Here is a 70,858-nt window from a genome sequence, read left to right on the forward strand (position 1 = left end):
TTTTACTTGTCCAGCTAATTTCTTTCTATTTTTAGTAGAGATGGGGTCTCACTCTTGCCCAGGCTGGTCTCCAACTCCTGAGCTCAAGCGATCCACCTGCCTCGGCTTCCCAGAGTGCTAGCATTACAGGCGTGAACCACCGCACCCAGCTGAGACAACATAATTATTATTGAATACTAATAGGAAAAAACTTAAAAGGACCACTTAATCCATAAATATTCTTAGATGTTATGTACATTCCCATTTCATTTAGTGATTGCTAAAAATGGTAGAGAGCACTAGCTGTAAAATCACTTAAAGCTAGGTTCAAATCCAAATTTTACCAATTACTAGTTGCATGACCTTAGGCAAATAACTTGGCCTTAGTCTCAGTTTTCATTGTGTCTGTATACCAAGTAGGGAAAATATTAGTACCTACTCCATAGGTTATGTTATAAATCCCACATGGTTTTCAGTTGCACATATTAGAAGTATCTTCTGGCTAGAAAACTACAATGGAAGCTTTTTTTTTTTTTAAGAGAGACGGTATGTGTTGCCCAGGCTGGTCTTGAACTCCTGGCCTCAAGGGATCCTCCCACCTCAGGCCCCCAAAAGTGCTGGGATTATAAGTGTAAGCCAAAGCACCCAGCACCATCTCTTACTTTAAAAGTTTATTAAAATTCCTCTTTTTATATGCTGTATTATTTATTTAACCCTGGAACCGAAGAATCACAAGCAGAAGCAAGAGACAAAATTTAATATATGCACACAGTTTTATATATAATGCAGCATCACACCATGTAGGGCATTTACTCTTATACATTCAGATATGTTTGAAACACTTCTTAAGGCTACAAAACAACATAGAAAAATAAACAGGAATATATTCAACACTTACAAAAGTGATATGATAAAGAATATAAAGTACTATTTTCCTTTCAACACTTCAAAAGATATGTATATATACTTTTTTTTTACAAGTAACATCACAAATGATCACATCTTCACATGCTTTTAAGTATTATTTGTACTCAGTGTAAGGCTATTATCATTTTTCATACATAAATTTTTTCTAGCTCTCTAACAATGCAATTTTTAATCCATTCAAGTAAATTCAACCCCAAAGTTGCTGCTTCCCAGCATTAAGACATGCACCCACCCCGCTTCTAAAGATTTTCTAAAACTTATATTTCAGGGGAGAAAATTTCTTTAAAATAAAATCCCAATTAGTGGGAGAGTAAATGGCTGACACTAGTAGCAAAACCTTAGTTCTTTGAAATTGACATACTGGAAGTGAGCCATTAAAATTTTAAACAGAAACAATAGCATTTAGACATAAAATAGGGAGCAAAATACAGTAAACAGAAATAGTGTAGCCAAATCTGCATTCTCTTCAGCTACACTAGAATGGACCTTGCTTAGTACCCTTAAGTGAAAGACAAAAAGTTTACCTCATCTAAAACTGAAGATAATACAAATGAGGCAAAAATAAATATTGCTAGTTTCTAGGATGGCTGAATGTTTTCTAAACCAGAAATGGTTAGAAGGAACTTTATTGCACCAAGTCAATCATAAGCAAGTTTACAGTTCACAGGCATTTTAACTCAAACTTGAGTCACACAGGAAACAGTACACCATAAGAATACACAGTCTGCATCAGATAAGCTGTATCGGCATTGTGGTATGGGAAAACCTACTCCTGCCAGGTCAAGGCAGGGTCTGAGCTTAGGTCTGCCATGAAAATGAACTTGTGAGTTACCAGGAAACAGCATGAGGACGACACAGATGCCAGCATCCTGCTTCCACGGAGCACACAGGGCAAGAGTTGAAGATTTTTCTGGGAGGAAATGAATTTGTAGAAGAGACAGATACACAACAGTAAAAGGAAAGGGGGCTGGAATCAAGTTCCGCCAAAGCACCTAACTAAAACAAAAAGAGCAGGTGAGCTTTGGTCAGTCTAAACATTTGTTCTTCAAAATATGTACGATCATAATATGGTGAAGTTTCATAATTTCCAACTCAAAATACAAATGATTCTCTCAGTTCTATACTTTTGCTTCTATACTCTTACATAGAAATACATCTTATGTCAACATACAGCTAAAATAAAAGTGGACAAAAGCTTGCTTGGCCTTCAGTTTGACCTCAGCATAAGGCAAAATCCCCTGGACTAATTTAAAAACAAACCTAAAGGAAAAAAAACAAAACTGACCTTCATGCAAAGATTGATAATTTTAGAACTATTAAAAGTCAGAGTTCTTTTATTCCAGAGGGTCACTGAGAAAAGTACCATCTGCTAAAATTCTCTTTCAGCACTGTTTCCATCATGTCCTGGAGGTGAGATATGGCAAACAGGAAGCAAATCAGTGTTTCCTTCAGGAGCTACAGAGTATTCTGTTACTCAATTGAGGTAAGACAGTGACAGTGAAGAAATGAATAGTATTCTTTCCTATCCAATTTTTAAACATTTCCAGAAACTGAGATCAAACCCCAGGCAATAAAATGAAGGACACTGGAAACAGCAATTACTTTTGGACTCCTGAGATCAAACATATCGAACTTTCAAATCTGGTATTTATATCAAAATGTGGTTTTCATAGAAATTATCAGGTAAGCTAATCCTACATAAAAAAGCATGGGCTGAAAGTGGAGGACCCTCTAAATCGTCTCATTCCATAATTCAGCCATTGATGTTAAGAAAAAAAATGGCTTAAGCAGTACCTTCAACAACTGTTCTACCTTAGAAGGTGACAACAAATTTGTTTCAACGGGTTCTCTCAATTTTTTCTTTTCCACACAACCATCCCAGTCTTTACAAATTTTTACCTAGCACCATCATAATAAAATGTTATCTGTCAAAGTGCTCTCTAAAATCCTATGTTACAAAATATCTAAATGCTAATCACTACTCATCAGCAGTTACACAGACATTAGGTAATTAAAACAGCACAGAGGTAAATAACCATTATTACAGTACAGTGGAAATTCACTGAGCCTCGCTGGCATCCAAACATTCCTACAGATTATCAGAGAACCCAGAAAACTCATCTGCTTCAGTCTGTCAAATTCAAGTGAATTGTATTTGCTTTTAATTTGCTTGGGGGGGGGGGGAGGAAAGCCACCACATCTGTTTTTGGCTAGGTATATTACACATGGCATGCAAAGAGAAATTCTACTATAATATTTGCATAGCACTCAGACTTCCTGATCAAAAAGTAATCTCAACATAAAAAAAAAGGGTAGATTTTCACATTGGTATGTACAAATAAGAAATACAAGCTACAGTTATTTTTACAAAGTAACACAGATGAACAAATACTGTGTTAATTCAGAGAGTACAATCTCCAAATGAGAACAGAGTGCAACATGCAAAGGAAACCTCTAGTGAATACTGCCAAGATTGGAAGGAAGCAGGATCAAAGACATGTTACCTACCCTGAGGGTAACAAGCTATAAAATGCAAAGCAAAACCATTTTCTAGCAGCATCCTCTAGAAAAGAACTAGAAGTCACAATCATCTTATTCTTACAATAGTTCCAGCCATGACAAGTTGAACATGCAAATGTAAAGTGATACACAAAACCAATGGTGCAAGGAGAAAAACAAAACAGTAACTCTCTGTAGAAACCTGTCCAGCTAAAAATTTTTTAACATTTCTTCTCACAAAATATTTAGAATCTGTCAGTGCATTAGTGTTAAAGTGGCATTTAAAAAGTCTGCAGTTTTAGCAGATGCAGATTATTTTCAAAATGCATAGCATCTACATTTCTTTCGAGTAGGCACCATGATATTTACACCAGTGCTAAGAATTCTTGGTGGAAACAGCCATTTCATTGAATTTCCTACTATTTCTTAACCATCTATTCTTGTATGCAATCTCAAGTTCAACAAATACTCACCAAAATTCAAAAATATGCCCTATGAATATTAAAAGAACTATATACAACATTTCCAAGACACAGGTTAATAGGCTGCCTTATGTGTAATATTAAAGAGAAGACATTATTCAAGTTTGACAGATATTGAGATGAAAGGCCTTTGGGTTGGAAGCATTTTAAAAGACAACAGTGTTTTAGGCTGAGAATTGTTTGAGCCCAGTTCATGACTAAGGCATTGCATAATAAAATATACATTTCTATTTGGTGCAATGTTATGTTTTGGAATCTATAGTGTGTCAAATGGTATATTTTCTTGTCACTTTAGTGAACACTATAAAGCACACATTTCCAACATTTGAAGTCAAACTTATATAAGGAAAAAAAACCAAACACTAAATCTATAATGTTTCATATTAAGCTGTTTATAAAAAATACTTTAACAAACTTATCTACTTTGTAAGGAGGCAGTCACCCGATAAACAAATCAAACAGATTTTGAATGAAGAAAACTAGCAATGCCAGGAATTCCACCTGCCCCCTTGAACTCATGTCCAGAATCTCGTCCAGATTGGGAGTGAAGGTAAAGTGGGGGTGGAGGGGAAATAGTTCCAATTTGGGTTTTTATTTTATGTCTTTTTTTTAATGCGTTCAGAAACATTCCACCTAGGAAAGGGTTTCTGCTCGAAAATACTCCAGCAGCAATCAAGTGTTCTGTCCCCTGTGGCCATCTCCCATCCCTGATCTCCTCCTGTCTCCCCTGTATGGCCGTCCTCTGGTATTCCGATGGTACTGATAAGCTTCCTCCCGGCTTCTGCCTGGCTGTCCTTTCCAGGACTCCTCACCTCTCACGTGCTGATACCCACCCCTACCAGAATAGCCCCAGTCACTTTTGTATTTCCTGCCTCCGTAAGTCTGATTATAGAACTGCTTGGATCTACCACTTCTCAAAATATTAGACACTTCATTTTCATCTTCTGAACTCTCTTCTTTTGGTCTTTGCATTCTGCTGTCCACAGAGCTGGCCCCAGGGCTGACCACATCAGCAGCAGTCTTGGGATCTTTTACTTTTTCCGGTTTTTCTTTCTGACTCTGAATGGTCCTTTTAGGCTCCAGTTCAACAGGTACAGTTTCTCTCTCTCTGTTTAGAATCTGAGTGGGAAGATGAATCTTTCCCTCTGCAGCAGGTGGAATGGCAGCCAATACAAGATCTGCCTTTCGTGTCTGGGACGACTGCTCCGCCCGGCCTTCGTGCTTACTGCTCACACTTGCTTCAGGGAGAGAATGTGCACCTTCACCCCTGGCTTCTGGAAACTCATCTGCTGCTGAAACTGAACCACATTCTTTAGACAGATCCAGATTTTCCAGGGGCACATCCAATTCTCCTTTCTCATCAGAGGGGAGGACAATATTCTGCCTCATCACCGGATTTTCTATGAATCCCTGAAAAGGGTACCCATACCAAACATGAGGAAAGAAAGGAGGCGCAATAGGAACTGGGCCTAAGAATGGATTAGGTCCAAAGGACGGTTGTGGGAACATATTCTTGCCACTTAGTGACTCTTCATAATCAGCATGAAGAAGCTGCCCAGGGTTCTCAGATTCAAGGTCAGCCTGGTAAGGTAATTGTCCATGACTTTCAGACACCTGAGATGGAGGGATAACCAGAGGTGAAGAAAATGTTGGCTGTCCAATCTCTGGCTGTGGCATTTGACCATTAACACTGGCCTCAGTCTGCATAGGAAAGTGGGCATCGGTACAGGTACAATCACTTTCATTCTGAGCAGAAGGAGCTTCTTGGAACCAAGGATTATGAGGATACACAGGGACAGGGACCTTTGGGTACATCCTGCAGGCTGCCAGGTAGGCCTGGTGCAAAGGGTACAGGTAAGAATGTGGGGCCCACATAGGACAACTATATGCCTAAAAGAGACAAAAAACAGGAAAGTAAACAAAAAGGGAGGCAAAAGAAGTGTGAGTGGACATCTGTCTAAAAGTACAGGGCACAAAATAAGTTTCTCATGTCTACAAAGACCATATAATCTATAGTCCAAATACTAGATCACTGTGATACCCAACATGAAAAGCAATTACAAAATCAGACCATTGCTTTAAGACTCCATTCTTTGCTCCAGCCCTGGAACTAATCCAAAGTCCTGATATAAAGGTTGACAGTATTTCAGTCACTGGCTGTTTAGCTACACTTGCATTCACATTCTAGCTCTACCACTAACTCACAGTGTGACCCCCATGCCAGCCAGATAGCTTGAGTGGACCTCTTCTACCAGGGAAACACTGGTATAAGAGTAGATGGTCTCCAACATCAGGACTCCATAATTCTAGGAGCCTCCAGAGCCCTCCAACTGTAAGGATTAAATTAAACTTCTAATCAGAGAAGGGTAATGTTGAAAATGAAATACTCCAAATCCTTCCTCTGCAGTGTTCAATTAAAAGCCAAAATAAATGTGAATAAAATATAACCAACCAATAGGCTAACCAATTTGATAAAGCCAACATTAAGTAGATTAAAACTAAGCACTGAATGCAGCAGATGGTAAAATTAATCAAGTCTCCTTTTATGCAACTCGTCAGTAGGCTAGGGTAGGGCACTTCATTTCATATTTTAACTGTCTATAACCCACAGAAACTAATCTAGGACAGGAAACAACCTAGCATTGATAAGGACATAGGGTTCTCCAGCCCCTCTTTCTAAGAATAGCTACTTCTAGGTTGATCCCTTCCCAAAAGATGTCTGCTGTGCTAGAGAACACCCACACCATCTTACATACGAGTGCTTTCACATGTTACTGCCTTTGATCCTTTCAACAACCGAGGCAGATAAAGAGTATCACCCCCATTCCATAAACGAAGAAAGCTAGGCTGAGATGCACTAAATGGCTTGCCCAGGGATATACAGCTGAAGTGTGATGGCGCAGAACTTCAAACCCAGATTTTCAGTTAATTAATTCCCCAGTGAGGGCATTTCCACTAGGCTACCTTAGGGACTCAGCCATTTCTTGAATATATTCACAAGGTTAACTCATCACCAATTAAGAAGAAAAGCAGGCAAAAACTGGAGCCTCTACGACCAACCACCAAAAACCAACTGTACAGTACTGAAAATGCTAGTTCTTAAGGTGATGAGATTTGGTAAACCTTAGGTTATTAACTGACAGGACAGGAGTTAACACTATTTCAGTAGTAATAATTTAAAACAGCATTAACTTAAAATAATGAAAAAACTTTAAAGTGATAAAATGTAAATACCTTCACACCAAGATTGAAGAAGAATCGAAGAATGTTCTTATCTGAAAATAAAATAATCACTAAAATTATACACTGACAGTTTTTGTCATCCTCAATCAAAATATATAGTTTTAATAACCACTTTACCTACTATAATTGTTTTCTCTACACGGATACACACATAAAAACTGGGATGTAACCAAACAACAGGCTGTCACTATATGGTAATTCCAGATGCAATATGCTTTGTTGATAGTAACATCTAAATCCCAAACTGACATAAATTGAGATTTTTATCTCATTAAAACTCAATCTGGGTAAAGGAAATTTAGGTGCTCATTATATATCTAAGCTTTTCTGTGGGGTTTTAAGAATTATGAAATAAAAATGTTTGGGGAGAATGGTAAAATCAACATAAACCTAACTTATTAATAACATGTTTAGGAGGATATTAGTCCAGATATTCATTGACCATTAGCCAGCTACCCATACACTCAAACATCAAGCTACTGACTAATAAAACAAAATAAATCCACGTAAAGAGCATATAGAAGTCACTGCATTCTTTCAGATTTACAAATAGGAAATTTTGCAAACTAAATATGGGGGGATAAATTCCTTAAAGATGGTAGCAAATTTTCAAAATTTTTTAAACAAAAATAAAATAAATATTAAGTATAGTACTATAACAGCCATTATATATTACAATCACTCTTCTCCATAATGTTTTCATAGATAAAGTAATATGAATAGTTCCAAAATAAGACCAGTGTTGAGAAAACTCAGTAATGTTTAGGTATTTAGTCAAATAATTAAGATCTTAATTCAGAATGGCTTCAAGGCTGGTTATGAAAAAATGACACAGGGAGAGGGGGGGCTGTTAAAACATACAAAAACATTTTCTAACAAAACCATGCTGAAAAAGAAGTGAATGATTAATAGCCAACCCTCTGCTCTCTTTCCCCAGTCCTTCCCTTCAGCTTACTAAAAAACCAGACCTCCAACCTCTACTTACATCTCTGTATTTCTCACTAAACGTGTCTGTACTTGATAAATAAAATCAATTTGAACTTGGAAAAGGATCTCACCTTTAGGCAGGTCCTCTCCAGTCTGACACAGTGAATAAGGTGGTACAATGGCTCGATCTCCCTTTTCATTATAAGGAAACCCAGGATAGAGTGGGTCTTGGTAAAGGCTCAATGTCTGAGGCAAAGGCATCAAGGGCTGGTTAACTGCCTGTATTGACACAGGAACTGGAGAGGGTGTTAAATGAGCTTGGGACACAGCAGAATCAGGTCCAGTGGTCAGAGTCTGTGTCACTGACAAAACAGGAATTTGAGCAGGGACACCTACAAAAGAGAGGGAAAGGAATCAAAAACGACAAAAAGATGGAAATAATTCCCTCTACAAATATAAGTTTACATTAAACTGTAAAGAATGCTGCATAACTGACATAGCTGGTAACATGGTGCATAAACAATCAAAAGAAGTACTTTTTATATCAACTAAGGACCCTCCTGGACACACAGGAAATGAGCCCAGGAAACAAGCTTTGAGTCAATGTCTTCTAATAGTAGCTCCTGCAAACACGTGTAAGGCACAGGGCCCTGGCAAAGGGTTCAAAAGGGGGCCATAAAGAGCTGACCCACAGGGAAAGCATCAAACTGTGGTGCTGGTTAGCGCAGAGCAACCAGGGCATCCAGAGTGGAGACAACCAGCTCAAACATCATGCTCCTGGGATTACGGGGACGTATCTCAGGTGAATATTGCCCAAATGAAGTTGGCCATCTCATGCTGGAAGCAGAGCAAAGCCGAGGATCACAGAGAGCTCTGTAAGGCTCCACACACCTAACCCTGCTCTGAGGTCACGTTCACACTCAAGAATCTGAAGTCTCTGACTTGAAAGCATTTTGTTGGCTGGATTTTCTAAATTCTTCTCTAACCTGTTGGTCCAAAAGTTGTAGGTTCACTTGGCCAGGCTGGCACAGTGGCTGGTAAAGAAGGCACCGCAGGAGTTAGATGTACCTCTGGAGAAACCAGAAGGGGAGCTGGACTTGACAAAGACACATGTTCTGCTGGCTTCTTCAAGAAAGGGGGGGGGGGGGTAGGAAAAGACAAGAGTTCATTTTGCTTAAACACTGTTTTTAACCACCAGATGTTTATCTTGAGCTGCCGCTTTTTATACAAGCATAAATGGTCCTTCTAGTCTTAGAAATAAACACACACAGAGAAGTTAAGAATATGCAAACAAACTGATCCTACCACAAGGGTCTCTGTCACCCGGGCTAGAGAACAGTGGCCTCATCCTAGCTCACTGTAACCTCAAACTCCTGGGCTCCAGTGATCCTCCTGCCTTAGCCTCCCAAGTAGCCCAGTAGTCTCCAGCCTTTTTGGCACCAGGGACCGGTTCAATGGAAGACAATTTTTAATTAATCATACACAGAGCAAAGAAACCCAGAGAATGAAGCATTCAATATCAAATGCAACAGCGTACTTACCTGTTCTGCAGGAGATGGGCACTCTAATTTCTTTGACTTTGATGGTGATGAAACTCTTGAACATTTATCATCACTAATATTCTTTGGAGGCAAAAACAAAGAGCATAATTTTGTATTTCAAAGACCCACATTCTGCGATAATTGTGGTTTCCTTTTATAATTCACCCTACCTGCATCTGACAGAGCCCTCTCACCAATGAGTATTTTTTCCAATCATATCTGGCCTTTAATAGGTAGGTTAACTTTTGTCTGCACATCTTTATTATCAAAATACTGGGTACAGTTTTTACTGGGGGCATAACTTCAAACAGTATACTCTTCTCCCTTAAAAATATCAATCTACCAGAGTGATGGAGAGCATAAGCCACGTTCCAACAAATCAGAAAGGGCATCCTCATGTACCTTGAAGAAATGATTATGGTTTCTGAGTGACTTCTCAATCTCCATCATCTTTTCCCTGATTTTCTACTACCCTAATATATAGTTATAAAACACTGAAATCATCTCCACCTTCTCCTTCCACTTCTTCCTATTGTACTATCATGGTGTTAAGGAAAAGGAAAAAATGCAATTAGTGTTTAAAACTTTTACCTCCAATGTGCTTGGCTCAGGTTTTTTATCCAGGTGAGTATGTCCATGGATAGAGTCTACAACACATTAAAATAAAAAAGGCAGCATCAGCCACCACTCAGGTTTGAAAACAGAAGAACAAAACATGAAGATAGAGAAAGCTCAAGTATTATTTGAACCATGTTTAGTCAATGAAAAATGTAGTTGTTAGAACATTTTACATGCTTTTGCTGGAATCAATGTTCCTCAGCAACAGTCAGATATGTGACATTAGATAAATTGACATTAAATAAACTTAAAACATTTAAAAGAATTCCAATACATAACTTTAAACCAGTGGTGAAATAACTTACCTTTGTCTTTTCGTTCTTCCGTATCCATTCTCCGCCTGCTTCCTTTTCTATCGTTTACATGTGATGACTTTCTCTGGACGCTTGGGTTGCTACTCTGAGATGCCGACTGACTGACTGATGAGCTCTTTAAAATGAACAAAACCCAATATTTTGTGTTAAAGGTTTATCCAGAAATACATAAACAAAAACTCTGCAATGAAAGTTACTCCTCATACTTCTAAAAATCTCAGAATTCATAGCTCTATTTTCTTTACACTTCTGAAACTACAAAAGACAGGATCTAGAGTCCATATATACTCTAGATCAGTAGTCTTATATACTCTAGATCAGTAGTCTTATTACTGAGTCAAAAGGATCAGGCAATCAAATTTCAGCCTAAATTAGTAGATGACTTCATATCCCCATTTCAGGAAGCCACCCAGACCAAACCCTCACCTTCCAACTTACATTCTTTGCACAAACAATAGCATCTTCTGTACCAACCTTCCAAAAAAGCCAATGTAGAGTCATAGTCCTTCATGTGTGGGTGGAAAAAACCTAAGTGCAAATTAGCAGATACAGTACACTAGGATTCTTATCACTGAAATGCTACTGACTCTAGCAAATCACTTAAGCTCTGCAAGAGATCCAACGTTCCAATTGGTGAAACAAAGGGACTGGATGAATAAGTCAGGTTTTTAAGGTAAATTATCCCTGAACGTTCTAGGTTCCTGTTCTAGCACTCCAAATAAATGTTTCACACAGCTGAGAAGAGGATCTCAGCCCTCTCTAGCAGGAGTTTTCTAGAAGACAAACATGAGTCATTATCAAATCCAATATTGGCTCAAACTCCTTAGTCTAAACATGATGAGTACAAAGACCTCATTTTTAACAACAAAAAAATTGACAATCAGTCCCCACATTATAGTAGTTGTACTTTCACAACTCACTAACTGAAAAGAAAAAATCCAAAAAGATATGAGTATAAGCTTAAATGATTTATAGTTGTTTATTATATAAACATGATGGAAAAATGACATACATGATGTGAGAGATAAATGTACTTAGCACACAAACAATACCTATCCACAAATGGATTCGGGCACTTCTTCCAATAATTCCTGAACTCCAACCCCTGTGCCAGATTGCACTACTATTCCAGATGAGCTGTTTTCAACTGAGCTCCTCAAACCTCTAAGGAATTCCACAGAGACCAGAAACAGAGAACTGAATGTGTGGGGCTTTAACGTTTTATACTGGTACACTGAGTAGCCTCGCATAACCTTCCGTTTTGTTTGTTTAATCCACTGTTAAGAAAAGCGTCCAACCACCATCCTGGATCAAAGGTCATTTGGGTATGACTTAAAAAGACTTAATAGACCACAAGCACAGCGCTCCCAGTCACAAGAATGAAATAGTTACTCCTCCCCTGTGCCACCAATGAACCCACCTCCCAGGGCACATACTTCACTCTACATGAGAACAGTTTTCCCTTCTGACTCCCCACAAACAGTTAAGAAACCTGAAGGTAGAGAACATTTCTTTCATCAGAGAAGCATCCATCACAGCCCAGTGTCTGACCCGGGAAGCAAGGACAGAGCCACAGGATGACATGTGCTACCACCTCCAACAGCGAACACTCTGAAAGACAGTTCTCACTGCACGTATCAGGTCCTGGTGTGTTCAACAAGCAGTAAAAAGGGCTTCCTGATTTCATGGATGCATCTTGTAATGGGTTAACTAAATTGAGAACCTGCAAATTACTTTGCTAGCAAATTAAGCATGTTTTTGGTTCAAAAGAAAACACTAAATACTACAAGTAAGCAAACCAATATAATTGCCTAAACTCTGTCACCAACTTTTTAGTAGTATCTCTGGACCTCCTATTACTCATGAAAACTGTGAGAAGGGAGAACTACACCATCTTTAAGGTTCAGTTTAAAAATTATTCGTCTACCATTAGAAACTATGGTTTAATATATACAGAAACTGTATTAAGAGACTTCTAAATAATAACTTTTAAAATCTCTTTTTATACATACGGAAAGGGCTGGGAAAGCCTGTTCATCTCTGTTCTGAATCTCATAGAGTAAACGAGATTCTTCTATAGCTTGCTTCTCTCTGCGCTCTTCTGGGGAAAGGCCGAAATAGTTAGATTCTCGACTCATGTGATCAAAATCCTCAACTCTCTCACGATCAGGTTTTCTGTCAAATAAAACATTCTTGTCAGAAAAAGAAAGACAAAAGGTATTGAGTTCCTAAGATAAAATGATCTATTTTGCAATACAAATATTTGACTAATTTAGCTACACTGTGACATTTTACAACTTTTGGCACCTGGTTAATAAATTTTTAGCAAATGGAAGGTCCTATAGCATAAGGCTACCTTGCAGGGTCAAGAAGGAACAAACTTATTTCCAAGTGACACAGACATAATCGAGGTTTGTTTGTTTGGCTTTTTTTTCCTTTTCATGAGGGAAGAAATGTTAAGCACTGTATACATTTGTTATACCATATTCCAATACTTCCATAAGAATTCACTCTCAAAAGAAATGGAAAGTTATTAATTTAGGTCTCAAAAGCATTCTAATTTTCTGTGCTAAGTGAAGGAAAATAATCAATGAGACACCAAGACCATCCTCCACTTGTTGATGACACCACCAAGGGAGACAGAGAGCTGAAAAAAGAAAAACTAAAATGTGCCAGGATGAAAACTAACCTCACAGATTTAAGACTGCTGTCACTTCAATATAACTTTGGTCAAAGAAAAATGACAAGAAATTCATGAAGAGCGTTTGGTAGCCTAAAATGCAACCCTAATGTTTTTATATGGCTTGTAACTACTAAAGGCAATATGGACACTATTTCTACTATGTCTAATAGTTCCACAATAGTAGGAAATGGAAATCCAAAACCTCTAAGGAAAAATATATTGTTTGTCACAGTACAGAGATACCATCCTCCTAAAAAGAATGGGACGTACACTGTGATTCTGATTTTTTTTACCTCTGAAATAAAGAATAGCCATTTCATGTCCTCAGACAGTCCCACTTACAATCTCACACTCCAATTCCAACAGGACAGATGTCAATCCTGAGGGTACTGGTGAAAAAAGCTAAGCCGCAAATCTGGACCCTCAAAATCTTAGACCAGTCCTTCTCAAACCCCAGTGGTAAAAGATGCCAAAGAGGACTCAGCAAGCATCAGGACTCTCTGGAAAATTAACACCACCTTACCACTGTCTCCTACCATCCAAAAAAATTACCACTACTGTATGGTCTTCATCTTAACCTCACCTACCACATAGAGAAAACCACCCCTTTCTATTTTCACCTAGCTGGGAGAGAGATGTTCAGCAATAATATTTCTTGCACATCCACATTAATGAAAGCATAGATGGCAATCCTGCTTGGTTTTTTTTGTGATATTTTGTTTTCTCCAAAGGAGAAGAAAATATCAATGAGGAAAAAATGAAAAAGTGAGAGGCCATGAAGGTCTCATACCCAGCAATACAGTTCTTTTTTACTCTATAACTTGAAGAATTTAAAACTATCGTGTTAAATATTAGAAATAAACTTTAATGGGCTTTAATCAATTGGATTGTTAGCTATAAAATTCTAAACCTCAACTAGGTTTCTTTAAAATCTTACTTTAGATATTTAATAATCAGCAGTTTCTAAATTTGTTTTAATATACTAGTAAAATTCACCCTCACACATTTAGTGGCGAAGGCACATTAACCTATGGCTAACTGCAAATACCAAGAGGTTCCTATGCAATGAGTCACAATGTCAAATTCTCTAACCCATTGACTTGTCACATACCACCAAGTGTTTTTACATAGCAAGTAATATATAGCTAATACACATAAAAAAGTATCCCAATAAGACAAAGATAATACTTCTCTATAGCACTGAATTAAAAGTACTGTTGATATGAAACATCTGTCTGAGCATTCTCTCAATTCACAGGAGACTGGAGTCAACACCAGAAACACAAAAGATATAAAGTTAGTTTGTGATAAACATGTATATGTAAATTAGCCATTTTGTAGTCTATGTGTATTTCCTTTTTTAATCTTTAAGTTACGAGAGAGTATCCTTATGTCAAGGGAAAAAAAATGCTGCTTTTCTAGTCTACCAAAAAATGAGAATTTTATTAAAATCTCATTTCTGCCATGACCTTCCTATAGTTAGTTACTTTACACTTTTAGGTTTCCAAGGTTAATATTTAAAATAACTTAATCTCTTATACACTTTGCCTATATTGGGTAAGCTACCACCAAGTACTAGTGGAGTTTGATCAATGTCCTAACAAACTTCAGCCACAACTAGCTGATTAGTGGCACGAATTCTGTTTGGCAGAGGTAACCTACCATGGGCCCAAGTGTCCCTGCGTGTGCCAAGAATGCAAGGCTCTGATCACTCTTTATCCAGGGCATTTCTCAGGGTTCTGTTTGCAGTAAACAATCTTGACAGACAAGGTATGTCTTATAACTGATTTTGAATCACTTGTTCTCATCAGAACTTCTGAAAAATTGGACCATGAATATACACATATTTCTTATACATGTAAAAAGTATCCTTTGACAAAGGTCTCTTAATACTGGATGCCACTGCAAAAGGAAACTAGATCAATGGGAAAATACGGAAAGGAAGGAGATTTTATACAAAATAAATAAGCTTTTGAATGTTTTGGATTTTGAACACTATAAATTAATTTCCTATCCTAAATAACTTTTAACAGACAAAATGTAATGGATTAGGAGTATTAGTGTTTGTTATAGATTGAATTATATCTCTCAAAAAGATAATGTTCATGTACCTAACCCTGGGAACCTGTGCATGTGACCTTTTACAGAAATAGGGTCTTTTCAGACATAATCAAGTTCAGATACAGTCTTAGGTAGGCCCTACATCCAGTATGACTAGTGTCCTTATAAGAAAAGAAGAGACACAGACACATGGGGAGAACACCACGTGATGATGGAAGCGAAGTGATTGCACCTACAAGCCAAGGAACTCCAAGGACTGTAGTCAACCCTAGAAGTAGGAGAGAGGCATGGAAAAGATTCTCCCCTGGAGCCTTCAGAGAGAGCATAGCCCTGGCAACAACTTGATTTCATTTGTGAAAGAATAAATTTCTGTTGTTTTAAGCTGACCAGTTTGTGGTACTTTTGTTACAACAGCCCCAGGAAACTAAGACAATATTGGTAAGTGTCAGCCAAAGAATCTATAACTCTACCTGGAAGATGCTACATAAAACATCTTTAATGACAAAAAATGTTAAGTGCATTCCCAAGCAAGGGTATGCCCAAATGCCAGAAATCAAGGAACTAAAAACCAGAGCACTTAGCACACGTATAAGCTAATGCTACAGCTCTTCAGGCAATTGAGGAGGAGGCACTTGGGTGAAGGCATTGGCCACAGTAAACTAGGAAGGTTCCAGCACCCACAGGAGCCATGGCCATGTCTGCATGAAGAGAACAGTCTCAACTTAAGACACACCCTCTCAAATAAATCTCCTCCAAAGGACTATAAACTACTAAGCAGAAAGAGTAGACTAAGGAAAAATTAAAATCCACATCGCACAGGAAAATTATGACCCTTGGGTTCATCTGTTTCTGCATATTCAGTCAGAATGCTGATGATATTCATAATTACACAGATCTAAAACTTATAGCCCCATTCAGTATTAGAGACATTACCACAATCAAAACTTATCAGAACAAAGTAAACCAACAATTTTGGTTGGCTTAAGATCCTGTACAAACGGGAACATCCTCTCACCTTCCAAGGAATTAGGAATGCAATTCAGAATCCAGTATTTACCATATTACAAGCCACCAGAAAACTATTAAGTGTCACATTAAGATTTGACTGGGACAAAATCTCCCAAATCATTTGAAAAGGTCATTTAAAAATAAAGGTCTCATTCCCTGTAACATTATCTTGCTTTGTTTAAAGAGGATTCTAGACAACTGTAATCCTCACGTGGTGTTTCATCAACAATACTTTTAATACTATGCTAAACAAGTATATGAACCAGAAGTTGTAACAATTTAAATGCACGTAATGTGGCAAATACAGCAAATGCCTCTCACTTGCTTTCCACTTCTCTTGCATTCAGGAAGGTTACCTTATGGTCTGTGAGGGTGTCCTGCTAAGATTTTTGTGCTCACTGGAGGATTTCTGAGACTGTGACCCTGAAGAATGACTAGAAAATGCATGTTGTCTTACTCCCGAAGGATGCTGTAGTCGAGGAGGTAGTGCTGATGGGGCTTTTACTGGCTTGCTTGGATTCTTTGGCCCTCTGTAATCCATGTCTGTGACAAGAACCCAAAAATACCTCATAATTTTCCTATTAGAAACAATCCCAAATACCACCAACCCTATCCCAAAGAAATGATGACTTGATGTGCTCTTACCAGAATGGAAATTTTGACCAGAAGTGGAAGGTTTCTTTATCTTCTTCCCTGACACTGTGTTCCAGCTTTCTGGGGGAGATGCTTTGAGATTCTTTGATGTGTTTCTTCAAAAGGAAGAAGAAAACTTGTAATACCTTAAAATATTCTTAGTAAGAACACTTAAACAAATATTACCCATATTTTACTTTCAACTTATATAAGAATTTCCTGTTTTAGTTCTTACATAAAAAACAAATGAGAATTTAAGTACAAAGAGCATTTAAGCAACTCAGAACGAATTCTAATCAAATAAAATGACATAATTCAAAAGCATATTTTCTAACTTAAAAAAAAAAACCAGAAGCTAAAGGCTTTAATCAGTCTAAGCAAAAGATTAAGTAAGGAAGGAATGTTATTCTGTTGGATATGACAATGGCCTGTAGTTAAGGTGGGGAGGGAGGCCCTTATTCTGATAGAGGCACATACAAACATCAACTGGAGAAGTGGTGTGATTTCTGAATTTGCTTTAAAATATTCCAATTTTGTCCCCATTTTTAAATAAAGTATTAGGGAAAAAAACATTCGAAAATATTGCTAAATGCTGTGAGCTGATGAAAACAGGTGTTGGTTACATTGGGGTTCACTGTACTATCCTCTGTACATGTGTGTATGTTTATAATGTAAAATTTTCCACAATAAAGTTTAAGGAGGAATTTATTATCTTTTTTCTTTAATAAAGGCAGCAGCACTGAAACAAAAGGTGCTCTAAAATAACACTGTATAATACCAAGTCAACAATATTTTACTACGCCATCTGACAAACATTTACTGAATACTAACTACATGCAAGGCAGCATTGAATAAAATTAGAAATGAATCCCTGTTCTCCAATGCCCCCACTTTACAATCTAGTCTTTCCCAAACTGCCTTTGTGAAGAATGGCACATTTTATACAGTATGCAATAGGTATTCTTTATTTAAAATTTGCCAATGTGCAAAATATTAAATGTGCACATTTACTATTTTTCTAAAGGTCTAAACGAATATACTTTGTACACATGTGCAATACCTTTCACTGAATTTGCAAATACACAGGGCCATTTAAAAACACTCATGATTACATTAGGCTAAATGGAAGAAGCAATGAAATGCCTTAGCTGAAAAGCAGTACATACTTCTTTCCCAGTTCTTCAACCAAAACTGGTCCATTCTCAGAATGAACTCCTTGAATGTCAGCATTAGAAAATTTTCCATTGTGATCCAACCTAACCTGTTGAACAATTCCAGAAATAAAAATCAGTCACCTGCTTCCTTTGCGTTAATGGTCAGTTGTAAAATTTAATTTTGTTTTCAATTGAAGAGAAAACAAATGTTTATCGGTAAAGACAACATAAGTTCAAAAGGGTAAACAATGCAATCCGTCTCCCTAACTTCAAAGACCTTCATACCTCTACCTAAAAGAAAGAAAAATTTTTCTTCTTTATCCTTCCAAAATTTTTCTAAATTATTTTTTCTGAATAGTTCCAGAAGAAATAGGAACACAATCTATTAAGGGTCCAAACAAGACAGGCAGCATGTCCTGTCAGAAGGCAGGGCTGTGGTCCCACACATCCCAGGCTTCCAGGCCTGGCTTTTCCACCTACCAGCAATATGACCTTGGCAAGTAACTTATCCCTCACTACAGTTTCCTCCTATGCAAAATGGAGCTACTAATAGTACCTACATCACCAAACCCAGGGAGATGGAATAAGGGTGCACATGACACACACACAAAGGACATCAACTTGCACACAAGCAACCACTGAACAAAGGAGAGCAATTACTATTATAATTACTATTATCTGTCCATTTTTCTAATACTAAAAATGTATAACTGTGGTCTTTTTCTCACCCTAAAAATTAATCCATCAACTATTCAATTAGCACTACCCAATTGTAGATCACGACAGAGTAAGCCTTAAGGTTTCTTCCTACAGTCAAACGGCACACATTGAATTGTGCACCTGCCAATCACTGCACCAGAAGTAAAATATACAGGGCACTACTATATATCAAAGTCCTCAAGCTGATGCTTCCTTCTTCATCATTCACAATAGGATACTTTTCTTTCCTCTCTTCAAGAGTTTCACAATTAAAAAGACTTTTCTGAACTTACTTTTATCAAAAGTTTAAACATCTTACATACTTTTAGTAAACAAAAGTCACCTTGAGTCATCTCAGTTTAAGATTTCAATGAGATTTTATCCAAATAAAATGGTCAAGTAGCAGAAATAAACAAAATATTCCAAAAAGGGAAAAATTAAAACAAGTATCTGCTTTACCAAAAGCGATTTCAACCTCAAAGGAAATATGCTTCATTTAAAATAACAAATAACACAATTTTAATGATACAGCATTAGATAAGTAATCTTCTCTGTTGAGGGGAGAGAGGTCTCTAAGCCCTGGGTTTAATCTTTTCTCTTCTGTTCTCTTTCAAGTTTTCCAAAACAATGTGTTAATATTAAAAGCTTCCATAACTCTGTTCTACAATTATAGAGCATTCCTGATAATCCTGTAAGGAAGCCCGTGAATGAATTGGATCCTCTTCTTCCTCACCTTTCAAATACCCCAGAATCAGAACTATCAAAGGTTCTTAAGGTAAAGCCCATCACTGACTGATGCCTCAAATAGAATTCTGGTCAGATACTTTTCATGAAAACCAATTTATCCAGAAGTCAAGAAGAAATGTTTGCCAATAGCTGTTTCCAAGTAGCTTTTAAAAGGCAACACTTTTTAATGGAAACCACTTCTCATAAAAATTAACTTTCACATAATATTTTTTGTGTGTCTGGGGGAGCTGGTTCGGTTTTTGAGATAGTAGTATTTTTCCATAAACAAAGAACAGAAAAGAGACCTTGTAAACTATCTTATCTTTAGGCAAGGATCTTTCTTGCCTAAGCATTATTGACACTTTGGACTAGATAATTCTTTAATGGAGGGAGATAGAGAAGGGAGGCTGTCCCATGCATTACAGGATGTTTGGCCATATCTTTGGCCCCTACCCACTAGATGTCAGCAGCACCCTCCCAGTTGTAACAATAAAACTGTCTTTAGTGGCTGCGTGCGGTGACTCATGCCTATAATTCCAGCACTTTGGGAGGCTGAAGCAAGAGGATCACTTGTGGCCAGGAGTTCGAGACCAGCCTGGGCAACACAGCATGATCCTGAGGCCCCATCTCTACACACACAAAAAAATTTCTCCAGACACTGCAAAAGTCTGGGGGAGAGGGGGTCAAGAATCACCCCAGGTTGAGTAACTGATCTAATCCAACTTTTCCCTTCAACAATCAGCTACTCAAGTCCAGGGTAGTATCTTATTCAAAATAAATGGCAATACTTCTTTTATGGCTCACTTTCCTTCTTCAGTCCTACAATAAACATTATCTACGTATCAAAATCTTTCAGAATGACTGCCATAAACAAATTGATCTATAAAGTCAATTTTCAGTCAATTTGAATAAATTTGCCAATTTAATGAAAACACCTAAATATCTAAAATGTTGTTACTTCTTTGAAGCAAGCAATACCAAAGGCTGAATTGTTTTTAAAGATCATGTGCTGGGATGCTACAGTTTTATTTCATATTTTTTTTTTTTTTGAGACAGAGTTTCACTCTATAGCCCCAGCTAGAGTACAGTGACATCATCATAGCTCGCTGCAACTTCAAATCCCTAGGCTCAAGGGATCCTCCTGCCTCAGCCTCCCGAGTAGCTGGGACTACAGGCATGCCACAGCACGCAACTAATTTTTCTATTTTTAATAGAGATGGGGTCTCGTTCTTGCTCAGGCTGGTCTTGAACTCCTGACCTCAACCAATCCTCCCTCCTTGGGCTCCCAGAGTGCTAAGATTAAGTGCCTGACCTTCTTAATTTTTTATTTTTAATTATTATTGGTACATAATAGCTGTATATTAAAAATCTTTATACGGTACATGTAATGTTTTGATATAGGCATACAATGTGAACTAATCAAATCAGGGTAATTACGGTATCCACCACCCTCAGTTATTAAACATCTGTGTTAGGAACATTCCAATTCCACTCTTTTAGTTATTTTAAAGCATAGCCTAACTTACTGTTGATTATAGTCACTTTGTTGTGCTATCAAGTATTGTTCATTCTACCTATCCATATTTTTGCCCCCATTAACCATCCCCACTTTATCCCCTGCCCTCCTCGCCACCTTTCCCTGCCTCTGGTAACTGTCATTCTACTCTCGTCTTCAAGAGATGAATTGTTTTTAATATTTAGCTCCCACATGTGAGTGAAAAAATGTGAGATTTGTCTTTCTGTGCTTCGCATATTTCAATTAACATAATGTTCTCCAGTTCCATTCATGTTGCAATTGGCAGGATTTCATTCTTTTTTGTGGCTATACAATGTTCCATTGTGTGTATGTACAATTTCTTTATCCATTCATCCACTGATGGATCCTTAGGTTGATTCTGTATCTTGGCTATTGTGAATAGTGCTGCGAAAAATATGGGAGTGCAGATATCTTTCCAATATACTGTATTCCCATCCTTTGGCTAGATACCCTGCAGGACTGCTGGGTCATATGGTAGCTCCATTTTTAGTTTTTTGAGGAACCTTCAAACTGTTCTCCATAGTGGTTGTACTAATTACATTCCCACCAACAGTGTACGAGCACCACATCCTCGCCAGCACTCATTACTGCCTTTTTGATAAAAGCCATTTTAACTGGGGTGAGATGATATCTCATTATAGTGTCCATCTCCACTTCTCTGAAGACTAATGATGTTGAATATTTTTTCATATACCTGTTGGCCATCTGTATGTCTTCTTTTGAGAAATGTCTAGTCAGATCCTTTGCCCAATTTTTAATCATATTTTTCCCCCCATGGAGTTGCTAGAGCTCCTTATATACTCTAGTTATTAATTCCTTGTCAGACAGGTAGTTTGCAAATATTTTCTCCCATTCTGTGGGTTATCTCTTCACTTGCTGATTGTTTCCTTTGCTGTGCAAAAGCTTTTTAGCTTGATGTGATCACATTTGTCCAATCTTGCTTTGGTTCCCTGTGCTTTGGGGATATTACTCAAGAAGTCTTTGCCCAGACCAATGTCCTGAAGCATTTTTCCCAATGTTTTCTTTTAATAGTTTCAGGTCTTAGATTTAAGTCTTTAATCCATTTAATTTGATTTTTGTATATGGCCAGAGAAAAGGGCCTAGTTTCATTCTTCTATACATGGATATCCAGTTTTCCCAGCACCATTTATAGAAGAGACTATCTTTTCCCCACTATATGTTCTTAAAATGCCATGGATTTAGACATAAAAGATTTTAGCAGTGTATTCAAATAAGTCAAAAAGCTAAATACTTGCTAACTATTAAAATGTACACATGATAAATATACTCTGAAATTCCAAATTAACAACACATTCAAACCTCACCTGTTTTCTTGGTTTCTATTAGAAAAAGCAAGATTTCAAGTAAAATCTTTTCATCTTTTATACAAATCACTTACTTGACACTTATCTCCCACTTCATATTGTAAGCCAGCAGCAATGGAATAATCACGTTTTTGTTGAGCTGTTAAAAAAAATCAATATAAGGGTGACTTAGTTTTCAACTGGCACAAAGCAAACATATGAAAAATCATATTTTTAACTCACCTTGTTTAGACTTCAGCCATATTTCATATTCCACATTTCTATAGACTGTTGGATTGAGTGACTTAAGAACCTTTCTAGACAAACGAAGGCCAGGAGAGTTCCCATTGTTCTTTGGGTGCTAAACAAAGTCAGAAAGTCCAATCAACACAGATGCTTTTAAAACATTTTTGTTTGAGACATGCGTAATCGTAAAATCAAATGAAGAAACTTCAAAAAATTAGGAAGTCACCAATTTCTTACTAGCAGATGACCCTGACTCTACTGAAAATGTACCAGAAAAAAGAAAAAAAATTAAGACTTTAAATTCACATCCTTTCTTATATTGAAGAACTAGTTAAAACTGTTTAAAAGAAAAATACCTCATTGCCTGACAAAGGTTTAAATCCATTCACATCATTAGCAGTGGTAGTTTTACTCCTATAAAGGAAGAAATATGATCATAATTAGGAGCAGAAGAACATATTTGCATGTAATTAACTTCTCACCTCATCTAAAAATCTCAAGTCAGAGCTACACTACAAAAAGTCAGAGCTATACTACTCCAGCAAGCTCCCACAAGTTTTAGTAGACATATAAATAAAAGTATACATATAAATAAAAGTGTATATGTAGGTACGTGTATATACACATAAGATAGAAATCAAAGACGTATTCGTAATTCTTACGGGCTCAGTAATCAACAAGAAAACACTAAGAGAAATAAACTGTGAAATCTGGATAAGTAGAATAATTCCATTTACAAAACATTCCAAATAAAAATTCCCTTTCAATATATACAGGTGAGTCTCTATTAAAAAAATATTCCATTACAACAAAAGTATCTATCTACAGCATTCAACAACCAACCCTTTTATGGAGAACATTCTCCATTAAATAATCTTCAACACAACAGAAAACCATCATGAGCCTTTTGAATTCACTGTAGAATACATACCTACAGTTTACATTCATTTACTCAATAAATATTTGAGTCCTTACTATGTGCCAGGGACTACATACCACTGACCCTTGAACAACGTGAGTTTGAACTGAAAGAGTTTACTTATACTCGGGACTTTTTGCAACCAAAAGCAGATTGAAAACACAGTATTCATGGGATACAAAACTCACATACATAGAGTGTTGGCTTTTTGTATATATGGGTTCCACAGGGCCAACTATAGGTCTTGCGTATGTGTAGATTTTGGTATACGTGGAGGTCCTGAACAATCCCCCACATATTAATATACCAAGGAACAAGTGTATCATTAGGTCCTGGGGTCTAGCAGTGAACAAAACAGACAAAAACTCTGCCCACATGAAATGTCCAATCTATTGAGAGTAAATACCAACTAAATAAGTAACCAGTATGTTAAATGCTGGTAAATGCTATGGGGAAAAACGGTAGGAAAAAGTGAGTGTTGAGATGTAGGCTCAAATGATAAAAAGTAGGAGGAAAAGGCCTCGCTAAGATGTTTTTTTGAACAAAGAAAGGTAGTGAGACGGCAAACCGTATGTGGCTATTTAGTATTCTAGGCAGAGGGAACAGCACATGCAAAGACCCTGAGGTGAGCGGTGAGGCTGGAACACAGCAATGACAGGTCGAGGGAAGAGAGGCTCTGAATTGCACCTGCATGTACTCTTCCATCCCAAATTCCTCCTTAATAAATCAATTTCTAGTTTTCAGGACAATATGCATGTCTACATCCTTAAATACAGCAATATGTGAGACCTCAATTGTCTAGAGTCTAGATTAGAAAATCACCCTAATTTCCAGTACTTCTGGATCAACAAATATGAATGTGAAAAGAATCCAGGCACAAAAGTACAGTACATCTTTGGTCTTCCCTCCTCATTACCACACTGTGCCTATCTATCTTGCCATGGGTATATAGCATTCTTCTTCCTTAACTGAAGCCTTGACCTAAGTCAGACGTGACCAAGTAAAACAAAATTTTAATAATGGAATGAAAAGGTAATCCATATTCCTAGGGCTACCGTTGTACGGTACAGCAATAAAAACGGAACACAGTAATTAGCACATCTTCTTAAATATCTGCTTCACCTTCCCTGGTAAACTTCTCCAGCTTCCTAGCCTCTACTCTACACTTCACCTGCCAACTGCCATCCCAGACTCAATTGTTTCTAATACTATTAAAGCAGCAGCATCCAAAGGGCATGTCCTAGAAGTGCCCCCACCCCAATTACAGGTAATAGGTTGTAACAAGCTTATCATTCTCTCTCCTAACTTCCTCTATGCTCAATGACATGCCTTAATCACATAGGTGCCTTGAGAGAGAAGGGCCATGGACCAAAATTTCTATCTGTGCAAAGTTAATTAGTCTATTTTAGAATTAAATTTACAACAGCAGACATCGATTCAAGTTAGGAAAAAATAGTAGTCAAATTTTTAATTAGGATCAGCAATATGCAACAAATGCCTGGAATTACACATCAAGAGAAAACCATATATATCTTTTAAAGTATTCTTATAATAAAGAATTAGATATCCTAAGGCTTAAGTTCCATTTCTATCCCTAGCTTCACAATGTGTAACACACCAAGTAAGATGCCTTTATACTCTCATACAAACAGAATATACTTTTAGCTTCAATGGGAATAAAGGTGGTTCTTATAAAAAGTAAACTTAATATTACTGATAATATGTTTGAATGCTATACCTAGGACCTAGGCTATGTACTTTATATGCTATCTCATTTAATTCTCACCAATTCTCCCTTTTGTGGAAATATGATATATATCCTCATTTTATAGTTACAGAATTGAGCCTTCTTAGAGAATTTATGTAACTTGCCCCAAGTCTAGTTAGCAGGAAGCCAGGATTGAAACCAGAGCTCAACCTCTTAACCATTACCCTGCATGTCTTACTGAAAAAAAAAATTAAGCCTTAGAGACTCTTTGTTAAAAGGTGTTTACTCACAATCTACACAGAGGCACTACCCAGAGTTCTTCACATAGTTAAAACCTCTATTTGGGACTTTCATTGTCTAAAAAGAGGAAGCACTATCTAAGAAAGAAAACAATAAAACAAAGGGAAGGAAATCAAAACAGCTATAGTTTTCATCACTAAGTATGTAAACAACTGACAAGTGACCTTTAAAATTTTACAATACACACACATGTAAGTAGGACCAAATCTATTCTACAGATATACATCTATATTACATAGACAAATTCTTATTAAAGACATCAGCTTTCAAAAGAAATAGTCCCATAATAAAAATTAGGTAAAATTAGTGGCAGGGATAAAGAAACTTCGTTATATTTTATGAATACCATAACACCTCAACATGTGTTGTGCAAAGACATTTACCGAAATGTTTCTTAGTATGGCACTAGAAAGATATTTTAGGATTTCATTCTTACTTGCAACTGTCATCCTCTGAATCTGATATTTCACTGTTGTCTTCATCAGCTACTTCAGAGGTGTCCAGCCCCATCACAATTTTACTAACATCAGTTTTAAACACCTTCTCATACAACAATTCATAAAGGAGAGCTGCAATTAATGACAGATTTTATGCAACATTAACTACAACCATTTTTTTAAAAAACAGGAACAGAACATAAAAATGTGACTTCCTATTGTTCAGGCTTCTAAAATCCTAACTAGGTATCTGCAACATCTTATGGTCAATAACTCAATTTAATCAGAAAGTTACCTGGAGAGCAACTAGAATTTCTGCCTGTGCAGTTAAGGATTTTAAAACCACTGTAAAAAGACACTACCATTTTTAAGACTAATAACACAAAAATGTACCACAATAGTGAAACAAGTACAGAGATAGGAAAAACTAAAGCATGCATACTGAGCAATTACTACATTCCGCACACTGTGGTAAGCCTTTATATATCCTCCTATTTAATCCCTGCACAATAAAGTATTTCTCTGGCTATGTGTATGTGGAAACTGAGACTTAGTGATGTCACACAGCAAGCCCAACCTTAAAAGTCCTGGATGGGAAACATTAAGAAACATTAACACTGCTAGGAAGAGGAATGCAGTATGGTAGAGTGCACTAGCTGACAACGGAGAAGGCGTGGATGCTAATCTTCGCTTTCCTACTAAATGTAACCGTGCATAAGTCACTTCTTCTCAGGTTTCTATAAAACAAAAGGACGTTTGACTATATAACCTAGCTCCAGATTTTAATTTTACATAAGGAACTGAAGAAAAACTGTTATAAAATGTATTCTAGGCAGAGGCACTGAAAGTAAGCAGCAGCTTATTTGAATGAATTTGTTGCCTTTAATAAAAATAAAAAAAAAAAAAAAAAAAACTCCAGTCCTGAAAACAGGGAAATATACTTTAACAAAAATTTAAAAATTTGGTTTTATTGCAGTGAGCTTTAAGAAAACAAATGTACTTAAGAATTCATCAACAATGGGTGCTCACCCTCTAAATGAATGCCCAAAGAGACCTCCTTTCCATGGACCATCTTATTTCCAGATTCTGGTAACAGGAGACACACTCCCGACATCACCCAAACCACAGGCACTTAAAAGGAAAGGAAAGGCAGGCTCTAGGAGCTACCCTTCCCAAAGGGGAATGTCTACATTTTGATTAGCTAAGGGAGGGGGAAGACGAGGTCCAGGATACAGACAGCAAGACTTCCACATCTCAAAACGGATCAATAATTTTTTTTTCTATGCTGCACATATTTTACCTATCTTTACTGGTCACCACTAGCTTAATTTTTATTTATTTATTTATTTATGTTTTGGACACACACATGCAGAGGTCACCACTACTAGCTGAAGAACAGAAGAAAAAGCTGTTACTTGCTTTGTCAGGACAGACGACAAAATATAACATAACAGTACGAATGGCCATTGCTCTTCTAGAGCAGTCATTCTTCAATGGCGGATGTGGAAGAGGAAATTCACACCCCCAGGAAACATTTGGCAAAATCTAGTTTTGGTCATCACAATGTGGGCAAGAGAGAGTTGTAGAAGTTAGGGATGCTACTAAACATGCTATAGTGCACAACAGGAGAGTACCCAAAACAGAGAATTATCTGACCCAAGATGTCAATAGTGCCAAAGTTTCAAACCCTGCCCTAGAGCCAAAGATAAACAAATGCTTGGTTTGCTCAGTCATTTGGATTTTCAAGCTATACACTAACAGCTTTAAAAATGCATGTAAATCTTTATTATTGAAATTACCACACCAAAAAAAACTTGGCATTTACAAGTCAAACTCTAGCCATTAGCTTCCTTTTTTCCTATTGAAATAAGTTATTATAATATTAATATTCTTGGTAACCTAAGGTTCTCAGAAATATCTATTGTATTACAACAAAACAGAATATATTTGCTCTGATTTGTTTGCATTAAGGCTGTATAGTTTAAGAATATAATTTCCTATATAAACACAAAGTGATACTTACACTGACACACAGAAGAGCTATCTTTATACTTTATAGGATAGACAATATCATAATGATTTCCATTTGAAAAACACAGTAATACCTAAAAGGGAAAAATAAAAGACACATTTTAAAAACAAAAGACACACTTCACACCCTCATATATTAATATGTGACATTTACAAAACAGAACATCTCCAATGCTTCTGAAATATTAGATAACTTCCAAATAGCAAATATTTTAATAGAAGCAACCTAAAGCTCCAATACTGTCAAACTATGGCACATCCATATGCTGAAATACCATACAGCCATTAAATCAAAAAGTTCTCAATGACCTGGGGAAATGTTTATAGGATCACAAGAAACAGACACAATATATGAAAACAACATAATTTCAATGACTTAAAGAACAAGAAAGTTAAAAGACTGTAAGAAAATATTCCAAATCTTATTAATGCTAACCTCTAAGAGACAAAAATCAAAGAAATTTCTTCTGCTTCTTTACAGTTCTAAGTACTTTTTAAAAGATGAATTACTTATGCAAAGAGAAATTCACAATGCTTTGTTTAAACTATGTCATATTCCAAAAATTGTACTGGAAAGGCCAGGTCTAGGATGAAGTCCCTTGGAATCCCCCAAGTCCTTACCATTATAGTATTTCACTCAATTCCCCTCTTCCTTACCATTGTTAGCATGGTGACACACAAGTCACTTCAATTTGTCCTAATGATTCCAAAACAGCGAATTAAGACAAAATTCTCTTATACTGAATCAGTTATTCTTTCTTTCTGGCCTTCAGAAAATTTTTCAGTTGTTTCTGCTTTATGACCAGATAATACAACACCACCCTTGCCCGTAAAATTATCTTTATGATGGGAAATACATACGTTTACCAAAGTATTCCCCGATGCAATGGCAGAACCTATTTTCACAAGTTATTTTACTATTTGTTTATATTGACAAAAAACTGTAATAGTTTAGTTCCTCAAATACATTAGTGCCTCATCATAATTTAGTGTCTCTACTGAAATGTTATAAAAGGGTTCAACACAGTGATTTGTGGGGGCCAAAAAATACAAAATGATGACTCCATAATGATTAACAGGAACGTTTAAAAACTCAGAGTACCATAACCTCAGACAGAAATACTTTAAAAAGTCACTTAAAATTATAGCTTAGGAGGTCAAAGTAGCAACTGAACGGTTCTTTTACTTAAATCCTTAACAAGCACTTTGAAAAATTCTTACCTTTTCAGGAAAATTATTTTCAGTTACTTGTGAAGGAGAAACATTTGGTTCCCGATAAATTATAAAATCTTTCCTGAAAAATAACATTTAGAAATTGCTTCTTATACTTCAGAATTTAAATTTAATCATCCATTCATTTATCAAGGGCCTAATAATATGTGCCCAGCAATGCTCTAAACACTAGAAATACAGCAATAAACAAAAGGCAATGATGAAATAGCTGTTATAAAATACTTACATCAAAGTATCTTTTCTGAAAAATAAAACTTCAAATTTGTGTATATATAGTTTCATATAATTCTAATGAGAAATTGTGAAGATTAAATTTAAATGACATCTTGAAAAGAAAAAATATTCACCTGTTCCTCTACAGGTTGAACATCCCAAATCCAAAAATCCAAAATCCAAAATGCTCCAAAATCCAAAGCTTTTTTGAGCATCAACATGATGCTCAAAGGAAATGTTCACTGAAGCATTTTGGATTTTGGACTCTCAGATTAGAGATTCTCAACTGGGCAAGTGTAATACAAACATTCCAAAATTCCCAAAAATCCAAAAACACTTCTGGTCCCGAGCATTTCAGATAAGGGATACTCGACCCATAATATGGTTCTGTTCTAGTGGCCATTCAATGTTACTGGCCCTGAGAAAGGAGGAAATCATTTCTCTGCAAGCTTGATAAGCAGTATTTTATAGAACATAGCCTGGAAAATTTTCTGTACCCTTTTCCAAAAGTATTTTGAGAATTAACATTTCTAAACATTGACTTATATAAATGTCAAAATCTAATTGATGCAATATAAAAAAAACTTAGAAAAGATGCTTCACAATCAACATATAAAATAGCTTTGCTATTTTGACACTTTTAATATGATGAAATATACTAATTTCCCACTGGTTGTATTTCTGTTTACTTATATTATTACAGCGCTTACCTGTACATAAGAGAAAGGGCACTTATTTCCACTTGTCCCACCCATTCCTGTATTGAAGAAAAAAAAAAGTTGACACATAAGTGTCTCATACTTTTTACAATACACTTTATATCTCTATACATACCTTTACATAATATACCTAATGAGCATTTAAAGTTCATTAATATTAGTAACGTAATATCATAAAAACATTTATATAAAACGGGACATAATATATACTAAAAAGCAGTCCAAGTCTCTGTTGCAAAATTCCTTAGTAATAGTAACAGGGTGTAATGACAGTTCCTATCAGTGTGGCAAGACCACAGAGTGGCATCTGTAAGTTTAGAACTTGTTGAGGGCAAGGGCTATCCTCCAACCTAGCACCTAGGACAGAGCCTAGCACATGGTGTAAACCCAGAAAGTAAACTGTTGAATAGAAGAAGAAAATCAGGAAGCATAAAATGGAACAGAAAATTTCTTATTGTGAAGGTACAAAAGAGAACAGTGTCCTACTAATCATTCTGAAAAGAAGAGAAGAGAAAAGAAGAGAAATTCTACACTCCTCAAAGAAGTCACTCTAAGCCTTTCTGGAAGGCAAATGGCCAGTATATTTCAAAATTTAAAATGTCCATATACTCTTTGACCCAGCAATTCAACTTCTATAAATCTATCCTAAAGAAATATTTCATACGTCCACAAAAGTATATATAAATAAGAATGTCCCTGTAAGCTATTTGTAATAGTGTAAAGAAAAAGGCACCTAAAATTCCTAAGGAATAGTAAAATAATTTATAGTTCATCCACACTATAGATCATCATGGACTCATTGAAAAAGGAGGTATACCCACATGAAATGACTTGAAAAGATCACTCAAAACTATTAAGTTAAAAAAGCAAGTCATGCCACAGTTAATAATATACTAATATATAGTTTCAGATAAACTAGGAGGATATTGAACATTCCCAACACAAAGAAATGATAATGTTTGTGATGATGAATATGCTCATTACCTTGATCTGACTACTAAACATTATATGTAACAAAACATCACTATGTACCCCACGAATATGTACAATTATTTGTCAATTGTCAATTTAAAATAAAATTATTAAAGATACATGATTGTACTTAGAAGCCAACCCTTAACTTATAATCAAGTTATATACCAAAATAAAAATGAGTCATTGTTTCTCTAGGGATATCATAGAAATAAAACTTTAGAGCTTAATTTCAAAAAAAAAAAAGTAATGGTAAAATAATCCTATTTGTATACAGCAAACAAAAAAGTATATGTAGCGATACACGTATGTCTGTATGCATAGAAAGGTGACTGGGAGGACGCATCCTAAATTGACAGTAGAGACAGGGAATTCAAGATGAGGGAAATGAAGCATTTTCACCCTTCATTCCATATATATGTATATTTTAAAATCTTCCACCATGATTATGTATTCCTATATTACTTATGAAACTAGTTAAAGACTTAATATCAAGAGCCACTGAAAACAATGAGCTATTATAAATGAAGGCTGCCACCTTGCCCTTGAAAGAAAAATTGAGATAAAGATTTCAGACAATATTTTGATCTCAGACAAGAACAATCCCCCAGAGACTTTTCACTTTAATAGTTCTTAAAAGTTGGCACTGCTTTTCAAAATGAAATAGGTGCCATATATATTTAGATTTCTTAAAATAGGCCTTAGCCTAACAACTATGGCTTCTCACAAACTACAAGTGACACCCTCTGCTGTAAAGGAAATCCTTCTCTTTAGATCACATACACACTACATTTCTAATTTATGCAAAATGTATTACATAACTTTAAGAAATGGAAAATTCAACCAATGTCAACAAAATGCTACATGAGAATAATGTACCCTTTTACAAGTAATCTTCAGAATAAATTGTCGTAGTCTCATTAAGTAAACAATGACTGTCATTAAATCTTCTCTTCTTCCCTAACCAAAGTCAGTTTTAAATTATTTTATTATTTAAAAAAAAATTGATGTTCTACTACCATTGTCTTCTACCTTAAGGCTATAATTTTATTTACTCATCATTTTTTATGACATTTAATAAGTATTATTTCTTGTCGGTGAGAGAAAAGAACTTCTTCAAAATTTGTTTCAACTAATAAATCGTGCCATATCAAAACTATGTAATTTAAATGTTCTTAAATCATCATCAATACTATGCTTTTGGTGCTCAAAAGGCATTAAGAAAATGAAAAGCCAAAATACAAACTGGAAGAATGTATTTGCAAAATATATATCCAATACAGGACTTATACCCAGTATAAAGAACTCGTAAAATTCAATAAGACCAACAGCAATGAAAAATGAGCAAAATCTATGAATAAACATTTATTTCACCAAGAAAATTATACGGATGGCAAATAAGCACATGAAAACATGCTCAGTATCATTAGAGAAATGCAAGTGAATGAAAATCAAACTGTGTTGGCAAGGATGTGGAGCAACTGGAATTCTCATATACTGATGAGAAAGCAAAATGTTTGTTTTGGAAAACAGTTTGGCAGTTTCTAATTAAGTTAAACATATTTACCATATGACCCAGCAATTCCACTCTCAGGTATTAATCCAAGAGAAAAGAAAACTTATGTCTACACAAAGACTTATATGCAAATGTTCACAGCACCTTCAATTTTAACAGCCCAAAACCTGAAAGAACCTAAATATCCATCATCTGGGAAATAGATAAATTGTGATAGATACATCCATACAGTGCACTATCATTCTGCAAAAAGGAACTACTGATAAACACATGGATGAATTTTAAAGTGTTTCCACTAAGTGAAAGAAGCCAAACACATAAGAGCACAAACTATTTATCATTCCATTTATACACACCTAGAAAAGGTAAAACTTGGAAAGCAAATGAGGAGATTGAGTGCATGAGGACACTTTCTGGAGTGATGGAAATGTTCCATATGATGTCTGTGGTAGTGGTTACACAAGTGTATACATTTGTTAAATCTCATCAAATTGTACATTTAAAATTAATGAATGTTATTATATGTCAATTTTACCTTAACAGAGCTGACAAAAAGTCTGAGGCATTTTTCAAAATGCTCTACTATTTTAAGAGGATACAGATGCTTTCTCTGAGAATTGGACGGAGAAATCAAGCCCATCCATCAACCACATTTGTTTTCATTCTATACATCCCATATATCAAGGAGGCAGCCAAAAACACCAACAAAAAAAACCAGAATGAAGACTTAAAAACGTTTGTTGCTGGCCGGGTGCGGTGGCTCATGCCTGTAATCCTAGCACTCTGGGAGGCCGAGGCGGGTGGATCGCTTAAGGTCAGGAGTTCGAGACCAGCCTGAGCAAGAGAGAGACCCCCGTCTCTACTAAAAAAAATAGAAAAATTATCTGGCCAACTAAAATATATATAGAAAAAAAAAAAATTAGCCAGGCATGGTGGCACATGCCTGTAGTCCCATCACTGAAGCCCAGGAGTTTGAGGTTGCTGTGAGCTAGGCTGATGCCACGGCACTCACTCTAGCCCGGGCAACAAAGCGAGACTCTGTCTCAAAAAAAAAAAAAGTTTGTTGCTAATAACAAAGAAGGAGGTACTTAGATTCAGAAAGCACCTAAGATATCTGAAGAGGTTTGATCACACTGGGGAGAGGGGTATCATAGTAACTCCTGTGTGTCAGAAAGAAACTTGGCCAGCTAGTATCGTGAAAAAGAGGCACAGACATGCTGTTCCATGTGCTCAAAACCCCAATCAACTTTAGCACCTTTGTTCCTGACAGAACCCAAACCAAAAGTCTCTGTTCAGTGCATGCTGCCTCATTTCCTACCTGTCTCCTCTCCCCTCCTATTACTTCTATCCTAGCTTGGACCCTCACAGCCCAATAACCTGAACTGCTGCACAAAGATTATTATAAAATAACATTGGGGGGTTTTCCTGATACAAAATAATAAATGGTCTTTGTCAATTCTTTTATTTTCTATAAAGTAAAAATCACCTACAATATTTGCCATCTGGAGAACAAATTAACATTCTGGTGTTTATCTTTCCTATCTGTTACACATAACACAATATGATAGGCACTTAACATTCATTCAACACACATAAACAGATTAGGCACCCCAAAGTTAAAGGTAACTATGGGAATTCCAAAGCAATAAAAATATACAATGTTTGCCTTCAAAGAGGCTTATACACTATGAGAGAAAAATGTAAACTTCAGGAAAATGAATTTGTGATCATAGTATATGGGTAAAACTCAGTTTCAGAATTACTCACATAAAAATATAGTTGGGGTAAATTTGGAGAATAGGCCTTCAGGGAATATTTGCCTCCAAAACTGGATTGATACTGTACCTATTCCTTTTTACACTTAATATAATGTGTACATTTTTCCATATATTAAACAAATTTTTAAACCATTATAAAATGGATCTTTTTGCCTCTGGTCTCATCCACCTCAAACTATTTTGACACAACACTCTTTAATCCATCCATTCAGACAACAAAAATGCCAGGCACTATTCTCAGTTCTGAGGCACTCAGCAGTGAACAAACACACAGACCTCTGTGTTCATGGAGCTTAATTCTAGTAGGAAGCAGATATATAGTATGTTAAGAGGGCATAAGCACTACAGAGAAAAATAAAGCAGGGAAGGGAGAGAGGGAATGTGTTGGGGGCTGAGAGTTACAGAGGCCGGGGAATCTGCATTTTTATAAGCACACTGAGTGATTCTGATGCAAATAACCTATAGATCACGCTTTGAGAAATGCTGGCCTGAAGTATACACTCCAAACTGTGAGCCTAGCATTAAAGGCTCTCTCTCAGTCTGGCCCCAACCTGCCCCTCCAACTTCTTTCTCACTACTTTTACCTTCACATGCTCTGCGCTCCACACAAACTGAACTGTTTTCTGAATCTGCCTTGCTCAGTTTTCACCGCCTAGAATGAATGCCCTTCAGCTCAGGCATTTCTATTTAGAATCTTCTCAGACTTTAAAGGTGAACTTACTCTCAAACTCTTGCTTTGTCTACCCAGCTGAAATAAAACTGAATGCCTATAGCATCATAGCTAAACCTCTTGTGACACATGTACTCTTCTAACTTACATCTGACTTTCTTTCCTGTGATAGAGAAAACTCCATTCTCTCTGCATCCCCAGGATAACTAGCAATTCTTGGTCCATAATAAGCACTCAAATCGGCATTAGGGAATCAAATGAACACATCACTCATTGATCAAACACCAACCACTGTTCCTATGTTACATTCCCTTTACTCCCCTTTTTTAGCTTTTTCCTTTGCCAATGTTATTTTTAACTTTACAGAGGATGATAGAAGACCTGAACATTCTAAATGGCATTCCACTAAATTGGGATTTTTACACAGAGAATATTAGTTTTGTAAGCAGAAAAAACAAAGATAGAAAAATCCTTTTAACCTCAACAGACTGATAAAGTGTGGCTAGCAGGAGATGGTGGGGAAGTGCTGTCCTTTTCTTTCACAACAGTTTCTTCCCTTCGCAAGCTGATCATGGGAAATGGAACCTGCGTGAAAGAACTCTGCCTTCTCAAACTGCCTAGAAAGAAATCAAACCTCACCCTGTCCAAGTCCCGTGCCCACACCAACACAGCATTCCGAAAATCATTACCAGTGTCATTTCAGATCTTTTATGCTATATCCACATGCCATTGTGACAAAGATAAAGATAGCACAACTCTTAGGGAGGCAACCTGTGGTATACAGCTCCAATGTCTTCCAATTAAATGCTACACAAAATGTGCACCTAAGACATTTGTAGAAAATGTTTATAAGGAAATGGGGTATACTGCCACTGTAACCCCTCTATAACCGTATTATTAATATTCCATTTTAATGAATTTTAAATACCTGTGGATTTTCCAAACGCTTTAAATACTCTTCAAATGATCCTTCTATAAACTGCAAAAAAAAAAAGTCTATTAAGAATGTCATCTAAGAAATATATCACAACAGTTAACTGCTTCACTATGCAAATGATGTTCACTTTGAATTACTGATTTCATACACAAACCTAGGATACATCGGTATTATTAAAAAATATATACTTATAAAATCTAATTGTGAAAATACATAGTAATCATTAAGTAAAGACCACAAACATACAAAAGAATTTAAAGACAGAAATGTTGCCAGGAAAGCTTTCCTAAAGGAGAGTGACTCGAGATGAAGGCTGGATGGCACAGGGAGAGGACACTCCACAGAGAAAGCCAACGTGGCATGAGGAGGAAGAACGCACACTGTGTTGGGAAGAGAGGAATGACCTGGCCAGTTGGGGTGAGACAAGTCGGTGGGAAGCTGAGCAGGAGAGGAATCCAATAGGGGCCTGTTTATAGAGGGCCGTGAGCCCAGGCTGGACCTTCAGACTACCCAGGAAAGGCAATCCAAGGTCACTGCATATGACATTCTTAACTGAGAATTTATATGATAAGCAGTGCTTTTATCTTAATTTGGTAGTAGCCAGTGTGCAGAATAGAATCAAAGAGATATACACTGGCTAATAGTACAGCTTAATTATACAGATATGAGTAGTCACTGTCTCTCAGGTCAGTTACTCTAAAAAAAGAGATGAGAACTAATAATGCTAAGGATATTTTGAAGCATCCACAAGATTTTTTTTAATACAGCCTGCTTCTTCACTGTTACTTTAAAATAAAAATAAATTTGAGTTTTATTTTTATTAACCCAACCTGGTTTATGTTTTTCTCACACCAATTGTACTAATTTGAGAAACCTCTAAAAGACATTCATCTTAATCACCAAATTCAATTTTATTTTTAAATTACAGTTCCAGTTAATTTAGCAGAGTGATACACTTAAAAACATTAAAGTACACTCCCTAGTCTATAAAAATCTTTTAAGTACCCACGGATTTTTTTTTTTTTAAAGATTGAGTTTAATTCTCTTCTAGATTGTATAATGTCAAATTTCCAAAAACTGTCTTAAGTTTCAAGACAAATTTATAATAAAAGAGCCATGTATTTTAAATATCCCACCAATCAAAGGCTACTGTTCTGTATTAGATGGCTATTTATAAAACAAAAAAAATAAAAAATAAAAGCAACAGAACCATTTACAGTTAGAAGAGACCTAGAGACCTAAGCAGAATTCTAACACAAGCCTGATCCATTCTGAGAGTCTCCTTTCTAACCAAGAAAGGTCCATCCAGGCTGTGGCTGAACTCTGTCAGTACAAGGCACAAACCCTTCCTACAATATCCCTTTCCGATGCCAGCTAACAGAAACTGCTAGGATTTTCTTATTATAAGGAAAGTGAAACCTTTTCCCTTGGAACCTTTAATCTCTGATTATACCTCACAATATTGTATGAACTACATGCAAAGCACTTAAACCAATCCCTGGCACATAGCAAGTGCTTAACTAACACTGGCAACATCCATTAGTATCAACACAGTTTTACCTTCTGGGGCCAATATTAATGATTCTTGTAATTACACTTGTAATTTCTTCAAATATCTAAAGACCACTTCACTTCCCCACCTCTTCTCTACCAACCCTAGTTCTCTCTTATCTAGCCCCTATATTACCAGTTTTTTTATAAGACAAAATTTCAAACCTATCAAGCAGATAACTAATTCTCCTTCCTGGAATATATTACTGTCCATCCTAAACCATGGTACCCAGAAAAATGTTACTAGTAATAATATTTTGCTTAAATACAGGAAACACCAATCCAAGAACATATTCAAACAAAGAACTCTTTACCTGTTAAGTCTTAGAATTTAGTTATTCGTGAAGTGTCAATATTCTTTACCAGTCAATAGAGAAAAATACTATTGAAAGCTGTCAGGTTATATAAATCTAGGTCATAAAACCAATAACTAATAAATCCTATAAGGCTTTGAATATAAAATGAAAATAGGTCACTGTGGCATCTTATTTCACAGCCTACTACTTACTACTGAGAAAATTATACTCAGTTGTTATACAAAACTTTATTAACTATTAATCACCACTTATATAATTATAGTGTTCTGATATGTGATTTCACAAAGAACCCTGAAAATTCCAGGTCTATAAATGCCTTCTGATAAAAGGGTGCAACATTACTTATGCTCAGTATATTTTTTATACTGCATATCTAAAATTTTTTAATTCACAGGGAGTTGCCAATCACCGAAACCACTATTAACCAGAACATCCAATTTTCTGACCACGTAAAACAAAGCTCACTCTTAGTATGCAAGGAACTTGTCCAGGTCACCCTTTCATTCCCCACAGCTCGGTGTCTTGTCCTTCACAGAAGCTTTCTAAATATCTGAATAAATGTATAACACAAAATAGCCTAGAAAATATCATAACTGAATATAAGTGGATTTAAGTTCAATAAAGAAGTTCTTTTTAATAAGGGTTATTTTCATAATCTGCATTAAGACCCAGCCTGTGAAACTTCTACTAGAACACTTCTAAAGGCCAAAATGTAAATGCAAGTCAAGACATCATCACATGTTTGAATTTACAAATTACCGCTTCAAATTTCTCTCTGTTCTCTCGAAGATAGTGAATACAGGCCATTCTGACTTCAACATGGCGAGACTGAGAGTGCAATACCTAAAAAAAAAAGGCAACATACTATTAAGCATTTTGTTAAAAGTGGATTTAAGTTACAACCTAATGCCTTCTTTCACACCCAAAATAACCTGACAACCAATAGATACTAGTCTTCCTACACTTTCCTTTCTGTAACTGAGAGGTCTTTACCCATTCTCACCTCTTCCTCTAAGCACAGTGATGAGATGACATACACAAACAGTAATACTTCTTAAGCCAGATGTCATTCTATAAAGAACTGATTAGCATTTCTCCTTTAGGTGACTAAAATAACTTCTTTAAGGACATCTTTGTAAAACTTTCCTCTCTGGGCCAGCCCTCCACGCTAACTTTGCTCTTCGCAAAGCACAGCTAACAAAGTCCCTGCTATTGAACTTCATCCTATGCTTACCGGAAAAGAGAACAGACAAACAACTTCAGAAGGACTCCTCTTTGAGGGGTTAAGCCTGTAAGGGATTATTTTTTCCCAATAAGTTTGAATGCGTTTAGTGGCTTTACGTAGAAATTTAAATCCACTGTGGTTTCAGAAAAATTAAGGCACTCATTCTTAAAACCTTAGTTATCAAGCTAACGAGACTAGAAAGAGCATCCGAGTGGGCAGCACATATGCAAAAATGTGTGTTGCTATCCCAGAGGCTTGGAATTTGTTCTTATTCCCAAAATTGTAAAGTACCAATCGACAAAGTATGATCCAGACCCTCTTACCCCGTAGCCTCTGTATTCTTCTATTAAACAATCAGTGCAACAAAACGATAACTTACTGGCATTTTCTCTTTTACTAAAATTCTAAAACTTTGGATTGAAACAAACTAGTAGTTCTTATCAAAAGCTTAGAAATCCTTTGGCTAACCCCCAATTCTTTACTATGCTTAAAAAAGAGGAGATTAAAATTCTTTCCTATTACTAGGTTTCTCAAATGAAGATAATGCCTAGTACCCTAAAGGGTCGAGGTTTAAAAAAAAACAAAAAACAAAAAACCCTTACACATTTGAAATAACTAACACACCTCAAGCTACTATCAAGGCCTCTTGAGAATTTATGTAAACAGAAAGTAGCTGTAAGAGTTACAGATCCAATTGAGTGATTCGCCCTTATGTTCAGGGTAAATGGAGAATTCAGGAAAAGGGAGTCTCCAGCTGCACATTTTACAGTTCTCCTGGGTAACAGCCAAGGCTCATTTATACCCATGCAACCACAGGCATAACTGCCTGCCTAGACAACTAGTACATCCTATTGCACTGAAGATGCACCTGCAGAGGTTAGCAATCAGTTGGTTTTCAGTATTACAGCTGGTTTTCAGCTTAATTGAGTGTACCTAAATTGCTGTCTTCGGACACTATTAAAAAGTCTCCTTACATATTCTAAGCTTCCATGACCAAAAGGACTGCCTATATATAAAAATAACCACCACAGAACTTTTTTGCCAACTCAACAAATGACATTTAGCAACAATTCTTTCACAGAAGCTATGTTAGACATTATTATGAACCAAGGTATTATCAGCATGAATAAACCACAGCGTCATCTGATAGGGCTTTCCTGCCATTAGCAAAGTGAAGCTAGTCTTAAAGCCATTTACCTAGCAACAGGTGGCAGACATAAGGTCTGTAAAGCTTATTTTCCATCAAAAACAATGGCAGGCATATCTGTTCATGTTTTCTCTTTTTAACAAAGATTTCAGCACATGGAATCAATCTGCACCTGTTGTTCACAAGCAAAATTCTCAGCAATGTCCATAAAGCATAGGATGCTGGTAATTTACAAAGCCAAGAAATGCAAGAGGTTAAATGACAACTTTTTAAAAAGTAAATTACTGTGCATAAGGACGCCCTGGAAAAATTCAAATGGTATGGCAAATATCTATCTTTGCAAATTATTATATACATGAAAATAAGCTAGAAGTAGGAGGCTTCCCATGGTTACTTGGGACAAGATAGGGATAAACATTGGGATAGGCTGAGACACACCGTTTTAGCAAGTCCTCTAAGAGTGCCCTATTTTTAGCTCCATAGCTATGGAGCTGATTCAGGTCAGGCCTCCTGCAAGCCCAAATCCACAAGTGTAAAAAGGAAAGGGCCTATTTAAATCAGATAATTTGGAGGGAAAGACTACTCCTAACTGGAGTCTCCTCCCTCTCTTTAAAGACTGCCATTTAGATTACTCACTCTGACTCCTTAAAAATGGTGAAAGCTAACTGTGATTTTACAGGAGAAAGTGTTGGCAAAAACATAAATCCTTTCCACACATTTCAAAAGGCTGCCTAAGGTCAGTGTTGTGTCCCTTTTCTCCCCACATACACTTTGCCTTTGGCCATTATGGCTACACACTTAGTCTGTGTCTACCAAATAGCTGAGCTTCCCCCAAAGTTCGGTCTTGAGCTAAACTCAGTATACTAAAATTCAGTCACAACGCTGGGGAGGGTAGTTTCTAATGGCTAACCTAAATCCCACTACAACAAGACATGATAAAATGTGTTATCTAACGTTAACCAGGAATTCTTAGTGTAACTAGCTCTTGCCCCTTTCTACTTAAAATGAGATCCCACTACAATAGAGGCTCCTATATAATTTAGTTCACCAACTATCTATGACATGCAACACTGAAATCAAACACACCTTTCTGCTTCAATATAAACTAGTATTCAGATAACTCCAAATAAGCTCCAAGCTTCCCTGATCTCTATTAATTTCTACATCCTTGCTTACCAAACTATTGCTAGAGCTAACCATATGTAATAAATAAGGGTGAATTCACTTCCACCTCTTTTCTCTGCTTCTGGAGGTCCTGAAAAGTCCAAGCAGGCTGAGATAGAGGAAGCAGGACAGGTGGAGATTTGGAAAATGCACAAGTCGGGCAGACTGTATACCTACTATTATTAATAGTAAGGACTGGGGTGGGTATGTGTGAACATCCCTACAGCAACATTGAAATACTCTAAATTTCTGAATCTAATGCAAAGTTTTGTCTCCATTTAATCAATTTATTGTTTTAAAAAAAGACTTTACGCTACCTTTGAGAAATAAATGGCTGGCCTTTTGATGTCTAAAAAAATGAGAACAGACTGGTCTACAGATGTTAAGTAAAACATTAACTCACAAATAAAAATTTTAAAAATTATTTAGCATTCAAAAAAGGTGAGAAAAATCAGTAACAACATAAAAAACCCCACAGGGGGTGTGAAAAGGGGTGGGGTAGTGGGTAGGGAGGAGCCCTTCTTAAGCCAAAGAAAAGCAAACTGTTGATGTGAAAGGTATGAAATACACACCAGGGCGGTAATATAAAACTTTTATCCAAATATTTTTCAATATAGGATGGGTTTTGGTGGCTGCACACCCACAACACACTGTTATATAACATGAAATAAGCTCTCTCAAAAAAAGAAAAAAGAAAAATGAAAAATCTTTCTAACCAACTGTATTAGAAAGTGATTTTCACCATTAACAAGGGGGAAAAAATCCATTCACGAAAGGCCTAGATAATCCCGTTACACCCTTTCCAACACCAAAAAGACTTTAATAAAAACAAATTCTTTTTAGTACACCTGCACTGCCTTGCAGAGAATAAAAGCGTGAAATCTACTCAAAGACAATTTCTGCAAAATATCCTACACTTGTAAAAGGTTGGTTTTCCCAAATGGCAAAGTTTGCCCTCTTGACTCAAGTGACGTCGGCGGACCTGATTACTCCCATTCCAAAGTCCAGCAGCAGAAAAACACACGTTCCACGAGGAAAGTTTGGTCCCCCACCTCCTCTAGTAAACATTTGGTTCACTGAGGTGAACGCGGTGCTTACAAGGCGAAGGGAAGATGAACGCGGAACAGAAATGAAAACCAGCACCTCGACAGGTCAAATCAAGCAATAAATCAAGTGTACAGCGCCGAGCAGGCCTCACAAGTTGTCCTCAACTCATTACCTCTTCACCAGGAGGGACGACATCCAGTTAATTTTACGGGCTTTTAAGTTTCGATTTGCACCTTTCAGACCCAAAGCAGCGCCCCATTCCGGCGTTACAATGGGCGGCTGTGACGACAGCGGGGCACGCGCGGCCCGGACGCGGGCGGCCGCACAGCTGCCCGCAGCTGCTTCCCCACCCAGACCCGCCGCCCCTCGCCCCCGCCCATTACCTGCTCTGCCACGGCCCGGAACAGGCACGACCCGTCCTTGGCGACCAGTTTCCGATACAAGCCCAGTTTCCGCAGATAGGCGTCCATGGGCGTCGCGTCCTCGCGGGGCCCCGCGCCGCCCTGGTCCCCGCCGTCGGGGGCGCCGACGGCCGCCTCCATGTTGCCGGTCCTGTTGCAGCCAGGCGCGGCGAGGGCTAACCCCACATGGCCGCGCCGCCGGCTGCTCGACGCCCCGGCCTGGGGCAGGCGGCGGCTCCGGCCCGGGCTGCGCGAGGGGCGGCAGGCGGCGGCGGCGCGAGGCAGCGGTCGGCAGTCTCCGGGCGCATAGGGGAGCCCTGCCTAATGCATGGCTGTCCGCACGCGGCCGCCGCCCCGGAGGCACCACGCGCGCGACGAGAGCGGGGCGGGGGTGGGGGGGAGGATTAAAGAAAGCCCCGAGAGTGAGAAGTCACTTCCCGACGGCCTCGCCGCCCGGCTCCGGAACCCGGCCCGGGGTCGCCGCCCCGACAAGTTTCCTCGTCCCAACCGGGGCGAAGCGAGGCAGCCCCGCCCGCGGCGCGCACGCTGGGCCGGCTCAGGTGAAGCGAGGCCTGCGTCCGCCGCGCGCTCCCCACGCTGGACGCTGAGGAAACGAAAAAGGAAAGACGCGGCCTTTCGCTTCCCCACCTCGCTGGAGGGCGCCGGAGGGGCGGGGAGCGGGTGGGGGCGCCCGGCGGAGGGCAGCACCTCGCAGCCCAGAATTTGTTTTCGCTTTCGGCCCGACAGCGGAGAGGACGGCGGGAGGTGTAGTTTTGGCAGCCGCAGGAAGTCGGACTGCGGCGGGCGGGGACGCGCGGCCCGGCCTACCCGGGGGAGGCGCCCGGGAGGCACGAGGACTACAAGTCCCTACAGCGCGGGCGCCGCCGCCGTCGCCGCCCGGAGCCGGCTTCGCGCTGCCCTGGCGCCGCGTCCGAGCAGGCCGAGGGTCTCCGCCAGCCGACGTGAGGCGACCTGCGCGCGCCGCCCCGCCCGCCCGGCCGCCCGCTGCGCCGAGGGAGGTGCGCGCGCCCTGCTTGCGTGGGGTTGCCAGGGACACGGCTGCGGCAATGTCGGCCCTTTGTGTATTTCCTAACAGAGGGCGCACCTGTCTGCTCCCCTCCCCCCGGCCTGCTCTCCTGGCGTTTCCATGGAGGTGGCTTTAACGGCTTAAGCAGAAAATAGAGCTAATTGGCGCAGGCTCCTGGCACGGTGCAGGACGACACACACTGTCCGTAAATCAACCGTGGAATGCTGATTCCTATTAGAAGTTATAGTACGGCTCCCGCACTGTGGCAAGATGATGCCTTTGCCAAAGACATTTTTGTTCACCCTGTCACTGTAGCTGAACACCCCAAAACAAAGAGATGTCAGTGTCAGAAGTTAGATTTTTTTTTTTCCTTCTTAAAAAATTCATCTTGGAATTGCTCAATAACATGTTGGATTTGCCGTGATTCCAGCAGTGCTCGACGCTTCCGGCTCAACTTCCCACCCTCCCATGTTGAATGACAAGGAATTGGCTCAGTCAGGTTATGCTTCAGAACCCAGAATTTATCCAGCGTGCTGCTGTGAAACCAGAATTTTATTTTGCTAAAGTACAATCGCATCTGCTGCCCTTATATAAATACGTGGTTAATCATAAGAACTATTCCAATCTTCAGTCCACGGTGGAGGGGAGGGAGAAGAGAAAAGTAGAGGGCTGCTATAGGTTTAGAGACATATAGTGAAATACCTTGGAATGGGGGCAGGGCAGGCCAGGTGGTGCAAGTCCAACATAAATACCTTTAAAAATTATGTTAAGATACTTTTCTTAAGTATTTTAAGTGCAAGCAATTAGTCATTGGAGGATCTAACTTTGATTTTTCAGCGTTTAAAGATTCTATCTCCAATTGTGCTGTTTTTAGAGAATACAAAAGTTATTGTTACCTAAATGAAAAATTATTCATGTCCCACTATCAATTTTTTTCCACGTTATAGAGAAGAAACACTTTGGAATCACTTTTAGAAAAATACAGTTTCAGGTCAAACCTGTTGCTTTTTTTTAAAAAAAATATACTTACATTGCATATACTTCACATTCTGCTCAAAAAAAAATTGCTGAGTATTGCCACTACTTGCAACATGGCTTGCCTTTTAAACCCACAGAGAAATTCCAAGTAAAGTAATATCTAAATTCCTGCTGAATGAGTGCAGAACAGCCTCACTCTAAACTGGCTACTTCTGGTTCCAAAATTAGAAGTGATGCACCTGTTATATCTGACCCTGGGCCTGTTTAAGGAAATCCTTTAGGTATTTTGAGACCTTATCCAAGACAGACCCCTCTGTATGCCAACTTCCCAAATATAGCTCAGTGTTCAGGCAACATTAGAGGATCCTATGTCTTTAAACTGGACCAAAACTTAGAGAAACTCACTTACTTTCAAAGAATCTTTACTTGTTAACATTAACTTATGAAATGTTTCAAGAAACCAAACCAGAGCTGATTAAAAATGTTCATTCTGAAGAAGCTATTTCTGACCATGGGAAGAACTCCACAAACAGATATTTTAATCAAATAAAACCTGAAAGAGTCAATGCTTCTGACACCTAATGAAATTAATAATTGTCAACCAACTTTTTTTTTCTCGTACACAGTCAATACCTTAAGTTTAGTTTGTTTACTCTGACAAGCTTTAGGGCTAATAATTGTATTAGATAGAATTTTTTAATTGTTTTTAAACATGATAGATTTTATGGAGTTTTGTTTTGTTTTTTCCAACATAAAGGTATGTATGCAGCCTCTGAGATGGCCCCCCAGTGACTCCCAGCTCCTGGTTTCACACTCTTGTGTATCACCCTGACCTAGGACCAAGGTTGGTCTGAGTGGTCAACAGAATAGAGCAAAAGTGATGGTGTGTCACTTCTGAGATTGGGTTATGAGATAATTTTGGCATTTTGATTGCTCTCTTATACTCCCTCTCTTGTGGGTCACTCACTCTGTTGGAAGCTGGCTGTTTGTAAGTGTCAGACTTACAGAGAGATTCCCTTGGTAAGGAGCTGGAGCCTCCTTCCAGCAGCTATCTGAGTCAGCTTTGAAGCAAACACTCCAACCTCATCAGGCTTTCAAACAACTCCAGCCCTGGCCAATGACTACAAACCTCATGAGAAACCCTGATCCAGAACCATCCAGATGAGCTATGAAATTCTCACCTCAGAAACCATGTGAGATAATAAATGTTTATTATAAGCACTTCAAGTTTGGGAGTAATTTGTGACATAGCAATAGATACAGAATATAGATATGCTTCATTACTTGTCTTTACTAGATAGACATGAATGCATTTCAATAATTCATGAAAATAATCATGAATTTAATATCACCAGTAGTTTTACCAGTTCTCTGAATCCTAAAGAAAAAAAAATATTATACCAAAAAGCCAAACTATGAGTTTCAAATCAAGGTTAAGTGAAAAAAAGAAAAGAGAGAAAGATATTCAAACTAACCCTAAGTGGGATTTTTTTTTTAATTTATAAAATCTTTTACAAAAATTGGGTAACTTAAGAATGGGCTTTATTGTCACATAGCATTGTGTTTCATTTTCTATAAAAATTCAAGTAATTGAATCCTACCAAAAAAACCTTATTTTAATATGAAAAAAGACCTGTTTCTTCCAGATCGTGTGTTCTAGAGACTACTAATTGTGGTCCTCCACTTCCCATTTTATTTCTTCTGAGTATTAGCTAGGCCCATGGCCACCCAGCTTTGGATTACATCTCCCAACTAAACTATCTTGAATCTATGTGATGTGAGGGGAATTGACGAATATAACTTCCAGCTCAGCTCCTTAAAGATGAAGCCTCATGCCTTCTACTTCCCATGGTAGGAACTATTCAATGGTTGGCCATCTTTGATCAGGCAAAGACAGCACCATAAGATAACAGAGCAACAACATGGAGGACTGAGATTCCCTGAATACCCCATAGCCTGTATGACTTGAACCACTCCCCTGCAGACTGTTTGTGACAGAGAAATAAACTTATTTTACCACTGTTTTTGTTGTTATAGCTAGTCTATCTATTCTAGTATCTTTTTCCTTCAATATTAAATAAGGAATAATATTTGGGGCCAAATTAAATTTGTTTATAAGAGTTCCTTCCTAAGTTGAGCAAAACATAATTCTTTCTTCTGAAAAATTGGGGAATTGCCAAAGACTTAATTGCAAAATTCCAAATGTCAAAGGTCTTCAAAATAGGAAGTTTTACCACCAAAATAATGGTGTCATTTCAACCAATGACATTCTACACCACCAATCTACAGTCTCCTTCAGCTGCTACATTTGATAGCATTGACCACCTTCCCTTTACTTTTATGAGTACGACCATCTTAGCATCTTGGTTACGTCTCCTTTGCTGATTCCTTTTCTCCCCCACCTCTCATCTCCTAAATGGGGAGGTCCCCATGGCTCAAACTTTAACCTGTTTAACCCTGTTCTCTTTTCCAAGCTTAATCTCTTATCTCTAGTCTGTGCATTTCCACCTAAAACAACATTTGTAAAAATAAACTCATCTTCTTAAAGCCATTCCCCTCAAGTGCTCTAATACCAAGTGTTGAGTTTACATAGTAGTTATTCAAAAATCACTTATCGAATGACTTAATAATAGATCATTTATTATGGTAGCTAGTTCTTATGCTCTTGTTTTTTGCTTGATCATCACCTATTCTATGTAGAACAGATAAGAAAAATTAAGGCAGTATATTATAGACAAAATAAAGTGAAAAAACCCAACTTTTTTTTTTCAGCATATTATGGGGGTACAAATGTTTAGGTTACATATATTGTCCTTGCCCCCCCAAAGTCCAAGCTTCAAGCCTGTCCATCCCCCAGACGGTGCACATCACACTCTCTATGTATGTATATACCCATCCCCACCTCCCCCTCCCATCTGCCTGACGTCCAATAAATGTTATTCCTATATGTGCACTTGGGAGTTGATCAGTGAAACCAATTTGCTGGTGAGTACATGTGGTGCTTATTTTTCCATTCTTGGGATACTTCACTTAGTAGAATGGGTTCCAGCTCTATCCAGGAAAATACAAGAGGTGCTATATCACCATTGTTTCTTATAGCTGAGTAGTACTCCATGGTATACATATACCACATTTTATTAATCCACTCATGTATTGATGGGCACTTGGGCTGTTTCCACATCTTTGCAATTGTGAATTGTGCTGCTATAAACATTCGAGTGCAGATATCTTTGTTATAGAGTGTCTTTTGTTCTTTTGAATAGATGCCGAGTAATGGGATTGCTGGATCAAATGTTAGATCTACTTGTATCTTTTTAAGGTATCTCCACATTGTTTTCCACAGAGGTTGCACTAGTTTGCATCCCACCAGCAGTGTATGAGTGTTTCTGCCTCTCCGAATCCATGCCAACATTTATTGTTTTGGGACTTTTTGATAAAGGCCATTCTCACTAGAGATAAGTGATATCTCATTGTGGTTTTGATTTGCATTTCCTTTATGATTAGAGATGTTGAGCATTTTTTCATATGTTTGTTGGCCATTATTCTGTCTTCTTTTGAAAAGTTTCTGTTCATTTCCTTTGCCCACTTTTTGACAGGGTTGTTTGATTTTTTCATGCTGATTTTCCTGAGTTCTAAATAGATTCTAGTTATCACCCCTTTATTGGATGTGTAACATGCAAAAATTTTCTCCCATTCTGTAGGTTGTCTGTTTGCTCTCGTGACAGTTTCTTTGGCTATGCAGAAGCTTTTTAATTTGATCATGTCCCATTTATTTATTTTTGTTGTTGCTGTTACTGCCTTTGGGGTCTTCTTCATAAATTCTTTGCCTAGGCCAATGTCTATAAGAAGAAAACCCAACTTTTTGAGAATGAGATCATTTAAATGCTCAGGCAAAGCAGGAGAAAACTGGTATCATAGGTATACGTTTCCAACTTATATTTTGAGGGAATTATCACTTATCTGTATCAAAAGACTTATCTGTAATTTAACAACACAATGAAATGAGAGAAGAGAATATATGTTATAGCTTTCGTGTTTCATTTGCAAGCTGTTCACAAGGAGGAACTAGCTGGTGGTAATAAAAGACTTTAGCTAGTATGTGTTGCACACCTGTAGTCCCAGCTACTCAGGAGGCTGAGGGAGGAAGATAGCTTGAGCCCAGGAGTTTGAGGTTGCTGTGATCTAGGCTGATGCCACAGCACTCTAGCCTGGGCAACAAAGTGAGACTCTATCTCAAAAAAAAAAAAAAAGATTTTAGGTCGTAAGCCTCTGATTCTGTATCCATTTCCCATTTTCTTTGGTGACTTGGAATATCAGCCTTAGCAAATTTCTCTATGAGCCATTTAAGTCTTCAATACCATACATTCCTGAATAGCAGAAAATACCTTAACATTGCATGAATTATTTAATTATTCTACCTTTTCCTTGCTACATCAAAACAATCAAAAGAATGGTGGAGGAGAGACATCCTGTCCAAGACAGAAAGCAAACACTTCTTACTGCAGGAGAGTGTTTGAAGATCAAGCTTGGCTAGCCTGGAGGGAAAAAGAAAACCTCTTTCCTTTTCTTACTTTTTAAGACAGTAAGAAACCTCAACTATTTTTTTAATTTTTAAAATGTTGCTCTGGCTTAATAGCCATCAAGTTCAATTCAAAAAATTAAAATTATAAGCAAGGAAGGAAGGAAGGGCAAATCCCATCAGTCAAGTGCCAGGTGAGTTAACCTAGAGAGAAGGAGCTTACGAGGGGCTTGCTAAAGAGACTCAGGTGGCTGAGTCCTTTCCAGCCCATGTCTAGCCTCCACGTGAGGGAGCATCTCCCGTTGGCCATTTTACTTAACTGTCCCGGTGCTTCACTGCCTGCTCTACAGTACCAAAGCTGGTACATGCCACGGATCCTCACTCAATCTCAACATGAATATCTAGAGGAGTAGAGCAAAGGGAATCTCCATCTGTACTTTACTGGGGTGAACTGAATAAGTTCCAAACCCCAGAGCAAGGACTGCAGTGCCAAGACCCTATTACTTATATGATTAAAGAAGTGAAACTATGAATTAGTTTCTTATTGTAGCTGCCATTTCCTTGTGAGGTAAGCACATTGCCATGCCCAAGCTGGATGAGCTAATAAACCTGAAAGTAGACTGAGGTTCTTATACAAGTAGCTAGTCATCATTGCTGCAACTAAGACTTTCACATACTTCCAATATTTAATTCTCCTGACACCACTACCTCTTAACTGCACTCTGACCAAAGCAAACTCACAAAGTGGCATTACAAGGTATTTATTTTAGCTTGCCAGTGGGTTGTAAACTCTTTGTATACTTGTAGAATTTAAGATTCTTTTGTCTTTCTCACGTGTCCAATAGTGTCCAACAATTCAGTAAATATTAATTAAATGGTTTCATGTGTTCCCAATAAAAGTCTCAATGAAGAAAGTATTTAGAATGAAAATATATAATTATAGCACCTATAGTTGAGGCCTAAATATTTGATATAGTATAGCAGGCCAAGATTATGTGTTAGGTTATACATCATACCTTCTTCCTAACCAAAAAATTTTAATGTATCCATACAATGAGAATACTGTATTACTCAGCCTTTAAAAACAATTTGTTTGTATGTGTGTGTCATATCACAATCACCCAGAAACTTAAAACTACAGAGTACTGAATTAAAGGTAAAGGTTGGTGATGAATTAATCAGAGATCAGCCATGAGTTAATGATTACAGAAATTAGATGATGAGCACGGAGGAGTTCTTTATACTATTCCTTCTACTTTGTAAATGTTTGAAATTTTCTATAAGAAAAAGTTTAAAAACAAGGTTTTGAAATCCCACTTCAGGTTTCCTGAATCGGAATGACAAGGGATGGAGCACAGGATTCCGTGTTTTTTATCAGTCTCCCCAGGTGATTCCGAAGATCAGCCAGCATTTGGGTATGTTGAAAATTGGGATAAGATAGGCAACCACCCAAGGAAAGGAGATTATGGATTTTTAAATGAATATGAGCAAAGAAGGTAGACATTGCCCTGCAGCCCAAGCTTGTAATTCCTGTTCTAGATCACCAGGAAAAATTCCTAAAGATGCCAATCTTGGGGGAGGAGGGGATGGGTAAATTCACACCTAATGGGTGTGGTGTGCACCATCTGGGGGATGGGCATGCTTGTAGTTCTGACTCCGGCAATGCAAAGGCAATATATGTAACCTAAACGTTTGTACCTCTGTAATATTCTGAAATTTTTTAAAAAATTGACGATCTTTTTGTTGTTGTTGTTCTGAGATGGAGGCTCACTCTGTTGCCTGGGGTAGAGTGCCATGGAATCAGCCTAGCTCACAGCAACCTCAAACTCCTGGGCTCAAGCAAACCTCCTGCCAGCTTCCCAAGTAGATGGGACCATAGCATGCACCACCACACCTGGCTAAATTTTTCTATTTTTAGTAGAGACGGGGGGTCTCACTCTTGCTCATGCTGGTCTTGAACTCCTAACCTGCAGCAATCCTCCTGCCTCAGCCTCTCAAAGTGCTAGGATTACAGGCGTGAGCCACCGTGCCCGGCCCTAAGCATGAGTTTTAATGGGCTGTCAATATCTATAGTGAAAGAAATGTAAGAGTGGGGCATTTGATTTGTATAACTGTATTTTTTTTTTTTTTAAAAAGGTAGGATAGAAAGTGTTTGGGGTGAGATGAGATAGGGACTGCTGCTTGGGGCATAAACCTAGGGAAAAAATGTCACAGAAAGTAGGAGTGTAGTGTCCGAGAAGTGCCAGGTCAGTGGACTGCGGATTACTGTGAGGCTTCCTGGCCAGCCAGCCTCCCAGCCTTCACAAGGGGAAACTCCAGGCTCCAGTCCACACTGACTCTGCCAGCTGGCACGAGGCATGGACCCAGCGTATCAACAGATTGCCATCTGAGTCCAGCCGTTTCACTCTGCCTCCAGCCAGCAACGCCACATCTATACTGTCCAATGCAGATGTAGCAATGGCCTAAGTCTTATTGAGGTCCAAGGAGGGACTTGGATACCCGGCAGAGTGATGAGGTTGCTCAAGAAAGCCGGAGTCACATCGTCTCCTCCAGCTGTGATGTACGGTGATGCTGACTTCTTCCCTCACTGTAACATGGAAAGACAAAACAAAAAGATGAAAAAAATTGGAAAGTTATGCTCCTGAGCTTCCTGAGCTGATCATTTACCTGTCATTTCTCAACCTCAAAGTGATCCTTTTATAAGCTCTTCAGTGATGCTAGGACGGGGACTTTGCAAATTACATTTCCTAGACTCTTTTGCTAATTGGCGATCTATTAAATTCTGCAAATAGGAGACACAAGAGAAAGATTAGCAGGTAGGAGGAGGGGAGAAGTTACGTCTTTCTGACTTTGTCCTGTGCCTGTGTTGGCCTAGCTTTTTGTAGCACCATCAGAATAAGTCTCGTTACCCCCTGAGAGGTAGCCAGGCAGCATGCACTTCTCAGAGGCCTTATCTCCAGCTCCAGAGAGGCCTTTCCTCCAGGGAAGTAAGTGGTAATCCTAACATCTCCCTTTTATGTCCCCAGACTCAAGGGTAGTTGTTTCTGCTGTTATCTCTGGGTCACCCCAGTTCTCCATTTTTGTCCTTTTAGTCCTACAGCACATGAGTAACCAATTCTCTCTGTATAATCTCTTCTGTTAAAATACCTAATGTTGCGGTTTTTTTCTTCCTGACTGGACTCTGGTTGATATAATACTGATGTCTGCTACCTGTACCATGTAGGAACATCCACCCCTTCCTTTATAAAGATGAGGAAAGACTGAACCAAAAAAGATGAAAAACTTCTTAAGTTTTGTTTCTTAGTTATCTCAACCCAAATCATCTTTTTAACTAATTTTTAAGTTCATCTCAGTTTGAAGATGTGTGCTTGTTTTTCAACATGCTTAACCTCCACCTATAAAGCCTCCTATACCATTGAATGGAGTCCCATATGAAATAAACATTGAAGAGTCTTTTTCTTAGAGTATGTAACACATTTTTACAAAATAAAAAATTCCTGTAGATGTAATTCCTATTGCATTTGCAGAGCTAAAGGTCTCCTAGTAATATATCTCCACACCATTCCCCAGATCAAAGAAGGACACTACCATATTTCCATCTTCAGTCCTCTATCCTGAACCAAAAATCTCCTGCATTGGCAAGATATTCAACCCTTCCTTTTTAATTCCTAAGTCGTCCCCTCTCACCTGTGGAATTTGCAGAGCCTCCTGAGACATTGCATGGCCTCATCCTTCTCTGGATAAGTTGTAGTTAAGTAGAGCAGAAAAAGGCTGATGGATGGCATTTCTTCAAGGTGAGTATTTCAGAAAATTCCATAATACTCTATGCCAATTACTCCACTCCACATCCACCCTTCGTGGCTTGTCCACAATAACAAAGCTGGACTTTGTGCATTGCCAATTGGCATGATGTTAAATGTTGTCAGCAGAGGGTGTTAGGGGCACGCTGGAGGAGAAAGGAGTTTCTGGCTGCAGCGTACGGTAAGGCTCCTGTAGCCAGTTAGCTGTACCCAGGGGTCATTAGCATGTGGCACCTCCCTATAAACAGCTCCTAACAGCACCTCTTGGGTGATTGAGCAGTGGAGTGCTGGCAGCAAGGTATTTCTCCATGAACAATCTCCCCCCAGCACTCCAGGGGGAAGACTGCCAGCCAGTTTCACCAGTAGCTCCTTGGTGAGCCTCTCTGCCATCGTGAGCTAAGGCCTTGCTGCTCCTAATGAGGACTGGATGTCAGCGCTGCGAAACCTCTTCCTTGTCTTAGTTCTGTGGGTAGTGGCCGCTCCCTAAATCTGCTATTCATGCATCCTTTAGAGTTCTCATTACGTCTTACTAGCCAATCTCTCAAAACTCCATTCCGTAATAGTTCATACTTCTGTATATTGAACTTTCTTGTTTCAAATTATTGTGTGGTTTCTGTCTCCTGATTGGACCATGATTGATACATACTCATTTGCTATATTTGCCGCCTTGCATCTGTTTCCAATGCATAACTAAGCAAATATCAAGCATCTTCTGTGTCTAGTAATCACATCATAAATGTACTTTAGAGGAGGAAGTGATGTTTTCAAAAGGCTTGATTCATGTCAGTGTACGTTTTTAGCCTTTTGTCCTACCCTGTTCCTGCTCTGACGAGACAATTATAGACTTCAGTAGCTCAGCTTAAACCTCAGCTTCGGTGTTGCACATCAATCTTTTCATCTGTCCTGCACTGTTGTCCTCTCACCTTGGAGAATGCAGCCCTTCCTTTGAGGGAACTGCTCCCCTCTCGTTCCCACCTGCTCTTCTCATTGTGTGATTCTAATGGAGACCACCAGTAACTCACCCTTAGGGGATTGGGCACAGCACTCAAGTCTGGCTGTCAGAGACTTTGCTTAGGATTTTCTGAATTAGAAATTAAAGAAAAAAATCAATTCCTCTCTGGCCAGGCTGGGAAGATGGGAGCTGGGGGCTGTTGGTAATTGTGGTTCCAACCTTGTGGAAAAAGTCAGTCTAAGAAAATGAAGTCGATACACAGAGAAAAGCAACAGTAGGAGGAAAAAGAAAAAAATTGTTGGAGTTAGAATGCCTGGTTTCAGTATTATGAGAGGCACAAAGGTGCCTTCAATTAGTCAGCTGAACCAACTAATTCAGTTTTTTTTCTAAGCCACTATGAGTTAGGTTTTTATCACTTATGATTGAGAGTCCTAAAATGTTAGCTCTCCTGAGAGCCCTTGACCATGTTCTTACTCCCATTCTTTATTCCTTCAGTGCATTTTACATGTACAAACAATTTGCTACTTAATACTGTGCTTTTTCCCTAACTGCTAATGTGGCACAATTTTACATTTTTAGCTAACAATATTTAAGACCATATTTTATTCTTGCCAGATAGATGATAATCTTCACGTTTGTTACAGTGCCATGCACATAGTTTGCCGGTCAATTGATGAATGGGAATTCAACAGGGCTACAAATGTGGTTATCTATTTCCCTTTATGGGTCTTTTTGACTACCTACAACAGTACAGCCCTCCCTTGGTATCCACAGGGTGGGGGGAAAGGGGAAGGGGAACTCCTTCCAGGACCCCCTGCAGATACCAAAACCTGAGGATAATCAAGTCCTTGATATAAAATGGTGTGGCGTTTTCATACAACGTACACACATCCTCCTTTATACTTTAAATCATCTAGAGGTTACTTATAATACCTAATATAAATGCCATGTAAATAGTTGTTTACTGTATTTTTTAAACTTGTATTATTTTTTATTGCTGTATTGTTATTTTAAATTTTTTTCCCAAATATTTTTGATTCAAGATTGGTTGAATCCTTGGATTTGGAACTTGTGGATACAGAGGACCGACCGTATATGGTGCCTGAGAAATACTCAACTAGCATACTGTACGAACAATAGCCTCTACTTGTTAAGGCTCTGTTCTATTTAAGGAACTATGTTTTGGATACATTATTTTATTCAGTTGTAACACTAAGAAGTATTATTATTTCCATGTTAAATATGAGAATACTGAAATTAAATTGACTTGACAGAATTTGAACCAAGGCTTAGCCGACTCCAAAGTTCATCTATGATGCTATGCTGCTTCACCTGTAGTATATATACACTGTATTTTGAAAGGAAGACCTCTGAAGGTGTATTGTATATACTTCTACATTTAGCTATAAGAAATGATTTAGGAAGAATAAATAATTAAATAGAGCCCAGGGTACAAAATAATCATTACTAAACTTTGGACATTATAAGCACTTTTTTTTTGGTAACATCCTGAATCTACCCAAGACAGGGATCCTCTTTATCTGCCCCACTCAATGGTGTGCCCACAACGGATGGGCACTGTTGGGAATGTGCTCCTCTCAGCCCTACTTGCCTCTGATGCTGCTCTATTTTGCAGTGATGAGAAGCCCTGGTCATGGTCCTAAAATAAAACTAGTGACCATTTAAAGCTAGTTTTATTTTTCTGAAAAAATTATAAAACATATATACAAATAGCCTGGTCTTATCCTCTGACCAAATTATCTTCTCTTATTCTTATTAAAAAAGTATGCTTGGAGTCCACTTGCTCAAGGCCTCTTGGGCATGGCTCCGGGTCAAAAAAAAAAAAAAAGTATGCTTGATACATAAAAAGAGACCATTTCAATTTCTATTTCAAATTAAGCTTACTATGATTAAGAAAAGACAGAGCACCATTTTCTCAACAGTTACCACACTTTTGGGGTGGGGTTATTAAATTTTAGGTCATAAGTCAAAATTACTTTTTAAGATTTTTGGGGGCTTAGTTGAAACAACTAATTCCCTTTTTTCTCAGTCTACTTTGAGAAATTATTCATAAAAATATACTTGCTGGAGTTTTTATTGCTAGTTTTTTTTAAAGGACTGTTATTGATATAAATGAAGTAATTGCAATTCATTTGCTGTCGTTCACATTCAACTCTACATCTATTCCTGGAAAGAACATTGAAAAGATCCGTGGGGCTGTATTGACTACTTGCAGTCATAAAACATTTCAGAAGCTGCATTTATGATGTTAAAAAAGATACATGAAAAGCAAAACATTTGTTATATCAGTCAAGTTTTTGTTCTTAAATATAGCAAATCATTAATTTGAATCATTGGCACACAATAGACTAGTTTTGCTTTTACTTTTCTCTATCTTTTAACTGAAATTACAAGTTATCCACAATTCAAAGACTAATTTTGTGCCAATAAAGAAACAGTAAGGATAAAGACCCTCACTCTGAAAAGCTCTGCAGAGCTGGACCAACTAAATCAGACCTCACTTAATGTTGAATTTGAGTTTAGAATCAACGCTGTTAAAGAAAGAAATGCTAGTGAGAGCTTAATCCCATGGAAAGTTTTGGTTTTAAACACTTCCTGATGGTTTGGCCCACATGCAGAAGACAGTTCTCCTGGAGATGGGCACACATTTACAAACATGCTGCTCAGTGTTGCAAACAAATACATATACAGTCAATCAAATCATTTCTGCTAATGGGTATATTTTTATATATGGACCCTGGTGTCCAAAACACGCACATACACGCCTCTGATGTTTTCAGAGTAGACATCTTAGAGGGACTTTTTCCCCTGCAACTAACAACACTAAGTGTTGTACATGTGTTTACTTCTGCCCTGTGAGATTTTTCCAGCGGCTCAGTTCAATTTTTTTCCTGATTACTACTGAAACGAAAAAGAAAATTGGACACATAGACACATTTTAATCCTTGGAAAACACTGTTGATTACAATTTAAGTCATAAAGGGCTATACTAGAAGATAGCAAATTTCTCTGCTTAAAGAAGGGGCTAAAAATTAAGAACAAACCTATAACCACTTCACCCTTATCCTGCCCCCTTTCCATGTTCTTCCAGTAAAGAAAAGAAATCAGAGTCTCTTTCTCAAAATCCAGGGGTAAAACTGAAGAGAGCCTCAGATAGCAGAAAAATATAGCGCAAATACACCCTCAGAAAATGCCTAAATTGAACAATCTTCGAGCACCTGAAGCAGTGTGTGTTCCACTGTTTTCCTACGTGGATTTTCCTTATCTCCATTCTATTTTAAGCAGGGAGTGGGCAGAATGTTTTAATTCAGAGTTTTTACTGTTGTAACCTAGGAACAATAATTTGAGACTTCTAAGTAGGTAAGTGTTACCATGGAGACAAAAAGACATCTCTCTGAGATCTCCTCCTGCATGGAGTGTTTCACTAAAAAAAGATGTGAAGCTCAAAGAATATCAAGACAGACTCATGGACTGTTAAGCTTGCTGAATGTTTGGTCTGTCGGTAGTTTTGAAAATGAATTTTTAAATGTTCAGATACGTTGTTTGTCAATGTATAAAATGTTATAACCTCTGTTGGGAACGATTTGTAAATAATCATCAAAATTACAATTACACATACTCTTTTACCTAGCAGGTCTTCTTCTTCTGGGAATTTAACCTTCAGATATACAGACTTTATCCTATAGATATGTATAACATATGCATATGTACTAAATATATGTAATAAACACATAGGTTATCTGTTGTAACATTATTTGTAATAGCAAAAGCCTGGAACCAATTTAAATTTCTGTTAATAAGGAACAGGTTAAATAAAGTATGGACTACTATGCAGCCACATGGATATGGAATAATAACTATGATACACTATGAAGCAAAAATAGCAAGTGCAATAAAAAGCAAAGTGTATACTATGCTACTGTTTGTGTAAAACAGATGGATAGTATTCACATTTATTTGTTTGTATGTGCATAATACATCTTTGGATAGATTCATCAGAAAGTGCTAACATTGGTTGCCTCGTGAGAAATAGAACTGACATACAGGGGTAGAAGGGAGTCCTTTCAGTGTGTACCTTTCACTGTGTACCTTTTACTATTTTTTGAATTTTGAATCATATAAATGTACTAACTATCCAAAACACAAATAAATTAACACAAAATGTATATACGGATGAACAAAACTGTTTACTGACCCATAAGAGTTTCATTGGTTCTAGCCACACTTAGGAATGTCTTATCATCTCCACCTTTCATTTTGTATAAAAAGATTTTCTAACATGGAAAAAATGTGTTTTGAAAAATGTATTAAAATAGTAATAACTAACTAAACACATGCTATGTGCCAAGTAGTATATGCAGCTCTTTACATATATTTTCTTATTTAATCTTCACGACTCCATGAGACAGGTATTATTATCTTATGTTAGGGAGGAAGACATTGGGGTAACACAGGTAGGAACTAGAGACACTCAAGTCTTACTGACTCAAAAACTTGTGTTCGATCACTGTCATAATGCTGGCGTTTTCTTCTTTCGATATACCTGAATTCTTCAAGGACCTCTGGCTAAACATCAGCACTCTAAAATTGGATAAGTCGGGGGGAAATGTATAGGTATTATTTGTTGACTATTTATCTTTTTTGATCAGTAAAAAAAAATGTTGTTTCAGAATAAAGAGGCCAAATATATTGGCTGAGCTCTTGCATTTCAATGTGGTGTATTCCTTGAAGCCATCTGGTCAAAATCACAAGTCATTAAATGTAATTTGTGATAAAATAGGAAACTTCAACAGGGTAGAATTAATCATAAAAGAAAAAAATTCCCAGTCTTTGGTGGCTTGGTATCTAGAGCCAGATGTGAAAACATTAGTTAGCTTTGGGCCATGTGCAAATTTGAAAATTCTTAGGTTCATTGGATTCAAACCTTGTGTATCTCAAGTTTCACTTAGCATTGTCAGTACTCAACTTTGGTCTTCAAAGGGTAAAGATATTTGAAAAGCATCTTGGCCTTCAAATATTTTGTACCAAACAATGCCAATTAGTTAAATATAAACAAATCAGTAACATCTGGATTGCTTGCAACTTCACACACAGTTTTAAAGAGAAAAAATAAAATGCCTGGAAGAATAGATTTAGGACTTGATCAAATGCAAAATTTCAGCAATAGACTTCTTTGGGTAGACTTGTGGAATTTCTGTCCACAAAGAAAGGTAATTTCTTTGCCACATCACAAGAATAATACTCCACCACATTCATGTAAATAATAACACCATCTTATACTGAAGTGCTTTTTAGTTTACATAAGAAGAAAGCTCTTTCTTACATTTATAAAATTAATAACTCTGAGTTTTTAAAGAGATGATTGTGACAAAATTTCAAATATTAAGATAATTTTGATATCTCTTATTTAAAAGAGTTTGAGGTAGTTTATAGTGAAATATATATTGTTTCATTCAGGGTCCAGGCAGGAAAACAGAAACCACTCGATATCTTTCACTGAGGAAATTTTAATACAGAGAATTAAATGGTCCCAAACAAAAGCTAAGAAGCCAAGCACAGGGCATTGAGGCAACCCAAAGATTGGCGCCACAGGAAGCTACTACCACCCCTGGGCAGAGTTACAAATTATATACATTTTCCCTTCCACCTGTACTTCAGTCTTCTGCCAGTGTCTCTGACTAGCTGACCCTGCCTGGAAGCCAGGGGGAGAAAGAACCTGGGAATGGACAGGAAGGGCAGAGAATGGATTTGCCATTCAGGATCCATTTGTAAACCAGTACAACAGCAATTTCGTGATTCTGCCTAACATGAGGTAACTAATCCATCATGCAAACAGAGATACTGTTGTCTTCTTCCCAGAAAGGGGAGACACAAAGTCCTAGAAAAGTCAGCTATTGTATCTGTTTTAAGGTTCTTCAGGGGTTGTGCAATCCTGAAACCCTCCCTGGACATTGTTTCGTGTGGTCCTGGTGACCTATGAACTAAATTGTAAAATTAAGCACTACCAGTTCTCATTCAACATAGTGGGGAAGATAAAGGGAAAAAATCTGAAAGAAAAAGAAAAATCTGGTATATATAATATATTCCATATGTGTGTGTGTGTGTGTGTGTGTGTGTGTGTGTGTGTGTATCTGTGGAATGTGTATGTGCATAGCTGCTATGATCCTTATTTCTACAACTGATTACAAGGTCAAAGATAATATTTATCACTTCCTTCTTCTACCACCCATTCCATGATCTCCTTGATCTCATCAAGCACCTTTATTGGTTGGGATTCTTTGACTGATTGGTGACTACAACCTTTATACTGAAGGATCTGAGTCTATAATAGTCCAGATTTTACTGGATTGCTTTATATTGGACACAGAAGTAATGAGATATTCCAGAGAATCCCTGGGGTTTTAGACATGGTACCTGCAGTGTGCACCAGCCACCCAATTTTCCTGTAGTAATCAGATCAACTTCCCCAGTCTCCACAGAAACTTGCTTCTTTGCCTGTCAGTGACAGTTCCAGCTTCCAATGTGATGGGACCAGTGTTGGATCCTCTGGTCACAACATTGCTTCTTGAAAACTAAATCCTGTAAACTACCAGAGCTCAAGGGTGAGAATGAGAAGCAAAACCTCTGAGAGAGGTTTTGTTGAGAATAGGGAGGCCACTCCCATTTCTGTAACGTGGACCACCCCATGTATTATGGCTATGGCAGAAATAGCGCGTGATACACGAGAGCGGGTTCAGAGATTCACTGTACCCCGACATCAGAGAACTTTGTCTTCCAGCAGATGCCAGAACTGGTTTTTCAGTAAGCTCTTCCTCCGTTCTGTTAGTCAGCTGCTTCTGGCTGATGATTTATGTAGTAATATTAGTGAATTCCAGGAACATGAGCGATTGCTCCTCTTTTTTTTTTTTTCCTGTAAAATGGTTTTCAGAAGTAATATTGAATGGAATACCATGCTATTTGTATAAGGCCTTCTATAAGCCCACAGAGGGTGGTGCGAGGAGACTAATTGCAGGCATGGAGGACAAATGCACATCCTGAATATGTGTCTCCTTTGCTCCTTCTGGGACATTGGCCTCTGCTGTTGGCAGGTGGGGCACTCAGCAGTGGCGATAGCCAGATCAGTCCTGTTGAAAGAAGTCCCTGTTATTGAGTTTATCATAGACTCTAGCCCTACTGCTATGGTCACTTTGTATGCGATTAAGCACCTGGATAGACGAGAAAAAAGGTTGTGCCGAATATCGTCTTTTTGCTCCACTCACCACTCTATTCTGCCTTGTAAGTTACGTGTGGGGATTCTGCAGCTGCCAAGTATGCTTACTTTAGCTATCCAGAGATGGAGAATATAACCACAGGACAGGGCCACAGGCCCACTGGGCCCACTGTCCTCCATAAGCCCCCATTCTGAACAAATGGTGGACTGCGGCAATTTTTCCAGTTCCCAGGGATTAGCATCAACTTGGAGCAGTGCCTATTAATTCCCCCAAATTTGGGTATTTGTCTTTTCCCGATGTGTAGTTATTCTGGTAAAAGACAGCAGGTCTGTTTTGGGGGGGGTTGGAGGATGATATACAGTACATGCATAGAGTGTTACCAGGTCTTTCCTGATAGAACCCCACTCTCCCTTTGAAAGGGCTCCAAGCCACTGAATTGGCTTAGATCTGGGAAATGTGTGAGAGGCCCTGACTTCCTTCTGTGGTGATCAAGTACGTTTTCTGCTCCCCAGACCTAGAATGCTTTTGGCTGTATAGATCAAATATATTAGTATGCTGCCCTCTATTTCATTCCTCAGAACAGTATGTTCAGTTATCCAACACCACAGATCCCTCCGTCCAGAGTGTCTTGTTGTCACTGTGCACCTGTTGCTGCTCATTATGGTAATTGCGTCTGGTTTGTTTCTGACAGTGAAGAGCTTTCACCTGGCCTGTGTCACACCAGGATCCCATTATTGCCACTGCATTTATGGAGCCTGTTCCAATGGCAGCATCTCCCAGCATCCTGACAGCCTACAGAGAACGGCCACCACCAGGTTTTCCAAGCATGCTGGTGCACCTTTTGCTAACGCATCATCTCAGTGACGTAGTGAAGAGTGTTCTCTGATCCCCCTCAGGGAACATAGTCGGTGAGAAGGTGGTGAGTTTCATATAATTAGTCCACTCCAACACTCCCAAACCCCTAAGCTTTTAAATTTCTTCTTCCACATTATGAAGGGAAGTTCTGGCATTGCAGGTAGGCTTCTACCAAAAACAAAAGTTAAGCCAACAAACTAAGTACACTGTTAAGTCATTTCCCTTTTATACACCCAGAAACTTGTATATCTAGTAAGTGCACTCATATAGATAAATTCAGCTTGATTCAATGTTCTATTCCATTCTCTTTGGTCTAACACCCTTAGAAACTGTCTTTAAACATGCCATGTAGGCTTCTTCCAATGAAAACTGGCAAGATTTCACAATTGTTTTGGTATGTAAGCTATCTCCTCTGGATCAGACTGCAATTTCCCACCCCCCCCCAACCCCCACCCCCCCGGGGCATGCTGGGATCTGACTCTAGTTACAGGCCTGTAAGCAATGATAGAGGAAAGGTGGGAAAGATTGGTGATCAAGCCAGCAGGATGGCTCTTCCTCTCTCTAGGAAACATGGGATACCCTGTCACTGGAAGAGCTTCAGAGCAAGGTCCCAGGTTCTATTCAGCTTTCGCAGTACCCGATATATGCTGCTCCTGTTTTACATTCCAGACTAGGTAATGTGTGCCTCTCGGGCTGTTCTCACAAACGGCCTCTTCTGTCTGCTTTACGTACACATTATCTGTATTTTGGGCTACAGAGTATTCTGGGCTGGGGGGATTGCACTTGTTGATTCCTAGTTACCCATAGTATAACCTACAAAGTCAGTGACCAGCCCTAGAGTTGACACACGGTGCTGACAGAGTGGGGTATGACGTAGCAAGGGCAAACATGGGGATCAGAGTTGTAAGGGAGGCACCAAGAGTTAACAGTTGACTTGTGCAAGATTGATCCCCTTGCAGGATGGCCTTTCAGAAAAAGAGTGGACTTCTGCCAAGTTCCCTGGACACTGATTATTGCTCAGTGCATAAGGTACTGGCCAGTGATGAGTATGGACCCATGCCCCCCAACCCTGGTCACACCAGGGAATAGGTTGTTGCTCCCCCAGCTGTGAATGTTAAGGTGTGAGTCAGGCAACCAGCTCACCATATCACAGAGCTTCAAGGCTTGGACTCTAGTCTCTTCTTATTTCATGCTAGGAGATGAGAAGATAATGCTGAACTGGCAGAACAGAGCTAGATCCAAGTTTCTGCCTTGTCATATTGCTGTCGTGTCCTGGTAGCGGGTAGGGGCAGGGGCTGGGGTGTTGATGCTTCCCTGATAATGCAGCTTAAAAGCCTCAGAGCCCAAGGGTTCCAGTCCCTCCCCTACAGGCTGACTCAGTCGGATGTCTCTGCATTGCCCCAGAACGTATGGGCAATGGTCGTCTTCCCGGTGAATGCAACTACACGTGTGATGTGTGGTCATTTTCGCTTGTTTGCTCAACACTCATCTTAAAGCTTCTGATGTATGTATTGTTTGGTTAGAGTTATTTCTCAAGTATTTTTCTCAGATCAAATACGGGGTGATATATTCTCTGAATCCCTGTATATAACTTTCTTTCCCAGTTGACCAATTGTTTTTGTTTGGTTTGTTTTTGTTTTTGTTTTTGTTTTTTTGTCTACGTAAACTATTCTAGCATTGCAGGCCTTTCCTCATGGTAACATGTAGATGTCACTCTATTAACATCTAGCTTCTGACATTACTGATTTGAAATCAGATGGCAATTTGTCTTCCTTTCTAAGTAAAATTTTTTCTGACTATAATCTTTTATAATTTTTGCATCATTTCTGGAGTTTTAAGTTTACAAGAGTATGGGTAGGAATATGTCTTTTCTTACTAAAACCATCCGGAATTCAGTGAGCCCTTTCAGTCTGCAGATGCGTGTCTTTCTTCAGCACAAGGAAGTTTTCTATGTTTAATTATTTTCTTATTCCATTATTTCTTCTTATTCCCCTGTGGATTGACCCTGTTACTCATATGTTAGATCTTCTGGCTCTATCCTTCAAATCCTTTATCATTTCCCTAATGAGTTCCACCTCTTTGTATTTTTGTTGTATGCTTTGAGATCCCTTTCACTTGATCCTCAGGCGATAACTTGAGTCTCCACTTTGAACATCTCCTTTTTGAATCAAGATGCTGAATTCCTATTCTATTTGTACTGTTCATGAAATTCCTTTAGAGTTCTCATTACACTTTGAACTCTCTTCCAACAGCTCTCTTTTAATAAGGCATTGTTCTGGGCATTCATCCTCTCTCTGGCTGCTAGACCTGATACATTGACCTTCCTCCCAGGGGCCTATTGATCTTTGAGAGCCACACTTTCCACAGGAACTGTGGAGTTCAGACGCTAGCACAGGTGTTCTCTAGTGCAAGTCCTTAGGCTCTCATCTGGCTCAGACAGGAGAAGTTCCTATAGCAGCTCCCTCCCAACAGAGAGTTGTGTTCATTATTGGCCCCAGTTCTTCACCCCTCCCTGTAGCCATGCCCTTGTCACTTTGTAATACCTGCCCATTCTGGATGAGACGTTCTGCCTCAGGATATTATACTGGTCTCAGCCATGTGACTTGATATGACCAATGGGATGTTTTCAAGCAGAGGCTTGAAAAAGTGCTTGGACATTTCCACTCACTGTCTGGCTCCTCTGCCTTCGCTATGGGAGCATCTCTAGGCTCACCTGTGGAAGGATGAAACCATTGAACCGGAAGTATGTCATCCACTTGTTTCTCCAAATGACTTCCTGTCTCATTTCAAAGTGTTCATAAAGTCTGAAAACCTAGGCAAATATAAATAATGCTATCCAGGACAACTTCAATCTGTAAAACATAAAATAACATAAATAGTTATGTTTCCAGGCTTCATGGACACTTTTGTAAAACAAAAGCCAAAGTCCTAATGAAGATCTTGGAGGAGGCCCTATATGAGCTCCCACTCCCTCCACTTCTCTGACCTCCTGTTTTCCCTTTGGCTCATTCCACTGCAGGTACACCAGCTTTCTTGCTGCTCCTGCCTCAGGGCCTTTGCTTGTGCTATGCCTGGAATGGCTTCATCCTTTACTGGATGTCCATAGGCATGGCTCACTCCCTCAATCTCTTCATGTCTCCTCAAAAGTCACTTTTCCTCATCCCTCTACTTACTCCCCTCTAACACTTTCTACTTACTTTCTCTGTTTCATTTTTCACCATGGTACCTACCAGAATCTAATATACTCTTTATTTAATTTATTTATTTAGTTTATATTCTCCCTTCCTCACTAGACTGTAAATTCTATGAGGGCAGGGATTCTGGTCTGTTTTGGTCCCTGCTTTATCTGTAATATGTAGACTGTACTTAGTAAATACTTACTGAATTGAATAAAGCAATCAATATTTTAAAGCACTATCTTTGACATAGAGATAAATGCTCATTTTATTTATTGTGACAGAACAAGCATTCTGTTCATCTAAAAGTTGTATCATGCCATTTAAGTTCAAATGAACTCGACGGGTAGCTGGAGAGAGATGATGGTTTTAGATCAGACTTATTTAATTTGTTAAGGGTCTGATACATTTCTTATAGTGGTAGATATGATGTGGATTTTTAATAAATCTGAATGTCCAAATAATTTTTTTAAATAAAAGGCAAATTATATCTCAACATAAGCCATAAAAAGCCTTAAACATCCTCAATAGATTTCTCATTAAATTAAAACAGAATACAGTTTTGGCCATTAGTATAATGTGGTCATGAGTCATTCTGAGGCTTCGCTTAAATAAAATAACCTCATGATGTATTTTAAATAGCAAATTAATTCAACTCTTTCCTCAAGTCACAAATTGTTAAATAATGTACATATTTTTTCCAATTAACAAAGAGAAATACTTAGAGAACGTTTATAAAATACATACAAATTCCCTTTTTTCCACTTAGTGTTGCACGTCAGTAAGTATTCTTTATAAACATGGTTATAGTTGCAACACACAAATCTATGTGGGTTTTCTGAAATTTATTTTTGTAATCCTCAGTTATAGGATTTGTAGGCCATTTCCCATTTTCCTCTCTTGTAAATAAGATTTTGATGATCATCCTTGTACATAATTCTTTGAATGTATCTCTGTTATATATATCTTAGATAGAGACCTAGGTACAGAATTAATTAATCACAGGATATAAACATTTAAAATTTTCTTGCTACATATTGTTGCATTATTTTCCAGAAATGTTGCATTACTTTTCACTTCTATCAGCAGTGTATTAGTGTATCTCATCCCTCTTAACACCAGCATTGAATTTGTATGTGTGTATGTTAAAATACATCATAAATATATGGTGACATAAAATTTACCATCTTAGCCATTTTTAAGCATAAACTTCTGTGTGTTCAGTACATTTACATTGATGTGTAATCATCACCACTATCCATCTCCAAAACTTTTTCATCCAGCCAAACTGAAACTCATTAGACACTAAGTCCCCTCAGCTCCTGGCAACCACCCTTCTACTTTCTGTCTCTATGAATTTGACTACTGCAAGTACCTTATATAAGTGGAATCACATAATATTTATCCTGTTGTGACTGGTTTGTTTAACTTAACATAATGCCTTCAAGTTTCATCCATGTTATGACATGTCAAAATTTCCTTCCTTTTTAAGGCTGAATAGTATTTCATTGTATGTATATACCTTTTGTTTATTCATTCATCCGTCAGTGGACAATTAGGTTGCTTCTACCTTTTGTCTATCCAGCATTGAATTTTAAAAAGACTTTTCCCTATGTAGTTTTAATCTTATTTATTTGATTTATTGTAATGCTGACCACATACACACAGAAACACATACCTTTTCCCTCCTGAGTAGTTATTTTTATTTTAATTTTGCTTATTATACTAGATTTGTTGACAAAAATGTCATTGACTTTAGTAGGTATTGTATCGAGTCAATACAGGAATATATTAAGCTAAGAATATATTATTTATGTTTGCATTCAGAGTGAAAAGTTTTATTATTTTGTCATGTATTTGTGTGTGTGTGTGTGTGTGTGTGTGTGTGTGTGTGTGTTTGCAATTTGCTACATTGCCTTTAGGTGGCATTAGACCCTTGGGCATGTGTTATCGAAATTTGTGGACATTGGATATGTTTGTGTGTATGTTTTGACAGCTTGATGGATTTAAAAGCTGATCCAAATGCTATTTGGGGTCTAGAATGCAGGATAAATGAATGTAGAAGCTGGACATCCTGGGACCTCTTTCAGTTTGCAGCTATATGCTGACTAAATTCTGTCTTCCTTCTTTCTATGACAAATATACTCCAGGTCTTTGTCTTGGATTAGATAGTTTTAGAACAAACATCTTTAAAATGCTTTGAAGTTCGATGTGAGGTTCTAAGCAAAGTGCAGACGTCCTTTGTCCCACATATGGCAAGAATCTAGATTGAAAGGGGGATCTTCCATGTATGTAAGGAATCTCTTACACTCCCTTTTCTAAATCAACATTTTGGACGTCAGAATTTACAGTTCTGCTTGGTATAATGGAAGCTTAAGCCAAATATTTAGCAATGAAGGATGTAAGAAATTGCCATCTCCATGATTTTGATATTTGGATTTTGATGTAAAGCAGTGACATTTGTATTCTCATTTTTTGCTACTGCATTCAGAGTTCATGTTGCTAGAAGACACTTAAAAAAAAAATTCTCAAGCTGCTTTGGCCCATTTAAAAGATGCTTTACTTCCAGGAAAACAGGGCCTGACTCTAGCACATTTTACTTTGTTGCCATGGATTTGGCTGGGGCTTGGGAGCTCAAGGGATTTGCTCAGGGCCTCTCATGTTGGTGACTGCACGGCTCGCCTTCTCTACAGTGCCTTGGAATCACCTGGCTCCACGATCTTTGCTCTGTTTAGCCACTAGACCGCACTGCCTTCCACATGAAACCAAAGTACTGCTGAAAGTGGGAAAGACACTCCTCCACTCGCTTCTTTTCCTAAAGACTTCTTTTAAGGGAAGCACAGGGGAACAATAAGACTAGCCTTTTTTCATAGGCGAGTGACTGTGGCCCTCTCTACCTTTGCAACATTCAGTTTTTCTTTATTAAATTATTGCTAAAAAATACTCAGAGTGTTTATAAAGATCAGTGACATATAGCATGTATGTGATGGTTTTTCTTTTTAAAAAAATATGTTTTCATCACATCTAGGGTGGAGAGCTAACAAATTTTGAAAGCCTGTTATGTGCCAAGTGTCTTACATTTGTTATCTCAAATAATAGTCACAATAGCCCCTAATAACTTCACAATAAGCATGATTATCTCCATTTTATTGGTATAGAACTAGAAGTTCAGAGAGATTAAAAACAAAAGAAAAACTTGGCCAACTTCCCATAACTATTAATAGTAAATGGCAGAACCAAGATTATGGCTCATTCCCATTGACTACGTGGTTGAAATAGGAAGAATTTCTTTAGATTTGAAACATAGTTGGTTGCCTATCCCAAATTCACATCTTTTGAATCTTCATAAACTTTTATACCTTTTCTCTCCTTGATAGTCTCAGATAACAATCAATGAATTTTAGATGTAGTTCACAATTTTTCTTTTCTGTAGTTTTATCTTAATCATAATCAGCAGCATTTTATAATTTTCCTACTGAATTTCTTTTATTATTATTATTAGTTAGTTAGTTATTTTTTTTTTCAAATCCACCTGACCAAGGCAGTTTTCCCACTGAATGTATAACTAGTCCGTGTAGCAGTTCGAGGGATTTGGGGCTGATCAAGGAGAAGAATGACCAGGAGAGACAGTGACAAAAAAGTTGACTGAGTGGCACTAAGCTCACAGCCTGAGACCATTCAGAGGCTTCCTGGTGAGGGAGGAGGGTGAGGGAACTCCCACGGGAGAGAGGGAGCAGAAAAGGGAGTCTCTGCGGAGCCTCTGGGTCAGAGAGTTCTGATTGGCAGCAGTGGCTTGGGGCCTTAGGACTGCAGGGCTCTATCTTCCACATAGGTGACAGCTGCTGGGTGAGGTTTTGCAGGGTATGCAGAGCAGGCAGGCTCTAAGTGGCTAAAATGTTATTGGTCAGGCTATTTTTAAAATAACTAGAGTTGTAAAAATTTAAGTGTGGGGCCAGTATGCTTTTGAGCTAGTGGGTCTCAGGCTGCAGGAAGGAACAAATGTCCTGGGGGCCCATAGACAGAGGCTATCTCTGCCACATTCATTTAACAGCCTATCCCAAGTGTTAATTGGGAGTGTTTAATTGTTCTGGGAACAGAGAATAGCTTTTGGTCGTAGAATGTATCTGATTCAATTTAACTAATGCTTTACAAATTCAACGATATTGCCGTCTATGGCTTTATTTACTTGTATTTGGAACAAACATTATTTATGGCAAAGAGAAGTAAATACCCCTACCTTCAAATACAATTTTATTCCAAAGAATTGAATAACATGTTCAAATACTTCTGCCTCTAGCTGGAATCACCTAACGATTCATGTTTAATTGCTTCTTACCCCTATATGTTCGAACTAAATAAACATTGAAGAAAAGTCCAACAAAACCCTAAACTCCCCTTCCATCTTGTAGAGATATATGTATTTGTCTTTAGTTTGTGAAGGCGATTCTTATTTTGGTATGAGAAGTTACTATTCATAGTTTCATTGGAATGCATAATATTTACAGCTGTGTGTGAACAGGATGCCGGGCCCCTGCTGTCCTGTCTCCTGGCCCGGACGTTGCTGGCAGCTCCAGGCAGCCTCCTGGGCTCAGGCTCATCCAGGCACCAGCCTCTTTGCTCCCGAATTCCAGAGGACACATGTCATGTTTCCCTAAGAACTCTTAGTCACTGTACACTGCATTGTGATCTTGTTGCAGCCCTGGGGCTGTGCATCGGCAGTGTTTTTTCTACTCTCCAGAATTCCATGAAGGGAATATCTCCTCAAATGAACTGCTAGGCTCTTGGTGGGCACTGGTTGTTGGATCAGTGTGGCTACCTCGAAGGGGATGTGTCTAGTGTCTCTCTTTGACTACGTGGGCACTTATCCCACCAATCCCAACCTCGAGGCCACATCTGACACTCCAAAATTCCCAGAAACATCTCATTTGTCATCCTATTACCTACTACCTACATACATAGCAGATTATTTACTGGAATTAAAGAATCTGCTTAGGGAGAACAAAGGGAAAGAAACTAACATTTGTTGAGTACCTTGTATGCATTATTACATTTGCTCTTTATAAAAACCCTAAAAAGTAGGAATGATTTTTCCTTTTTTATTAACAGGTGTACTAAAGCTAGGAGACTCTAACTATGATTAAAGCAATGATTCAAAGTGGAATCTGTTTGACTTTGAAATATGGGCATCAAAATTATTAGCATTTAAAAAATATATCAATCATTTCCTCTTTCAAATAATTCTAAGACAGAAATAGCATTAAACCAATTAGAGATTAAGAAATATTTGAAAAGGATAAAAAAACTTACAGAATAACTCATACCTTCATATTTAATGTCATTTTTTACCAATTTTAAGCCAATGCTTGTCTTTGACAAACTTTGTAGATATATTATACAATGGAAATATGCAAAAAAAGGATGATCTTGTAATATATTTATTTGTTGAACAACTA

The 70,858-nt window shown here is 38.1% G+C and overlaps 1 protein-coding gene across 3 annotated transcripts; it reads right to left on the reverse strand.

The window, feature by feature from the left end:
- Positions 1–719: 719 nt before the first annotated feature.
- Positions 720–43,626, reverse strand: OTUD4 (OTU deubiquitinase 4). 3 transcript variants are annotated; one of them, XM_045552074.1, is made up of 21 exons: positions 42,849–43,626; positions 38,642–38,725; positions 36,006–36,056; positions 30,133–30,179; positions 29,198–29,270; positions 27,969–28,050; positions 25,945–26,077; positions 22,938–22,995; positions 22,579–22,696; positions 22,431–22,495; positions 18,082–18,176; positions 16,928–17,031; positions 16,639–16,825; positions 12,543–12,705; positions 10,522–10,645; positions 10,190–10,245; positions 9,599–9,679; positions 9,044–9,182; positions 8,189–8,449; positions 7,122–7,162; positions 720–5,777 (listed from the first exon to the last, which is right to left on the reverse strand). In XM_045552074.1, the coding sequence occupies exons 1-21, from the start codon at positions 43,005–43,007 to the stop codon at positions 4,560–4,562; spliced, it is 3,339 nt and encodes a 1,112-aa protein (XP_045408030.1). In that variant the 5' UTR covers positions 43,008–43,626; the 3' UTR covers positions 720–4,559. The 3 variants fall into 3 exon arrangements, with proteins under 3 accessions (XP_045408030.1, XP_045408031.1, XP_045408032.1); XM_045552075.1 differs by having other exon boundaries at positions 9,044–9,179; positions 42,849–43,040; XM_045552076.1 differs by lacking the exon at positions 42,849–43,626 and adding an exon at positions 42,638–42,714.
- Positions 43,627–70,858: the final 27,232 nt, after the last annotated feature.

The sequence above is a fragment of the Lemur catta genome, chromosome 5, assembly GCF_020740605.2.
Source record: "Lemur catta isolate mLemCat1 chromosome 5, mLemCat1.pri, whole genome shotgun sequence".
NCBI classification, from domain to species: Eukaryota; Metazoa; Chordata; class Mammalia; order Primates; family Lemuridae; genus Lemur; species Lemur catta.

Excerpts from the sequence above, each read along its gene's own strand:
- OTUD4 (XM_045552074.1), bottom strand. The coding sequence starts at position 43,007 with ATGGAGGCGGCCGTCGGCGCCCCCGACGGCGGGGACCAGGGCGGCGCG. Across the intron at positions 10,246-10,521 it reads GGAAGAACGAAAAGACAAAG|ACTCTATCCATGGACATACT; the intron begins GTAAGTTATTTC and ends AATGTGTTGTAG. Across the intron at positions 8,450-9,043 it reads TACAACTTTTGGACCAACAG|GTGTCCCTGCTCAAATTCCT; the intron begins GTTAGAGAAGAA and ends TCTCTTTTGTAG.